This window comes from Equus caballus, chromosome X (assembly GCF_041296265.1).
Source record: "Equus caballus isolate H_3958 breed thoroughbred chromosome X, TB-T2T, whole genome shotgun sequence".
In the NCBI taxonomy this organism is placed as follows: domain Eukaryota; kingdom Metazoa; phylum Chordata; class Mammalia; order Perissodactyla; family Equidae; genus Equus; species Equus caballus.
Window position 1 is genome coordinate 100,839,574 of NC_091715.1, and position 72,089 is coordinate 100,911,662.

The 72,089-nt window shown below is 42.9% G+C and overlaps 2 protein-coding genes across 2 annotated transcripts in view; both read right to left on the reverse strand.

The window, feature by feature from the left end:
* Positions 1-21,704: 21,704 nt before the first annotated feature.
* Positions 21,705-46,789, reverse strand: LOC138921774 (nuclear RNA export factor 2-like). Its single transcript, XM_070257128.1, has 22 exons — positions 46,554-46,789; positions 45,019-45,114; positions 32,914-33,094; positions 32,535-32,688; positions 31,835-31,918; positions 31,620-31,724; positions 31,423-31,503; positions 31,233-31,302; positions 30,997-31,085; positions 30,771-30,878; positions 30,486-30,595; positions 28,597-28,633; positions 28,148-28,213; positions 28,010-28,065; positions 27,762-27,869; positions 27,583-27,641; positions 27,369-27,484; positions 27,231-27,273; positions 26,577-26,649; positions 25,849-26,031; positions 22,114-22,174; positions 21,705-21,978 (listed from the first exon to the last, which is right to left on the reverse strand). Exons 2-22 carry the CDS (start codon positions 45,059-45,061, stop codon positions 21,934-21,936), a joined length of 1,872 nt encoding a protein of 623 aa, XP_070113229.1. The 5' UTR covers positions 45,062-45,114; positions 46,554-46,789; the 3' UTR covers positions 21,705-21,933.
* An 18,659-nt stretch (positions 46,790-65,448) lies between these two features.
* LOC111772313 (melanoma antigen preferentially expressed in tumors-like) overlaps positions 65,449-72,089 on the reverse strand; it is a 13,412-nt gene continuing 6,771 nt past the window's right edge. Inside the window, exons 3-5 of the mRNA XM_070257129.1 lie at positions 69,965-70,264; positions 68,908-69,510; positions 65,449-68,047 (exon numbers count right to left, since the gene is read on the reverse strand). Coding sequence (XP_070113230.1) covers positions 67,534-68,047; positions 68,908-69,510; positions 69,965-70,254 — 1,407 coding nt within the window. The 5' untranslated portion in view covers positions 70,255-70,264 and the 3' untranslated portion in view covers positions 65,449-67,533. The remainder of the gene's footprint in view (positions 68,048-68,907; positions 69,511-69,964; positions 70,265-72,089) is intronic.

The following is a 72,089-nucleotide window of genomic DNA, read 5'->3' on the forward strand; positions in this document are numbered from 1 at the left end:
AGCATTGAGAATCAGCCCTTCTGTTGAAGCAATGATTAAGCTGACAAAAACTGACAGAATCAAATTCATCAGAACTCTGGAACCTGATAAATTTACAGCAACCAGAGCAATATAGAGTGAAGAAAGAGGCTGCTAAATTTTGGTAAGAAGTACATTGTGGAGTTTTTGCTTATCCACCTAACATCTCCCATTCTTCAGATCAGTGGTGGCCATGAGACTGGCAACCACATTCATGCTGCTTTTTGCTGGTGCCAGGGGTTGTATCATGGATCTTGTTCTCCAAAAAGTGTGGTTGTGCTTTCTGACCTCCCTGGAGGATCCCTGAGGGACTAATGCAGAGGATGATCTTTGTTACCCACTCTCCCTTCCAGGCAAGGAATGGCTTTCTAGGTGGCATCTCTCCAAAGAATCCCAAAATATATACTACCCATAGCTTCCTGAGGCAAGAGAAGGCGGTTATGGCAAGGAGCAGAGAGCCCCTAAAGCCTGGGAAGGCCAAGAGTGAGGAGGAAAATTCTTGGGGAAATAAGGGTTTTGAAGGGTGTTGCAGAGAATCTGTAGTCCAATGCATGCGCACAAGGAAAGACACAGGCTCAGCAGAAGTCTGAGAGGAAGCCAGGCTTGCACCTTTGGGATCCCCCAAAGCAAGAGGTGAAGGCTAAGGCCAAGTTGGAGGTGGCCTGGTTAAGCACTGGTGGATTGCCCCAGCTCAGAGCCAATCTATAAAGACTGGAAGGTTTTTTTTTTTCCTTTTCTTTTTGATGCCAGGCCTTTCAGGAAATCTCTGTCATGTCACTCTCTGACCACTGATAAGATAGAAGGATGACTTCCCTGACCATATATGACAAGGATTTTGATCTTGGCAAAAATTGTTTGGATATGTCACTAAAGAAATGGATGACAGCAGGTCTCAACAAGCAACTACAGCAAGAACTCAGTAGAGAGGAGAATCTGATTTCCAGAGATGCCACATCATAATATTCAAAATGTCCAGTTTTCAACAAAAAATGGCAAGGCTTACAAGCAACATGAGAGCATGCCCCATTCACAGGGGAAAAAAAGAAAAAGAAAGAGAAATTGGCAGAAACCATCCCTGCAGAATTCCAGACATTGGACTTACAAGACAATGTCTCCAAACGAATTGTTTTAATATTCTCAAGGAGCTAAGGAAAACATGGGAAAAGAACCAAAGGAAACCAGGAAAACAATGAATGAAAAAACAGAGAATATCAATAAAGATATAGAAAGTACAAAGGGCACCAAAAAGAAATTTTGGAGATGACAATTACAGCAGATGAAATGAAAAATTCACTGAAGTGTTCCACAACATACCTGAGCACGCAGAGTAAAGAATCAGTGAACTTGAAGATAGGAAAGCGGAAATTATCCAGTCTGAGGCACAGAAAGGAAAAAAAAAGGAATGAAGAAAAATGGACAAAGCCTAAGGGATCTATGGGAAACCATCAAGCATACCCACATATGCATCATGGGAGTCCCAGAAGAAGAGGTGAGAGGGAAAGAAAAAGAAAGAATATTTGAAGCAATAATGGCTAATAACTTTCCAAATTTGATGAAAAGTCAGAATATACACATCTTCTCAATGAATTCCAAGTAGGATAAACTTGAAGAGATCCACACTGAGACACATTATAATGAAACTGTCAAAAGCCAGTGACAAAGAGAATGTTGAAAGCACTGAGGGAGAAGCAACTCATCAGGTGCAAGTGATGCTCAGAAAGATTAACAGCTGATTTGCATCAGAAACCATGGATGCCAGAGGGCAATGGGACGTCATATTTAAAGTGCTGAAAGAAAAATGAAAATCTGCCAGTCAAGCAGTCAATAATCAGCAAAAGTATTGTCAACTTTAAAACAAAAATAGCCCATTACCTAACCAGCAAAATAAGTTTATTCAGGAATAGCCAGAGGAATTGCAGTTTGGGAAATGCAAGTGAAGGTGGACCATAGGCAAATCCAGAGAACAAAGGAGGGGAGCTAGCTTTTAGAGAGAAAAGGGAGGAAGTTGGGAGGGGCTGTTCTAAACGAAAGGACGTTACAGGAAAGTAAGAGTTCGAGGTGGCAAGAGCTTCTCATTGGCTGAGCTGCAGTGCTTCTCATTGGCTGGGCTATTGCTGGGCAAAAAGAGAAAACATTCCTTCCTCCTGCTGGAGCTGTGAAGTAGCTGCACTTCCTGCCCAAAATTGTAAGGTAAGCTGTGATGAAAGGTATGTGCATGAGCGCTCCCCCTACAGGGCTTCCTGTCTCCATTTTAAATGAGTTTTCCCTTTAAACTCGTTTGAAGGGAAAGTGCATAGTGGTTGGAAACCATTTTGGCCACATTTGAGTAACAGGGGCGGTTAGGAGGGAGAACTCTCAGGCATTACCCATGTAAAGTCTATATCTTATCAAGGTGGTAAGCGTTGGAGATCATCTCAAAGTGTTGAGCCAGCATCAAATTATTGTACATTGTTTTCAGAAAGGTTTGACAGGCAACAGGCACAAAACTTTAAAAATGGTTATACGGATACAAAAACAGGTCCACAGATCAATGGAACAGAATTGAAAGCCCAGAGATAAAACCACACATCTATGGACAGCTAATCTTCGACAAAGGAGCAGAGGGCGTACAATGGAGAAAAGAAAGTCTCTTCAACAAATAGTGCTGGGAAAACTGGACAGCCACATGCAAAAGATTGAAAATTGACCATTCTTTTTCACCACACACCAAAATAAACTCAAAATGGATCAAAGACCTAAAGATTAGGCCTGAGACAATAAGTCTTTTGGAAGAGAATATAGGCAGTACACTCTTTGACATCAGTTTCAAAAGAATCTTTTCGGACACTGTAACTCCTCAGTTGAGGGAAACAATAGAAAGAATAAACAAATGGGACTTCATCAGACTAAAGAGCTTCTTCAAGGCAAGGGAAAACAGGATTGAAACAAAAAAACAGCTCACTAATTGGGAAAAAATATTTACAAGCCACTTATCCGACAAAGGGTTAATCTCCATAATATACAAAGAACTCACACTGCTTAACAACAAAAAAACAAACAACCCGATCAAAAAATGGGCAGAGGACATGAACAGACATTTCTCAAAAGAAGATATGAATATGTCCAATAGACACATGAAAAGATGTTCATCATCGCTAATCATCAGGGAAATGCAAATCAAAACTACACTAAGATATCACCTTACCCCCGTTAGATTGGCAAAAACATCCAAAACCAAGAACGACAAATGTTGGCGAGGTTGTGGAGAAAGAGGAACCCTCATACACTGTTGGTGGGAATGCAAACTGGTACAGCCACTATGGAAAACAGTATGGAGATTTCTCAAAAAGTTAAAAATAGAAATACCCTATGACCCAGCCATCCCATTACTGGGTATCTATCCTAAGAACCTGATAACAGATATCTCAAGAGTCCGTTGCACCCCTATGTTCATCGCAGCATTATTTACAATAGCCAAGACGTGGAACCAGCCTACATGCCCAGAAACTGATGATTGGATAAAGAAGATGTGGTATATATACACAATGGAATACTACTCAGCCATAAAAAAAGACGAAATTGGCCTATTCACAACAACGTGGATGGACCTCGAGGGCATTATGTTAAGCGAAATAAGTCAGTCAGAGAAAGACGATCTCTATATGACTCCACTCATAGGTGGAAATTAGTATATTGAGAAGGAGATCTGATCGGTGGTTACCAGGGAAAAGGGGGGGTGGGGGGAGGGTACGGAGGGGGAAGTGGTGTACCCACAACATGACTAACAAAAATGTACAACTGAAATCTCACAAGCTTGTAATCTATCATAACATTAATAAAAAAAATGAAAAAAAAAATGGTTATACGGAGCAGAATCTAAAGTAATATGACAAATCCAGTTTGTATGGTGGTTCTAAGCCAGGAGTCCAAACCTGAAGGTAACCAGCTAAATGTATCAAAAGACCGGGGGTCATCAGGTGAAATTTGTTGTAGCCAATGTGCTTCTTCCCTAATTTTATGCAATTGAGTTTCTATTTCCCCAGAGGAGTTTATCTATGGGCAACCAGTGGTGTTTGCTATTGTACAAGGAGTATGCAGTTGTCTAAAACTGCCTTAGCCAATGAGTTAAGTGATCTTTGTTGGGCTGCTACTATTTTGGCTGTGGAACTGGTTAGCTCTGCTAATGTTAGGGAGCCATTTCTGATCATATTTTCCTTGGCATTTACTGCGGCTCAGTGGAGAAAAGCTCTCTCTATGGAGGCACACGCAGAATCATGTGTGTTTCCCGGGAGCTCCCATCTAAGGCAGCTATGGAGGCATAATGGGGTGGACAAATGGGAGGCTTCTGATTAGTTATAGAGAGAAAAAAGAATGGTAAATCAAATGAGAGCACATTACCCTTTTATAATCCAGCTACCAAGACAACGATTTGCCCACCATAGCCAAAACCTCCACATATAAAGGAGTAGCCAGAGGGTGTATATAGGGATCCCTGAGAAGTAATAGCATCTATGGACCCATTTGCCACTATGGAGGCATTAGAATCATTCAACCAAGTCTCAGATACTATATTATTACATGTCAAAAGGCTGCCTAAATATATGAGCATGTCAGCGAGCTTGCAAATGGCCCAATTTACATTGGCCGTCCCACAGAGTTTCTTATATAGATATTTAAGAGATCTTATTTTCCCATCCCAGAGTTGGGTTAGATTGTGCAAGAAATGAGGTCAAATGGGCTTAGTACCCTGACTTTATGAAATGGACCTGTGGAACAGTTTAAGTCTACAGCAGCATTTGGAACTCCAGTGAAATCACTTAAAGGGTGAAATAATGGGTCATTTCTGTCTTGGACAGACGGAGGCTCCTGATGACAGAATCAACAATTGGAGATGTTTCCCTCTTTCCCAATAGATTAGGAAATGCAGACGCTGGCATTGTCCTTCCAGGAAAGAGAAGGAGAAAATAAAGTGAGAAGTAACAGTGAGAATATGAGGTTGAGGCCTGGTCTGGTCATCTTGGGAAAGCTGTCTTCTTCAGATAGCACGAGCTCCAAATCCTGGAAATCTTTAATTTCGGGTCACCGGAAAATGGGAAGGTCCAGCTGGGGTTAGGTGCCTTCTTTAGGCATGACCCGTGAATCCAAGCATCCACTGCCTGGAGTGGAGGCACACGGGTTAGTGAACAGTACCTGATAGGGGCCCTTCCAGTGAGGCTGGAGAGAGTCCTTTTGGAGGTGTCTTTTCCAGTAGACAAAATCTCCAGCCTGCGGAGTGTGGTGCTAGGGGTTTTTGTCTCCCGGGAGCATGCTGTGAAAAGATTGCTTTGCTAAAGCATGGTTATTTTCAACAGAAGCAATTAGGCCTTTACCATATTGAAGCATGTCTCCCTTTATCAGCTGTGGATCAAAAGTAGCAGGAGCCAGGTGCATGGGATGTCCTGTAATTATCTCAAAAGGGGGGAGTTTACGAGTCCCGAAGGGGATAGACCTAAGATTTGGAAGAACTAGTGGCAGTGCTTTTGGCCAGGGTATCTGGAGGGTTTCTACAAACTTTGCCGATTGAGTCTTAATGACGCCGTTAGTGCGTTCGACCCGCCCAGAGGACTGAGGATGATAAGCACGATGAAAGTGCTGTGGAACCAGCCAGACAGCACAGACCTGTCGAAATACTTGACAGATGAAATGAGTTCCCCAGTCACTATAAAGTTCAAGAGAGGTTCCCCAGCTAGGGATAATCTTTTCTAACAGAATTTTAGCCACAGAAGCAGCAGTGGCCTATCTACAAGGCAACTTTCAGTCCAGTGAAAAAACAGACCATGACCAAGACATACTTATATCCATGCGATGGGGAAAGCTGTATGAAATCCATTTGCCAAACCTCGAATGGTCCGTTGGACAATTTGATGTGTCTGGGAGTGGTGTGAACTGGTTTTTCTGAATTGTATTTTGGATAGGTATGGCAAGCAAAACAGGCACTTTTGCAGCCTTATTAATATTTCCCCACTAGTATTGGTGCATAAAGGTTACGACTGTATTGGAGGACCGATGATTCAAGGCATGTACAGTGGTTAGCAACGGGAACTGTAGAGTCTCCGGCAGGATCAGGTTGCTATTTAGCCCAAACCAGAGCTTTCTTTCTGTCAAACCAACAATTGTTGAACTTTCAATCTTTATTCACGGTTTTATTTGTTTTTATTTTTCTTGTTTTCATTATATAAATTTCAAGTGTACATCGTTATATTTTGATTTCTGTATAGACTACATCGTGTTCACCACCCAAAGGCTAATTACCATCCGTCACTGTACATATGTGCCCTTTTACTCCTTTTGCCATTCCCCTTCACCCCTTCACCCCTTCCCCTCTGGTAACTACCAATCTAATCTCTATATCTATGTGTTTGCCTGTTGTTGTTTTCATCTTCCACTTAAGAGTGAGATCATACAGTATTTGGCTTTCTCCCTCTGACTTATTTTGCTTAGCATAATACCCTCAAGGTCCATCCATGTTGTCACAAATGGCAAGGCTTCATCGTTTTTATGGCTGAGGAGGATTCCATTGTGTATATATACCACATCTTCTTTATCCATTTATTCATTGATGGACACGTAGGTTGTTTCGCTATAAAAGTCTTCGCTATTGTGAAGAATGCTGCAATAAACATAGGAGTGCAAATATCTTTTTGAATTAGAGTTTTCATGTTCTTTGGATCAATACCTGGAAGTGGAATAGCTGGATCATATGGTATTTCCGTTTTTAGTTTTTTGAGAAATCTCCATAATGTTTTCCATAGTGTCTTCACCAGTTTACATTCCCTCCAGCAGTGTAGGAGGGTTCCCATCTCTCCATATCCTCTCCAACACTTGTTATTTCTTGTCTTGTTAATTATCGCCATTCTGATGGGCGTGAAGTGCTATCTTGTAGCTTTGATTTGCATTTCTCTAATTATTAGCGATGTTGAACATCTTTTGACATGCCTGTTGGCCATCTGTATATCTTCTTGTGAAAAATGTCTATTCATATCCTCCACCCGTTTTTTGACTGGGTTGTTTGTTTTTTTTTTTTGTAGTTGAGTTGTATGAGTTCTTTGTATGTTTTGAATATTTACCCCTTATTAGATATATGATTTGCAAATATCTTCTCCCAATTATTAGGTTGTCTTTTCATTTTGTTGATGGCTTCCTTGGCTGTGCAGAGGGCTTTTAGTTTCATGTAGTCCCATTTGCTTACTTTTTCTGTTGTTTCCCTTGCTTGGTGAGACATTGTATTCAAAAAGGATACTGCTAAGACCGATATCAAAGAGCATACTGCCTATGTTTTCTTCTAGGGGCTTCAGGATTTCAGGTCTTACATTCACGTCTATGATCCATTTTGAGTTGCTTTTCGTGTATGGTATAAGATAATGGTCTCCTGTCATTCTTTTGCATGTGGCTGTCCAGTTATCTCAACACCATTTATTGAAGAGACTTTCTTCTCTCCACTGTATGTTCTTGGCTCCCTTGTCAAAAATTAGCTGTCCATGGATGTGGGTTTATTTCCGGGCTCTCAATTCTGTTCCATTGATCTGTGTGTCTGTTTTTGTGCCATTGCCTTGCTGTTTTGATTGCTATGGCTTTGTAGTGTATTTTGAAATCAGGGAGTGTGATACCTCTAGCTTTGTTTGTTTGTCTCAGGATTGCTTTGGGTATTGGGGGCGTTTTGTCATTCCCTATAAATTTTAGGATTCTTTGTTCTATTCCCATGAGAAATGTCACTGGGACTTTGATAGGGATTTCACTGAATTTGTAGGTTGCTGTAGGAAGCATGGACATTTTAACTATGTTAATTCTTCCAATCCATGAGCATGGAATATCTTTCCATTTCTTGGTGTCTTCTTTGATTTCTTTCAAGAATGTTTCATAGGTTTCAGTGTACAGGTCTTTCACCTCTTTGGCTAAATTTATTACTAGGTATTTTAGTCTTTTTGTTGCATTGTAAGTGATATTGTATTCTTAATTTCTCTTTCTGCTATTGCACTTGTTAGTGTATAGAAATGCAACTGATTTTTGTCTGTTGATTCTGTACCCTGCAATATTACTGTATTTGTTTATCATTTCTAAATAGCTTGTTGGTGGATTCTTTAGGGTTTTCTATATAGAAAATCATGTCATCTGCAAATAGTGACGGTTTTATTTCTTCCTTTCCAATTTGGATCCCTTTTCTTTCTTTTTCTTGCCTGATTGCTCTGGCTAGGACTTCCAATACTATGTTAAATAAGAGCTGCATAAGTGGGTATCCTTGCCTTGTTCCTGTTCTTGGAGGGATAGCTTCCAGTTTTTCACCATTGAGTATGATGTTAGCTGTGGGTTTGTCATATGGGCTTAATTATGTTGCAGTAGTTTCCTTCTAAACCCGTTTTATTTAGAGTTTTTATCATAAATGGATACCTTATGTTGTCGAATGCTTTCTCTGCATCTATTGAAATGATCATGTGATTTTTATTCTTCATTTTGTTAATGTGGTGTATCACAGTAATGGATTTGTGGATGTTGAAACATCCTTGCATCCCTGGAATTAAATCCCACTTGATCATGGTGTATGATCTTTTTAATGTGTTGTATGCGATTTGCTAGTATTTTGTTGAAAATTTTTGCATCTATGTTCATCAGTGATAATGGCCTGTAATTTTCTTTTTTTGTGTGTTGTCCTTGACTGGTTTTGGTATCAGGGTAATGTTGGCCCCGTAGAATGAGACAGAAAGCTGCCCCTCCTCTTCAAATTTTTGGAAGAGTTTGAGAGGGATAAGTACTAAGTCTTCTTTGAATATTTGGTAGAATTCACCAGTGAGGCCTTCTAGTCCTGGAATTTTGTTTTCTGGGGGGTTTTTTATTACTGTTTTGATCTCCTTACTAGCGGTTGGTCTATTCAGATTCTCTATTTCTTCTTGATTCAGTTTTGGGAGGTTTCATGATTCTAAGAATATATCCATTTCTTCTAGGTAATCCAATTTGCTGGCATACAGCTTTTCATAGTATTCTCTGATAATCCTTTGTATTTCTGTGGTGTCTGTCATAATCTCTCCTCTTTCGTTTCTGATTTTATTTATGTGATCCTTCTCCTTTTGTCTTGGTGAGTCTAGCTAAAGATTTGTCAATTTTGTTTATGTTTTCAAAGAAGCAGCTCTTAGTTTCATTGATTTTTTTTCTGTTCTTTTTTTTTTTCAGTTTCTATTTCATCTATTTCCACTCTGAGTTTTATTATTATTTTCCTTCCTCTGATTTTGGGCTTCATTTGTTCTTCTTTTGCTAGTTTCTTTAGATGCATTGTTAGATTGTTTATTTGTGATTTTTCTTGCTACTTGAGGTAGACCTGTATTGGTATAAACTTTCCTCTTAGTACCACTTTTACGGTATCCCATAAATTTTGGTATGTCCTATTTTCATTTTCATTTATCTCCAGGTATTTTTTGATATCTCCTGTGATTTCTTCTCTGACCCAACGGTTGTTCAATAGCATTTTGTTTAATCTCCATGTATTTCTGGCTTTTCCAGTTTTCTTCTTATAACTGATTTTTGGTTTCATACCATTGTGGTCAGAAAAGATGCCTGGTATTATTTCAACATTCTTAAATTTATTGAGACTTGTTTTGTGGGCTAATATGTGCTCTATGTTGGAGAGTGTTCCATGTGCATTCATAAAGAATGTGTATTCCGTAGTCTTTGGATGGAATGATCTATATATATCTACCAAGTCCATCTGTTCCAATCTGTCACTCAAGGCCATTGTTTCCTTATTGATCTTCTGCTTTTATGATCTATCTGTTAATGTAAATGGAGTTTTAAAGTCCTCTATTATTGTGTTACTCTCAATTTCTCCTTTTATGTCTGTTAATATTGGCTTTATGGATTTAGGTGCTCCCATGTTGGGCACATACATATTCATAAGTGTTATGTCTTCTTGTTGGATTGTTTCCTTTATCATTATGTAATGCCCTTCTTTGTCTCTTGTTACACTTTTTGTTTTAAAACCTATTTTGTCTGATACAAGTACTGCTACCCAAGCCTTCTTTTCATTTCCCTTTGCATGGAATGTCTTTTTTCATCCCTTTTCTTCCAGTTTGTGAGTGCTTTTAGGTCTGAAGTGTGTCTCCTGTATGCAGCATATATATGGGTCTTGTTTTTTATATCCAGTAAGCCACCCTATGTCTTTTGATTGGAGCATTTAGTCCAGTGACATCTGAAGTAGCTATTGGTAAGTGTGTACTTATTGCCACTCTGTTACTTTTTTTCTAGGTGTTTTTGTAGTTTTCTCTCTTCCTTCTTCTCTTGCTCTCTTCCCTTGTGATTTGATGACTTTCTGTAGTATTATGTTTGGGTTCCTTTCTCTTTATTCTTTTTGTGTATTTATTATAAGTTTTTGGTTGCCAGGTGATTACCATAAGGTTCATATATAATAACCTATGTAAATAGCAATGTATGTTACATTAATGGTCTCTTAAGATTGATCTCTTACTAAAAGCCCTACACTTTTATTCCCCCCACATACATTTTAGGTTTTGGATATCAAATTTTACCTCTTTTTTGGTATTCCTTCGCCTCTTCTCATGGAAATAGATAGTTTTAGTACTTTTGCCTTTTGACGTTCATACCAGCTTTATAGGTGGTTGATCCACTCACTACCTTTTCTGTAAATTTGCCATCGCCATTGATATATCTTCTTTGGTAGTTTTCTTATTCCTATTTGTGGTCTTTTCCTTTCCACTTAAATAAGTCCCTTTAACATTTCTTGTGAGGCCAGTTTAGTGGTGATAAACTCCTGCAGTTTTTGTTTTTAGGAAACTCTTTATCTGTCCTTCCATTCTGAATGATAACCTTGCCGGGTAGAGTATTCTTGGGTATAGGGTAATTTTTTTTTCCAGCACTTTGAGTATATTGTGCCACTCCCTTCTAGCCTGTAAGGTTCTACTGAGAAGTCAGCTGATAGCCTTGTGGAGTTTCCTTTAGATGTAACTTTTGCTGTTCTCTTGCAGATTTTAGGATTCTCTCTTTATCTTTAATTCTTGACATTTTAATTACAATGTGTTTTGGTGTGAACCTCCCTGGGTTTATTTTGTTTGGTGCTCTCTGTGCTTGCTGTACCTTGATGTCTGTTTCCTTCCTCAGGGTAGGGAATTTTTCAGCTATTATTTCTTCAAATAGTTTCTCTGTCCCTTTGTCTCTCTCTTCTCCTTCTGGGACATCTATATACTGTTGTTAGTATGCTTGATGTTGTCCCAGATGTCCCTGAGACTGTCCTCATCCTTTTCGGTTCCTTTTTCTGCTTTCTCTTCAGCTTGGGTGATTTCCTCTACTCTTTCATCCAGATCGCTGATCCATTCTTCTGTGTCATCTACTCTGCTATTGATTCCCTCTGGTGAACTTTTTATTTCCATGATTGTATTCTTCAGTTATAATTGGTTCTTTTTTATATTTTCCAGTTTTTTGTTGAAGTTCTCACTGTGTTCATCTATTCTTCGCCAAAGATCAGTGAGCACCCTTATGACTATTAGTTTGTACTCCTTATCATGTAGATTATTTGTCTCTCTTTTGTTTAGTTCTTTTTCTGAGGATATTGCTTTTACTTTTCTGAGGCCGATTGTGGGGCTTCTCTAGCCAGTTTTTCTAAGATATCATTTAGGGAAATATCTGTTGGACCATGGTAGCAATTTGACTGCTGTTGATTCCTTTAAGAGCAGCACTCCTTGCAGCAGTGTCAGCAAGGTGATTTTTTTTAGCTTCCAGAGAGTCAGGCTTTGACTGTCCCAGGATCTTAATAATAGCTAAAGCAGCAGGTAAAAGTATAGCATCCAATAATTCTCAAACATAAGGGCTATTTTTACTTTTATTTCTGCTGGAAGTGAGGAAAGCACGATGCTTCCACAATATGCCAAAATCGTGCGCTACTCTGAAAGTGTATGTACTATCACTGTAAATGTTGGCAGTTTTGCCCTTGGCTAGGGTGCAGACCCATGTAAGTATGTATAATTCAGCTTGTCGGGCCATAGTAGCCAAAGGCAAAGGTACTGCTTCAATTACATCAAAAGATGTTGACTGTGCGTACCCAGCACAATATTTGCCATCGCCACCTTTTAAATAAGAATCATCAGTGGACCATGAGAAGTCTACGTTACTCAAAGGAGTTTCCTGCAGATCATCGGGAAGGGTCAGGAGGTGATCCGTTAGTGTTAAGCAGTCAAGAGGGACATCATCGGTAATGGAGGGGAGAAGAGTAGCAGGGTTAAGATGATTGCAGCAAGAAAGAGTTATATGAGGAGCAGTTAGGAAGAGGATCTTGTAAGAGATGAGACAGGTGGCTGAAAGATGTTGAGCTGTGGTGAGAATTTAGGGGGGCTTCCACTGCTTTGGGTACGAGGACGGTTAAAGGGGATTCCACAACTATTTATTCAGTGGCCTTAACCAAAAGGGCAGCAGCAAGTATGGCCCTAAGGCAAGGGGGGTACCCTCATGCCACAGGGTCCAGTCGGTGGCTATGATACCCTATGGGTCGATGGTGGTCCCCGTGTTTTTGGGCGAGCACATCAAGGGCATTGCCTTCCTTTTCATGTACAAAAAGGAAAAAGGGATGCTGATAATTGGGATGCTGAAGGGAAGAGGGGTTCATTAAACTCTCCTTTAAGGCTTTAAAGACTACGTCATCCTGTTCTTCCCATAAAATTGGATAGGAGTTGTTTTTCTTTAGTAAAACATGCAGAGGTTTGGCCCGAAGGGAGAAATTTGGAATCCAATTTCCACAATAACCAACTAGTCTGAGAAAACCTCACAGTTGACAGTTTAGTTTTGGGTTTTGGGAAACTCAGGACACCATGAAGCCTGTCTGGGTCTAAGTATACCCCTGGTTTTGATATCAAATGTCCTAAATGCCAAACCTGGGTTTGGACAAACTGCAATTTTCCCTTGTTTTCCTTGTGTCCCTTTAAGGCTAAAAGCTTTAGCAAGTGGATGCTGTCTTCCTGTGAAGAGGTTTGGAGGGGAGAGCAAAGAAGCAAATTGTCCACATATTGCAAAAAAGTAGAGCCCCTGCTGGAAACTTTATAATATCCAGATCAGCCTTCAGGATTTGTGAGAAATAAGAAGGCCTTTCAGTAAAGCCCTGAGGCATTACTGTCCAGGTGAATTGTCTTCCTTCCCAAGTGAAGGCAAAAAGGTATGGGCTAGCTTCATCAGCTGGAATACTAAATAATATGCTGCATAAATCAATTACAGTAAAGAATTTGTGCTCAGTGGAGATGGATGCCAGTAGCATATTAGGGTTAGGAACAACCGGGTGCCCAGGGATGACGATGTTATTTATTGCTCGGCGGTCCTGGACAAACCTCGATCCTTGGCCACTGGGTGTTCTCACAGGCAAAATAAGAGTGTTACAGGGATTAGTGCAAGGCACAGTAAGGCCTTGGGCCTTATATCCTCTGTTTATCAGCTTAATGCCCTGGACCACCTCTATTTATGGAGGTGTATAGAGGGTATTGATTAATCCCGGGAAGAGGCTTTGAGGGATCTATGTGGATCTTAATAAAGGTGTACAATGGATTCTGCCAATAGCGGTTGTAGATTTTGCCCATAAAGAGGCTGGTATCTGACCTAATAGGGACAAATGACTAATGTCCTTGGAATTAGCTTTAGTGTCACGAGAGATGGAGCAAGTAAAAGATATCAGAGGGCCATTTAATTCACCTCGTTGACTATTTTGGTTGCTGCTGTCAAATTCTAGAATTATTTCCCCCTCCTGGGAGAAAAAAATTCCAGCATGGTATTCTTCTAAGAAATCTCAGCTCAAGAAATGAACAGGAGCAGAGGAACAAAGGAGAAAGGGGTAGGTATCTCCCTAAACAAAAAGGAATGGGTTTATAGACAGGGGCCTGTTGGGGTTTGTTTGAGACTCCCACTATCTTAACCGTTTCACTACTCTGAGGCAGGGGCTGCTTAATAACAGTGGGGTTGAGCACCAAGAGCGTGGCTCCAGTGTCAACAAGTACAGAGAAAAATTCATTCCCAATCTGGAGAGTGGTTTCCCCGAGTTGATTAAGGGGAAGAATTTGGAAAAGCCCCTGTGGTTCCTCAGAGCATCACCGTTGGGGATTAAGAAGACACTGGAAAGGGTGGTTAGAGCGCTGGAAATCCCTGGAGGGCTTATGCTTGAGGCAATCTCTCTTCAAACGCCTTGTCTTTTTACAATAATAGAAGAGACTGGAAAATTTCTAGTTCTGTCTAGGGGCCTCTATTTGTTGAAATTGAAAATTAAGGCTTTTTGTGGTCCTCCTTTTAGATGAATCATCTAGGCTGCAAGCGAGCTGATTGGCTAGATGGACCAAATTTGGAGTGGACGTAGTCTCTCATTTCATCCTGGTCCTTTTTACTAGAAGGAAAGGTCCTGGTTCAGCCCATTAATAAACATAGAATTAAAGGCTATCAGAGTGGACTTAACATCCATGAGGAGGCCAGAATCTTTTCATAGCGATCTGAAGCCAATTATGATAGTTATGAACAGGTTCATCAGCCTTTTGTGTGCAAGCCTGCATTTCGTTTCAATCAATGGGCTTAGGAAAAGCTACCGTAATTGTTCAGTGAAGCTCTCTAGCGAGTCGTTTGGGTATTTAGCCAAAAGTTAAGGGTCTGTTTTTCTAAATCCCTTTCAGGGTTTTTCCATCGGGCAAGTTTCATCCAATGTTGCGCCTGACCTTCACCAACAAGCATGTAGACTAACTGATGTAAACCTGAAAATCTTTGTTGATAAGTTTGAATGACTATGTTAAATTCTTCAGCAAACCCAAGGGGGTCCTCAGTTACTTTGGGAAACTCTTTAACTATGGCTCACAATTGAGCTTTAGTCCAGAGAATATAAGAAATCTGGGGTTTATTCGGATCCTCAGGAGACTTAACTTTAAAGGGGCAGGTTCTGATACGTTCAGAGGAGGAGGAAGTAGGGAGAGGCTCAGAGAAGAAAGGGAGTTTGGCAAGAGAATTAAATGCGGACGCAGAGGTGAGGGCTGTGCAGAAGGGAAAGAGGAAGATGGCATCAGAGGTGGAGCCTGAGACAAAGAAGCTAGGGGAGGGGAACATGAGGCTTCAGAAGCCACTTTGTTTTCCTTTAGCTGTTTGGTTGTCTCAGTTAATTTAGGTATGGTGTTTTGCAGAGAGGCAATTTTAGAGTCCTGAATATGCTTGGAGACCTCAAGCTACCAATTACAATAGGCATCCCGTTCGATCTGTTTAATTTTAGGGCCACAGCTTTCTGATTTAACTCTGAGAAAAGCAGGTTTGGGGAGATCCAAAATTCTCCAAAATGGCCATTGGTGTTCTAAATCAATTTTGGCTAAATTGGTCCATTCAGTTAGAAACACTCACGAGGAGGGACCCTAGTTTTTAAAAATAAAACCTCCAGGATCCCTGATGGAGGGCTGCCCTTAGAGCACTTAGATGACTGGGATCCCATTTCTCACATTCTTCCAAGAACAAAAGAAAATTCCTAGCTAGCCTGACTCCAAAGGGAACTTTACCAAAGTTTCAGCACACTTTTGAAAGGAAAACAGCTGAGTACTCACCAAGGATGAAGTTTTGATACCAAGGACAAAGCCTTGAACCTGAAAGGACAAAGCCTTTAGTGACCCCGAATAAAGTCAGAGAGCTCAAAATGCAGGGAGAGCAGAGCTCAGAATCTGACATGAGACTTACCAAACCAAAAGTAGGCTGTGACTCATGGAAGTGATGAGCACAAGAGGCTCAATGTGGGTACCTCACTCAATTCCGGGAGTGACCATCACTCAGGGGTCACATCCCTTGGATCCCACTTTCTGACGCCATTTAATGTCAACTTTAAAATAAAATACTTGTTCACCTTACCAGCAAAATAAGTTTACTCAGGAATAGCCAGAGGAATTGCAATTCAGGAAATGCAAGCTATAGCACACCATAGGCAAATCCAGAGAGCAAAGGAGGAGAGACTGCTCTTATAGAAAAACGGGGACGGGGGGGGCGGCCCATGGCGGAGTGGTTATGTTCACGCACTCGGCTATGGAGGCCCGGGGTTCGCCGGTTTGGACCCTGGGCACAGACCTACACACCACTCATCAAGCCATGTTGTGGCAGCATCCCACATGGAAGAGCTAGAATGACTTGCAACAAGGATGCACAACTATGTGCTGTGGCTTTGGGGAGAAAAAAAAAAAAAAAGAGGAAGATTGGCAACAGATGTTAGCTTAGGGCCAATCTTCCTCACCAAAACAAAAAAGAAGAAGTGGAAAGCATAAAAAAATTAAAAAGAAAAGAAAAGGAAAAAGGGGGAAGTTGGGAGGGGCTGTTCTAAATGAAAATTCATTGGAGGACAGTAAGAGTTCAGGGTGGGAATGGCTTCTCATTAACTGGGCTGTTGCTAGGCAAAGAGAAAAATCTTCCTTCCTCCTGCTGGAGTACTAAAGTAGTTGCACTTCCTACCCAAAATTGTAAGGTAAGCTTTGATGGAAGGTATGGGTGTGAGAGCACTCCGTACAAGGCTTCCCACCTCCATTTAAATGAGGTTTCCCTTTCTTAATCTTCATACCATCCTTCAAAACTGAAGGAGAAATTAAGACATTCCCAGATCAACAAAAGCTGATGGAGTTTGTTGGTTCTATCCCAGCCCTACAAACATCACTAACGGGAGTCCTTCACAATGAAATGAAAGGACATTAGACGGTAACATGAAGCCGCATGAAGAAACAAGGAACTTTAGTAAAGGTAACTACATAGGTAAACTTAAAAGCCAGTATTGTTGAATTTTGGCTTGGTAACTCCTACTTTGTCTTCTACATGATTGGAAAGGAATTTCATGAATCAATAATAATAAATCTATGTTAAGTGTCACACAAAGTGAAAAGAAGTAATCTGTGAGAATAAGAGCATAAAGGGGGGCATGTGTCTGTACAGAAACAGACTTTGGTATGCCTCTGAAGTTAAGTTGGTGTCAATTCAAAGGAGATCTTTTAAAATTTAGGAAGGTTAATTGTAATACTCATGCTAACCACTAAGTAAATTATACACACACACACACACACACACACAGAAGTGAATCAAAAAGATAGGCTAGAAAAGAAATCAATAAACCACATATAATCCACTTTAGTGGGAATTGAGGGAGAAAAAAGATATAAGACACATAAAAAACGAATAGCAAAAGGGCAGAACATTCCTTCATTATCAGTAATCACTTTAAATGTAGAGCAGTTAACTTACCAATTAAAAGACAGAAACTGGCAGAATGGATTTAAAAAATACATACTGCTATATGCTATCTACGAAAGACCATCTTTAGATGCAAAAAAAAAGGAAACAGGGTGAAATGGAAAAAAATGTAAAAAGGTATTCCATTCAAACAGTAGGAACAAGAGAGCTGAGGTGGCTGCACCAAAATCAGACAAAATAGACTCTAGGTAAAAAATTGTTACAGGAGACAGAGAAGGTTTTCAGATATTGATAAAAGCATCAATTAATCAAGAAGATATAATAATTGTAAACATATGCGCATCAAACAACAGAGCCCAATATATATGGAGCAAACGTTGACAGAGTTGCAGGGACGAATAGACGTTCTACAAAATAGTTGATGAATTCAATATCCCACTTCCAATAATGGATAAAAACGTCTAGAGAGAAGATCAATAGGGAAGTAGAGGATTTCAACAACACTATAAATCTACTATAACAGACATGTATAGAACTCTTCACCCCAAAACACTGGAATACACATTCTTCTCAAGGGTACCTGAAACATTCTCTAGAAAAACTGTTATGTTGGGCCACAAAAGTCACTCTCAATAAATTTCAAAAGACTGAAATCACACAAAGTATCTTCTCTGACCACCATGGAAGGAAGCTAGAAATTCATAACAAAAAGGAAAACCAGAAAATGCACCAATATGTGACAACTGAACAACACACAGTTAAACAAACTATTGGTCACAGAATAAATCATGGGGGAGATTAAAAATACCTTTAGACACTTAAATACAGAAACACAGTATACTACAACTTGTGAGATTCAACAAAAGCAGTGCTTGGAGGAAAATTTATTAATTGTTAGGTAAATGGAAATCAAAACCACAATGAGATACCACTTCACATCCACTATGATGGCTATAACTTTTTTAAAAAGGAACATAAGGCGTGTTGGTGAGGATGTGGAGAAATTGGAACTCCTGAACATTGCTGGTGGGAATGCGAAATGGCTCCGCTGCTGTGCAGAACAGTTTGGTGGTTCCTTACAAAGTGAAAGACAGAAGTACCATATGACCCAGCTACTCCAAGCCTAGGTCTATACTCAAAAGAATTGAAAGGAGATGCTCAAACAGATTCTTGTACACGAGTACTCACAGCAGCATTATTCACAGTATTCAAAAGGTTGAGACAATTCATAGGTCCGTGAGCTGTCATCAAGGGACGAATGGATAAAGAACTGTGGTATATACATACATTGGAATATTATTCATCCAGAAAAAAGGAATGAAGTACTGATATACGCTTCAGTGTGGATGAACTTCAAAAACATTATGCTAAGTGAAAGAAGCCAGATACAAAATCTCACATATTGTATGACTCGATTTAAGTGAAATTTCCAGAAGAGACAAATACGTAGAGACAGAAAGCAGACTGTTTGCCAGAGGCTGCAGGAGAGGGGGAAATGGGAGTAGCTGGTTAAAGTGTATGGGGTTTTATTTTGAGGTGACAGCAATGTTTTGGAGCAGAATAGAGGTGGTGATTCCACAACATTTTAAATGTACTAAACACCAATGTATTGCTCACTTTGAAAAGGCTTCTAGAAGAAAATATAGGCAGTACACTCTTTGACATCAGTATTCAAAGGATCTTTTCAGACACCATGTCTTCTCAGACAAGGGAAACAATGGAAAGAATAAATAAATGGGACTTCATCAGACTAAAGAGCTTCTTCAAGGCAAGGGAAAACAGGATTGAAAAAAAAACACAACCCACTAATTGGGAAAAAATATTTGCAAGTCATATATCCAACAAAGGGTTAATCTCCATAATATATAAAGAGCTCACACAACTCAACGACAAAAAAATCAAACCACCTCATCAAAAAATGGGCAGGAGACATGAAAAGACATTTCTCCAAAGAAGATATACGGATGGCCAATAGGCACATGAAAAGATGTTCATCATCGCTGTGCATCAGGGAAATGCAAATCAAAACTACACTAAGATAGCACCTTACACCCATTAGAATGGCAAAAATAACCAAAACAAAAAGTAACAAATCTTGGAGAGGTCGCGGAGAAAAAGGAACCTTCATACACTGCTGGTGGGAAAGCAAACTCATGCAGCCACTATGGAAAACAGTATGGAGATTTCTCAAAAACGTATAAATGGAAATACCATATGACCCAGCCATCCCACTACTGGGTATCTATCCAAAGAACTTGAAGTCAGCAATTCCAAAAGTCCCATGCACCCCTATGTTCATTGCAGCATTATTTACAATAGCCAAGACGTGGAAGCAACCCAAGTGCCCATCAACTGATGATTGGATAAAGAAGATATGGTATATATATAAAATGGAATACTACTCAGCCAGAAAAAAGGATAAAATCATCCCATTCACAACAACAAGGATGGACCTTGAGGGTAATATTATGTTAAGTGAAATAAGCCAGATAGAGAAAGACAACCTCTGTATGACTCCACTCATCTGTGGAAGTTAAACATGTAGACAAAGAGAACAGATTAGTGGATACCAGGGGAAAGGAGGGGTGGGGGTGGGCACAAAGTGAGAAGTGGTGCACCTACAACATGACTGACAAACAATAATCTACAACTGAAATTTCGCAAGGTTGTTAACTATCAAACTCAATAACATTTTTTTCTAAAAAATGGATAATTTTATGCTATGTGGATTTCACCTCAATTTAGAAAAAACACATCACTACAAATTCCAAAAAAAACTTAAAGGATAATAATAAGTGAGTATTATAAACAAATTTGTGTCAATAAATTTGACAACTGAAAGAAACGCACGCAATATGTATCTATGTTATGATTCTCTTTATATGAAAATGTGTGTACATGTATATGTGTGTGTGTATTTATGACTAAATTGTTCCAAATTATGCTAAAGAATGGCTACGCCAATGTAGGTGCTCAGACGCAATGTATAAGAGTACCTGTTGCCCCCCAACTTCAGAAATAATCTTGCAAAGCAAGATTGCCTCAGCATTTACACTTCAAAAACCTGTCCAGCAGGACAGTTTGCACAGGGACCTCTGTATGAGGAAGAAGATAGCAGGGTCAGCATTTGCCCAGGTCATGGAACCGGCAGGAGAATGAGTAACTGGAAGACTGTGGCATCTGAGGTGGCTAGGGAAGGAGCCCGAGGATGTGGAAGCCTGAGGATGTAAAGAGACGAAGTAGACGGGCCATGCAATGGTTTCCAATGCCCCTGCCCATGAGGGAACTCAGACAGCTCGGAGAGCCTGAGTTGAGCCAGACAGTGCGACTGTTTGCTAACGTGTGAGACTGCCTCTATTCCTCAGGCTGCGGCTGAGAAGTGTGCACTGTGGTCTCTGTACTCTAGGTGAGAAGGCCGAGACTAGACGTTGATCACTGAGGTACCACACAGAATAACATGGAATTATTCCTTATGTAACGGCAATTATCCCCTTAGTTCATATTTTTAAGACATGCACGCGCCAATGTATGGATCCTTCATGTAAATATACGTAAAGAATGGAAAAGTGGCAAGTGGTTGGAAATACCGGTAGTACGCGAGACCCAAAAATAGAGGCATAATTTGTAAACAGGTGGTACCTCACCTATGTCATCATTTATAAGATTCTAAGTTGAAATTTGTTATTGCTGTTATTTTCATTTCAAAGCTTATGCCTGCTTGTCGTCTAAAGTGCAAACGTCACAGAAGTGTGGAAAATGAATTGTGTAAGTGTCTCTTTCAACTCTTGCCTGCAATTCTGAACTACTAATTGCTAGTCAATGAGAAAGGTCGCACAGAACTGACCAGAACGTGAGATCACGTGCTATTGTTGTTTGGAAGTGAGAAGGAACGACTGAACCTCCTCAGACACATGGACCTGGAGCACCTGGTGTCAGCTCCCTGAGAAAGGCACTGGGCAGACAGGCTGGCTCTCCCTCCCTCTCAGGTGCTAAAGTGAGATCCCTCCCACAGGCCACCTTGAGGAAGGGGGAGGGGGCGGTACAGTGCCTGGATGAGAAGACAAATGGAAGCATGGTGAGAGGTGTGAAAAGGCCCATTTCCCATTCCCCTGTGTGCAAACCATAAAATTGTTCGTGGTGTGGTCTTCGAATACATTCAAATGATGGGGAATAAGAAGTCAAATATGTGAGTCCTCAGCTTCCTTCCTTCCACAGCCCTCACCAGGCAGAAGGCATCCTCTGTGAAGCCCCTTTGTGCCAGGTCACATGCTTGTTTCTGCGGGCCTTCAGGCAGAGCAACTGACTGATTCACACTGCCTGCAAAGGCCAATCTCTGGAAGCAGCATGTGTCCCTTCTCACAGGATTTACTGACAAACTACCTATGGACTCAAGCCTGATGTGTCTGCTAGGGACTGCCAGGGTGAATGGGGGACAGGAGGAGAGGGCAGGGCCTTTCAGTCCTGGACCCATTGGCTCACGGTTGGGGCAGGGCAAGAGTGATCCAGGACACACAGCATACAACGTGCAACGTCACTCTTTATTATGAAAATAAACAGCAATCGTGAGTGGGGAAAATACAGAGAACAACTGACCCTTCGGGTCGTTATGTTACCCGGCCTACAAGTTAACTTTGCCTTCTCAGTCAGCCAGGCCTCCCACCCCAGGCATGGGCATGGCTGTAGGCTGCAGAAAAGAGAAACAAAGATGACGTGGATGAAGGCAAAGACGCGATCCAAGGGCTCCTTTCAGGGGATTTGTTTGAAGGCCTCCTCTGGGATCTTGCCCCCTGTCTGGAGGGAAGGAGTCAGGATGTCAGAAGGGCCAGCTCCCTGAGTTTCATTCCCAGGCCACTGGGCTCCACCATCCTGGCCTTCCTGAAGGCCCAGAAACATCCAGCTTTAACCCACTTGATTCCCAGACCTCACCTTGAGCGTAGTGAAGGCCTGACCAGCTCTGGTGTAGTTCCACTCATTGTCCTGAAGGCACCTGGAATGGGAGAAGAACAGGTGATCTCCATTAGTATCGCAGTACAGACACGCTGACCATGCAGTGCCACCGCTAAATCTATGCCACGTTTTTGCTGGGACGCATGTACCAGAACGAGCACTATGAGTAATGATGAAGAAAGACCCAGGGAAAACCCAAATGTCTATCACTAGCATTCAAAACTGAAAAACAGAGCTGTGCAAAAGAACGAGGGAGCTTAATATATATTGATAAAGATGTTCAAGAAAATAACAAATGAAAATTTTAGAAATACAAGTTTCCAATCATTTTTTATTGAGATATAATGCACATACCATGTTAAAGTGTACAATTCCGTGCCTTTTAGTATATTCACAAGATTGTGCAACCATCACTACTATCTAGTTCCCAAATAATCTTATCATCTCAAAAAGAAACTCCTTAACCATTAGAGATCACTCACTATTCCTCCCCTTACCACAGACCCCGGTAACCACTCGTCTGCTTTTGGGCTCTGTGGATTTGCCTGTCTTGGACATTTCATATAAATGGAATCGTACAATACGCAACGTTTTGTGACTGGCTCCTTTCACTTAGCATGGTTTCAAGGCTCATCGATGTCATGGCATATATCAGAACTGTGTTCTTTTTTATGACTGAATAATACTCTACTATATGGATGTACCAGATTTATTTATCCATTCACCAGCTGAAGGACTTTCGGGCTGTTTCCACTTTGTGGCTGTTATGAATAATGCTACTGTGAACATTCCTGTACAAGTTTTAGAGTGAACGTATGACCTCATTTCTCCTGGTAGATACTTAGGAGTGGGACTACTGGGTCACATGGGAACTCCATGTTTAACCTTTTGAGGAACTGCCAAAATGTTTTCCCCAACTGCTGCACCATTTTACATTCCCACCAGTAATACACGAGAATTCCACTTTCTCCACATCCTCACCAACACTTGTTATCATTCGTTTTATTGATGAAAGCCATCCTAGTGAGTGTGAAGTGGTAATTCATTCTGGTTTGGGTTTTTTTCGAATTTATTTTATTTATTTACTTTTTTAATTGCGGTAACACTGGTTTATAGCACCATATATGTTTCAGGTGTACATTGTTATGTATTTTGACTTCTGTGTAGGTTCCATCATGTTCACCACCCAAAGACTACGATTCACCACCACACACATGTGCCTAGTCACCCTTTCGCCCTCCCTCCCCCACCCCAGGTAACCACCAATCCAATCTCTGTTTCTATGTGTGTGTTTGTCGTTTTTATCTTCTACTTATGAGTGAGATCATAAGGTATTTGCCTTTCTCCCTCTGATTTATTTCACTTAGCATAATACCCTCAAGGTCCATCCATGTTGTCGCAAATGGCCGGATTTCATCATTTCTTATAGCTGAGTAGTACTCCATTGCATATCTAGACCACACCTTCTTTATCCATTCGTCCCTTGATGGGCACCTAGGTTGCTTCCAAGTCTTGGCTATTGTGAATCATGCTGCGAAGAACACAGGGTGCACGTGTCTTTACGCATTCATGTTTTCATGTTCTTTGGGTAAATACCCAGCAGTGGAATAGCTGGATCTTATGGTAGATCTATTCTTAAGTTTTTGAGGATACTCCATAGTGTTTTCCATAGTGGCTGCACCAGTTTGCACTCCACCGGCAGTGTATGAGAGTTCCCTTCTCTCCACATCCTCCCCAACACTTATTGTTTCCTATCTTATTAATTATAGCCATTCTGACGGGAGTGAGGTGGTATCTCATTGTAGTTTTGATTTGCATTTCCCTGATAGTTAGTGATGTTGAACATCTTTTCATGTTCCTGTTGGCCATCTTTATATCTTGTTTGGAGAAATGTCTGTTCAGATCTTTTGCTCACCATTTAATTGAGTTGTTGGATCTTCTCGTGTTGAGAAGTATGAGTTCTCTGTATATTCTGGATATTAACCCCTTATCAGGTATATGGTTGCCAATGTCTTCTCCCAATTGTTACGGTGTGTTTTCATCTTGTTGATGGTTTCCTTTGCTGTGTAGAAGCTCCTTAGTTTGATGTAGTCCCATTTGTTTATGTTTTCTTTTGTTTCCCTTGCCCAGTCAGACACGGTACTTGAAAATGTGCTGCTAACACTGATGTCAAAGAGTGTACCGCCTATGTTCTCTTGTAGAATTTTCATGGTTTCAGGTCTTACCATACTGTTTTAGTTACCATGGCTTTGTAGTATATTTTGAAATCAGGGAGTGTGATACTTCCACCTTTGTTCTTTTTTCTCAGGATTGCTTTGGCTCTTCGGGGTCTTTGTTGTTTCATATAAATTTTAGGATTCTTCATTGTGGTATTAATTTGCATTTCCTTAATGACTAATGACGTTAAGAAGTTTTTCATGTGTTCACTGACCATTCATATATCTTTTTGGAGAAATGTCTATCCAGATATTCTCCATTTTTAAAATTTGGTGGTTTGTCTTTTTATTGTTGAGCTGTAAGGGTTCTTCATATATTCTTGTCAGATATGTGATTTGCAAATATTTCCTCCCATTCTGTTGGTGGGATTTTCTTTTTTGATAGTGTCCATTGATGCGCAAAGGCTTTTAATTTTGATGAAGTCCAATTTATCTATTTTTTCTTTGGTTGCTTGTATTTTTGGTGTCATATATAAGAAATGGTTGCCTAACTCATGAAGACTTACACCTATGTTTTCTTCCAAGTTTTTACAGTTTTAGTTCTTGCTTTTAGACCTTTGATCCATTTTCTGTATGTGTTTGCATAGGGTGTGAGTCAAGGGTCAAAATTTGTTGTTTTGCGTGTGGATTTCAGTTGTCCCACCACCATTTGTGGAAGAGGCTACTTTTTCTCCATCGGAAGTTTTCGGCACTCTGGTTGATAATCAATTGACCATAAACGTGAGGGTTTATTTGTAGACTCTCAATTCCATTCCACTGATTCATGTGCTGTCCACATGCCAGTACCACTCAGTCTTGACTACTGTATCTTTGTAGCAAGTTTTGAAATCAGGAAGTGTGAGTCCCCTAACTTTGTGCTTCTCTCTCAAGACTGTTCTGGTGCACTTTCATATGACATTTAGAATAGGCTTGTCGATTTTTGCATGGAAGCATTTTGATAGGTATTGCATTGAATCTGTAGATTGCTCTGGGTATTACTGCCGTCTTAACAATATCAAGTCTTCCAACCCATGAAAACGGGGTGTCTTTCTGTGTATTTATGGCTTATTTAATATATTCCAACAATGTTTTACAGATTTCAGAGTATAAGATATGTGCTTCTTTTGCTACATTTGTTTCTAAGTATTTTGCTATTTTGATGCTATTGTAAATGGGCTTCTTTTTTAATTTCATTTTTGCATTGTTCTTTGCAAGTACATAGAAATACAAATGAGTTCTGTATATTGCTCTTGTATCCTGCAACCTTGCTGAACTTGTTTATCAGTAGTCTTTTGGTGGATTCTTTCAGATTTTCTATGTACAATATAATGTCGTTAAGCATTACACTAATTTTAAAATCCTTTACATATATAGTGGGATTATACCATTTTCATGGACCCAATTTGTTTTGGGAAGGAAAATATCCAAAAAGTTATTTTTCCAAATCGCCGGCAAGTTTTCCTGATTCACCCCAGGATGTCCCAACTCGCCCCTATTCCCATGCACACCCAGCACTCACTTCTGAGACCACTCGAGGTTCATCCCAGACTGGGTGGAGAAAGCCTGCACCATTTCCTGCTGCTCCTGGGAGACGGTGGGCACGGAGCTGGAGGTGGGTGTGGGATCTGGCATGAAGAACGCTCTCTGAGTCTCGTTGGGGGTGGCGTCCCTCACAAACAGCTGGTCATTCACGATGCACAGACTGGAGGAAAAATGGGCCCCCGGACAACTGATGAATGGACAACCCCACAACCCCGGAAATGAGCCTGCTCCCACGGCCACTCAGCAACCAGATTCCTTCCAGAGCCCTATACTGTGCCTGCCCCCTAGATTCCTTGGCTCGTACCTCCACCCTTCTCACAGAGCTCACCTTTGGAGAGACTGTCTACCAGCTTCACTACATTTGTACTTTACCTGCAACCCAGGGACAATTTTGCACTTGCATTTACCCTGTACAACAGCCCAAGGGGCGGACAGTCTAATCTCCATGTTCAGAGGGAGACACTGAGTCACAAGGAAGTCATGTGACTTAACCAAGGTCACACAGCTAGTGAGTGTTGGGGCCATGAAGAGAACCCAGTGTTCCGACTCCAGACCCCATGCTCTTACCCACTAGGCTAGGCTGCTCCTCGGATCTAACTGGTGGCTTTCCACAATACTGAGAAAACCCCGAGGTCAACACCACCACATTCCCACCCACTGAGCCCAGGCTGGGCTGGGTGTTCCCACTCACAACACAGCACTCACCTGGAATTGCTGGCAGGGACAATGATGAAGGTTCGTGTGAAGGCACGAACAGAACTCTGAGACTTTCCTACCACTTTAAAGACAAATAACAAACAAAAATACCCCCGAAGAGTCGCACATGCTTTACATGCTCACACGGCATTACCTAGTCAGGATCTGACTTGATAGTCATGCTGAAGGGGACAGTTGTTCACTGGGGGTCAGGGTGTTGGGAATGGAGCGGGCAACAATAGGAGCAATCTGCTCCCAGTCCAGGGACCCTATTATGTGTCGGGCTCTGTGACAACCACTTTACAGGCTCAGTCGATTCATTTTTCACAGCGACCCAAGAGGTGGGTATTATTAGCCCCATTTTCCAAATGAGGAAACCCGGAGGTTAAGGAACCGGCCAAAGTTCACAGAGCCAGGATCTGGGATGAGAGACATCAAAACTCCACAGCCTGTGTCCCTGTGCCTGAGCTGTGCGGGGCAGACAGGCATGGACACAGGTCAGACCAGGACGGTTTGGAGGCAGAGTGGGAACTGAAGAACACAGATTACTGGAGTAGGAAGAGAGGGGAAGGGACCAGGGAAGCTGGGAGAGTTCTGAGAGGGAGCCCAGCCGGGGGGAAGGAGCAGTGGGGCATCTGGGGTGGGGACTCCACATACACTCACCTTCCTTGAACACCCCGTTGACAGAGAAGCACAGCACCCTTTCCTGAAAGGGAAGAGCCCAGGGGCTCAGTCACCACCTAAACCTCCTACCCACCTGCGGCTTTCTGGGCACGCCTGAGGGAGGAAGCAGGTGCTCACCGTTTGGAGCCAGGTTTCTACCAAGAAGGAGCTGAATTCATGCTGAGTTCTGGGCAACACACAGAGGGAGCCCACGATGTCATGTTTTGTATGTTTCAGCAGCTGAACCCTCAGGTCTGTGGGGGGATGAGAGTGAAGGTCAGGGACTGCCACACTCTGGGCCTTGACTGACCCCTCCACGCCCCCTTTCCCTGCCCAATCTTCCCACACGCACAGGGGTCCTTGAGCTTCTTTATGTTCCTATTATCCTTGACGTACTCGCACAAGCTGCTTCTAGGAGAGAAGGAGGAGCAGGAGGTGGTGATCTGTCCAGTGTGGGTGTTTCCAGGAGCTGGCCTGTGTCTGCTGGGGAGCCACAGGGCCCAGGAACAGAGTCTGAGCTGTGATACTCACGGAGCTGGGTCCTCGGGGTTGAAGGGAATGCTCAGAGAGAAGTAGGCCTCGTCGTGGTAAGCACCAAGAAGACCCTGTCGGTCTCCATAGTCATAGATGAAGTAATACCTGTGGGGGAGCAATGAAGACAATCTGTCTCCGTGGTGTAAATGTCAAATAAGACTCAAAAACTCCCACAAGCAGATCTGTGCTTGGGTGGCCTGGCCTGTCCCAGCCTTCCCCATTCCTGTGCTCCCGGGAGTACTTACTGCTGCAAGAATTGCATGACTAGATTTTTCAGTGTCTCAGATCCTTTACAGCTTTCCTGGAATCAAAAGACTTTGAGATCATGTGGCTGATAAAGCCTCCCTTGTGATACCACAATGTTGTTGATCCTTCTTGCTCACCTTGCCAGGCTTTAAGTAGCAGGTGTCAACGTCAACGACAATCGGCGTGGGTAACTCCTGGCCATCCTGGAGAAGGGAAGAGGAAGTCAGCAGTGCAGACCAGGGAGGTGGCCCTAGATGATCAGGGAAAAGGATGGGCCCAGGAGAGGGTGAGGGTCAGAGGTCAGGTGTGAAAGGGCCCTGGAAAATCCATGGGCAAGACTACAGTGGGCGTCTTCATCATGAGGTCTTGGAAGTCTCTACTATTAAACGCAACTTTTTGTGTGTGTGGGCGTTAGCATGGGCATTTTCCCACCAAATATATTCATGTCTTTCTCAGGAGTCCCTGTCCCTTAAAATGGATAAAGGTCTCATGCAAACATATAACCTAGGCGAGCCCCAAAGGGCTTGGGGGCAGATGTGGAGGCCATCAATGTGAGCGAGAGACAATCACAAACGTAGGCACTTACCAGGCGTAACAGCTTGGGGAAATATTCCTTGATGGCACTGTCCAAAACCGAAAATAGAAAGAAGTGGTTGATAGTTCGGGGCTGCAGCACTTCCTTTGATTTAAAATACTGATACCATAAACACAGCCCAGTGTCTTCTGCCCGTCCAGAAGCCCCCTTTGCCCAACTCAGCCTCTGATTTCAAGGCTATTGGGTCCACTTCCCCGCTGAGCACTGAGCATCTGTCATATGGACTGTCTGAAAGGCGCAGTCTCTAGATCTCACTCCACACCTTCACATTCATATTCCCTCCCTCCTGCCTTCCCTTCCTCCTGGCTTCCCTCCCTCCTTCTCCTTCCCCCTGGGTGGCTCTCACCTACACTGCTCTCACTGCTCCCCATGCACAATATAGCATTTGGAGCCCAGGTCCAGGGCTTCCTTCCCCTCCCTGCCCCCCTTCCTTCCTCCAAGACCCCACCAAAGGCTGCAGAGAGGAGAGGGAATGGGGTGGGAGCCCAGGGCTCTGCTACCTCACTGGGGGTCCAGCATTCTGCCGGGACCAGGACACCTCCAGGGATGGCCCATGATGCTGAGGCAAAGAAGTGAGTGAGGCCAGGCTCAGGAGGCAGGGAGGGAAGGGGAGGGGATGAGAACAGAGAGGGAGTGAAGGTAGGAGAGAGAGATGAGAGAGACACCCGGGAGTAGAGACAAAGGAGAGAGAGAAAGCAAAGCAAAGGGAATAGAAAGAAGCTCTGCCCTGGTGGTGGGGATCAGGGAAGAAGAGAGAAGAAAGGGATGATGGCTCCCCTGCTGCAGCCCTTTCCTTCATCTGCCCTGGCTGGCCCTGGCCCCGAGGTAGGAGTGGAAAACATGCACTTGTTGGGCTGGGGACCCACTGGATGCTGGTTGACACTTTGCCACTTGTGTGAGCTCAGTCTGAGCTGGGAATGGGAAATAGAGGAGCCACGGGGGCAGGAGGCCTTCCCCAGAAGGAGTAAAGGGTCAGGTCCCAGCTCACCATGGGGTGCAGGCCTATGGCCCCCTCTTATGATCACCACCTTCTCTCCTGATGGCCCCTGTGCACCTGTGCCTGTCTTAGTCAAGTCCTTGTCTGAGGAATCACAGCCTTATTGGGTGACCCCCAGTTCTTCAAGGAAGGACCAGGCAGGATGATGTGACATGTGGATGGAGGGAGGGGCAGTGCCCCCGAGAGGCCTTTCCTTCTGTCTCCTCAGCCACCTCTGCCCTCTGCCTTTCACTCATGCCTCAGGAAGCCTTCTCAGTGGCGGTGACCCACTTCTGGCCACTTGACTCAGGGAACCCAGCTTTCTCCCAAGGAGTGCCCAGCTCTTGGCATTGTGCCAGAAGAACAGATGTCATGAAGACAGCAACCCGGGGCCTTGGACCTCAGCATGGGGTAGGAAAGATCCTATGGCAACCTGGGATCGGAGGGGAGACCCATCTGAACTAAGGGAAAAAGGATCCTTCTCAGGGCAGGAGAGGGAATCTCCCTATTGGCTCATAAGCAAGAAGCCCTGTCTCAGCATGAGACCTTGGTCCAGAGGGCCCTTCTCAGTCCAGGTCACCAGCATCTGGCTCAAGGCTGGTGGGTCCTCGTCCTGGCAAGTAGGAGGAGCCCTGCCGCCTGGAACACACTCTTGGGAGAGCATGCTAGAGCAAGCCAGGTGCAGACTCTGGAAACAGAGCCCAGAGCACCTGAAGAGGTGAGCTGGTCAGAGGAAGGAAAGGAGCCCTCTAAGCACAGATGAGGGACACAGAAAAGAGATGGCAGGGCCTGTGGTCCTCCCAGAGGACCAGACCCACCACCTCTGCAGAGGGGCATTGTCAGGGGTCGTTCAGGCTCCCGTGCGTGAAAGTCCCCAAGAAGGGTGACATGGGTTCACACCGACCTTATGTAGGTGGACTGGTCTCGAAAGGTGTCACACAAGGGGTTGCCTTCCAGCCACAGCTCTTCAAGTTTCAGCCCTTTCATCTTGCCCACCTCCCACGCGGAATTCAGCTGAGGAACATGGGGAGGAAACTGGAAAAGGAGTCCCAAGGAAAGACAGACATCTGGGCCCCTGCGCACCCAGCCCCCACCCTCTCCCACAGGCACCTTCACCTGCCTCCTGTCATCACTGTGATGAGCACCACCACCTACTCTCAACCAACTTTGGTTGGCTCCCTCTTCCCACCTCATTTTTGGAGAGGTTCAGGATCTTGATTGTCGGGGCCTTCTGTATAATGTCAGACAGGCCATCCAGCTGGTACAGTTTGTTGTTGCACAAGTTCAAGGACAACAGCTTTTGAGGAAGAAGAGTTAGAGTGATGGTGACATCTGGGGCCTGGGAGACAAGTCTGTCCTCCATCCCATCTGTTCCACCCCCTATCATAATACCAGCGCTAGGCCTAAGGCCTCACCTTGGGGAAATTCGTTTCGATGATCTGCAGGGTGGCAGCCATGCAGCTTCTTCGATTCAGGATTATATCAACGTCATGGTCCACCAAGTCTTCAGAAAGCCAAGAAGAGAGAATGAGAAGGTGGAGATGGGTCCAGGGCCAGCACCAACCCCTCTCCACGTCACCATCCCTAAGTCTCCCTCCCAGGCAGATCTTTCTGTCCTCACCTGCCTCAGAATTACTGCTGTCAGGCATACCTGGGTCAAAGCGGAGCGTTTGGAGGTCAAGAGCTTGCTGGGAGACATCATATCGTTTGCTCATGGCCAGCTGCAGGGAGAGATGGAGAGAGAGGCTCTGAGGCTGTGGTGGTGATAGGGAAATCAGGGGCTGGGGGAAGAAGAGGTGGGTCTGGGTGTGGGCATACAATGTACCTTGAATCTGCATTACCTTTAGCTGCTCCATTTCTTCTGGTTCCAACTTATTCTGCACAGAGTAGGGTTCAGCAGAAGGATCAACAATGATAGATATCTGCAGGAAGGCGAGGTGGAGTAAGCACCGTGAACTTTAATTCCAAAGACGACCACGGGCCCCTGGCCTGTCCTCCTCCCCCGGGACTGGGTACAGGTACGGCCCTCAACAGACACCTTTTGGTTCTCCTTGCCACAAATCTTGTAGCTCACATCCCTCAAGGCAGAGGCAGGGCCAGCATCCTGCACAAAGAACCGAGCCCAGTCTTTCACGTAGTGGAACTACAGGGATTGAAGGCAACAGCAATAGTGTCAGAGGCCATGGCCCCTGCCGAGCCAGGGCTCTCCCCCTTTCCTGTGCCCACTCATCTGACTTCGCCATCGTCTCTTACATCCACTGGAGTGAAGGGGACACTGCAATGGCTCTGGATTGAATTCATTAGCCATGTCTTGTCATACTTTCTCCCATATGGAATCTGGGGGTGAAAAGGGTTGGAGAGAAGAGAGACAACATGGAATCAAGCCTGGAGAACAGACCCAGCAGTGTTCTTTTCCAACCTTCTATTGCGCTTCAAAGGATTTCAAAAGAAGGGACGACTGGCATGATTTCTTATGTTTGTGCCAAATATAGATTTCCTACATTCCTTTTCTCTCTATCCAAAGCTCTCCTCCAAACAATCAACTTAAAGTGGTAGGCATGATCTTCTTTTTGTAAAGTTCCAGGAGATCCTCCCTAGGGCAGACCCTGCTCGCACCTCAGACAATGTCTCCAGAGACTCGACCCCCATCCTCCACACTCAGCTTCAGCCAAACTGAGACATCCAGTGTGGAGCTGCTCCACCTTTGTGACAGTAGTTTCCATCTTTGCCTTTAGACAGGGTCCTCTGTTCTCCCTACAGTCAGCCTGTTCACTTTATATGGCTTCTTTGAATTGGCCCTTAGAAGGTTAACTCCTTGTACTAAAAAAGACAGATTACAAACTGTCCCCAGCAAAGTACTTAGTGTCTCTACATGAGCCCAACACAACCCCCGAAACCCCGACCTTTCTCCTTTCTCTCCTGTACATTGCCTACAGTTTTGTAGGACACTCACTGTGATCTTGAACCAGCTCCCTGGGGTTCCATCTTTTGTGTTATCCCCCACTTCTCTCTCCAAAGGTTTTCTGTTTCTCCACACAGCCCTCTGGATATGGTCTTCATTATGCCATTTCACTCTTCTGTTTTTGTGTCGAATAGTGTAGGGCGTCCTGCGGGGGGAAGTGCAGAGAAGGGGAGTGGCCATCAATGCTAAGAAAGTCTTCTATACACCTTTGCCTCTGTGACAGCAGGACTACAATTAGGATTGCTCAACCATTATTCCACTCCCAGTATTCTCCAGTTTTCCAGTGAGAGAAGGAAATCACCATGGAGAGTGAAACAGCTGCATAGTCCCAGGAGCTGCTACATGCAAACCAGGCTGCCTGGTCACTTACCATCTTACTTGGGGGTCCTCCTGGACATCCCTCATCACCATGTTTCCATCATGCTCCTGGTGGTGTGAAGGCCAAGGTTCATATCCACCGTGATCACGAGGGTTCCTTTTGCCAAAATTACCTCGGAAAGAACTCCAATTTCTATTTCTTCCTCGAGGTAAGCTGCCACTATCATTGTATTCTGGAAAGGGGAACAACAATACAAGTTTGAAGACACATCAGTGGTCCATTTACCATCTACTACGTCTTGAGCTAACACCATGGTAGGGCAAGCAAGGTGCCAGCCTGCCCTAAGGGACCAATCCCACAAACTCCAGAAAGGAAACTCCTCTGCCTGCGCAGACAGGAGAGCCTTATCTGACAGAGGGCACTATCAGGGAAGATATGTTAGAGGAGGAGGAGCAGGAGGAGCGGGAGGGGGAAACTGTGTTGAATCTCTTAAAAAATGCAGCAGGGTTTATAAAGAGCAGAGGCGTGTGCGTCCATGGGTTAGATGGGACACCAGTCATACACTAGAAAGGTATCTGAATCTTGCCTTCTCTCAGGCCTCTCTAGCAACCACACCAGTACCTGGGAGGGAACCTCTCTCACTTCCCAAAGCCAATCGGCCACCAAACTGATTCCACTAACAATCAGCAAGCTGTACTTCCTCTGCCGGTGTAGTACAAGCTTTAACGTCAGGTGGGACTGATGTAACAGCCTCCAGCCTAGCTCTCAACAACACCCTGTTTGAAATATCCAGAGTGAGCTTTCTCTTTGCGTAGCCTGACATGCCTTTCTGCTCAGGAGACAGCTCTTTCTAACTTCAGCTCTTCTACAACAGGCGTCTGAATGACCAACTGGAATGATGTATCAACTACCATATCCGAGGGTTCAGGCATTCTCCCTTTCTCTTTCTACTCTTGGTTTCTAATTTGATTCCATTATGGTCAGAGAAGATACTCTGTATGGTTTCAATTCTTCTTAAATTTGCTGAGATTTGTTTGATGGCCCGGGAGATGGTCTATCTTGGTAAATGTTACATAGACGCTTGAAAAAAAATTGTAGTCTGCTGTTGTTGGGTGTTCTATTTACATCATGTAGATCCTGTTAGTTTATTGTGTTATTCAGATCTCCTAAATCCTTGCTGGTTTGCTCTCTAGTAATTCTATCACCTGCTCATAAGGGGGGGTATTGATGGCCCCAATTATAATTATGGACATGGCTGTTTCTCCTTTCGGCTCCATCAGAGTTTGCTTTGTGTACTTTGAGGCTCTGTTGTTTGGTACATATACTTTTAGGGTTGTTATGTCTCCCTGGTGGATTGATCCTTTTATCATTATGTAGTGCCTCTGTTTGTCTCTTATTAATTTCTTTGCTCTGATGTCTACTTTATTGGGTATTGTAGCCACAGGTGTGCTTGTAAAGTGTCTTGGTTATATTTCAGCCTGTATTCACTCCTAGGATTTGTGTTGCTGTTCACCCCTCCCACCCAAACACTCCCCACCAACATTTGTAATTCACCATATGGAGAGATTTGGAAGTTTTTCTGGGCATCTACAGAAATAAGATAGTCTCAATTCTTTGTACTGTAGGTGGATTCACTAAAGGTAATTTATTTTTACCACATTCAAGTCAAACAGTGTACCAGCAGATAATAATCCTAGTGGTTTAAGGGGAGGGAGGATTACTCAGGTAATTAGGCTGTTAGAAACCAGCTTCCTTTTGGGTTCTAATACTTAAGGTTTTCTAGGTTTGTGTGCTGTACACTTTATAAATTAATTACTCCATGTTGGCTGAGGGCACACTTATGAGTAAAAGTTCGTTCAATGCTGATCACGCCACGATGTAGTGATTAGGACCAGCCTCAGATGAACTCCTCCGAGAAGTCATTGCTTTCATTGTGTGGCCCGCTGTCAGGACCCTCCTGCTGCTCACAACCTTTGGGACATTGCCTGTGTGGCACTGGAAGTGAAATTAGACATGAATCGAGCATTTGAGCCAGAAATGCCACTTGCTCAGTCCCCAAAACTTGGAGGCACCCTGGAGTGTTCTCTTTCTCTCATACTCCACATCCAACTGATCAGGAAATTCTCTTGGCCCCCCTCTCAAAGTATATCCCGAACCTAGCTGCTTCTCCCCACCTCCATTACTCCCACCCTAGCCAAGACACCAACACCTATCTCCTGGACTATAGCACCTACCAACTGGTCCCTCTGCTTTCATCCTTGCTCTGTCACCGTCTGTTTTCAACCCAGCAGCAGAGCATGAGGCAAGTCATTTCACTCCTCTGCTCAAAACCATACAACAATGGTTTGAAGCCCATCAACGTGTTAAAAAGCCATGACTTCATAATCATACTAAACCACAATAACAACCACCAAGAGAAACACTATCGGGGACCTTTGGACAACGCCAGGCAACCAACTCGTTTTCCTGAAAATCCACCAATGAAAGGAAGAAATCAAGTATTAAAGGGAGGAGTAAGGGCATGCGGTCAACATATGGCGTATAACAAGAGTCAGAATCATTTTCGAGAACTAACATTACTTCAGAAATACCATCGCGGAGGGGAAAGTGTCCAAGTGAGCCAGCTAACAGCTACAGCAATCCCCAGACTGACCAAGTCTGGTGCCTAAACAGGGCGAGACCCCTCCCTCATCAAGGTGATTCAGACACGAGCAATCTCAGGCATGGCCTTGTTTTGGGAATCTCACAGGAGAGTGGGCACGTGATAAGAAGCCAGAGAGGGACCACCGTCCCCCCCCACACACACACACAGACATACATCCACTTACTGAACATGTGCATCTCAGCACAATCCCTGTCTCACAGTTGTTCTCCCAGAATCAAAGGTGATAACAGGAGTATTATAAAGCACCTAGTGCCTGTCACCCAGCCTGCCTGGGTTCTCCCTCAGGCTCTACCATATAGTAGCTGATCCTCCCACAAGGAAATAGTCATGAATATCCTTTATGACACCCTGTGTGTTCAGACGGCTACTTCCTGTGTCATTTCGGAATTCCCCGACATCATTGCTATGTCGTTGAGTACAGGGCAACAGCACCCTGCTGTGGTAGGGAAAGGATGTGGTGACAAGGAAGCCAACACTTGCCCACCAGCAACCAACAGTTGCTCCGTGTTGGGCAGACTCACTAGATTTCTTCTGACCTCCTCACACGCAGAAATCCATGACCACTGTAGCCATGGTCCCTTTTCAGATCAGGAATATTAGGCTCACAGGGGTTAGGTACATTTCCCAGGATTTCTCAGCCAAGTAGGTGGCAGGACAGGAATTGTGTCCTCACCTATTGATCTGCCTCCACATCCTAAGTGTTCCTCCAGCTACTGCACGGGTTCTCCTCTAATGGTGAACTTTCAGGTCCCACCGACAGATTTCTGTAAGACCGGGAGGATGTTTTGTGACTGGAAACTAGTTTGGATAGGCCCAGGTTTCTTGGATCAAGTGGAATATCTGTCTTGAACTAGATGCAGAAATCTGTTTGGATCACAGGGTTTGCAGATTACGAGTCCCTTTGGGCTGGCAGCGGCTGGCATATAATAAGGGTCTAATTAATATTTGTTAAGTGAACGTATGTAAGGTAGACCTGGGATCATCAACAAAGCCACTTTTGAGAATGCATACCACTCAACCATTTCTAACCACATCTATGTATTCCAGAAAAATTTGGGCTGCAGAACTGTTTTATAACCTGCTTGTAAAACCAGCATGTGTTGAATTTTCCTTTTGCAAACTTAATATCTCTCGTTAGCGTCCAGTTGGAAATAGAGTTGCGTACTTCCCTGTCGACTAATGCTAAAACTACAGGTTTTCCGATCTCAGGAAGGGAGGCTTTTGCAAACAGTGGTGACAGAAACGAGGAGAAGCCTTCCTTGAATCCAGCAGACATGGCTTCCTGGATGTCTGGTGTGTGTAGGAAGAAAGGTCTGGACCTGCAGGCGTGTCTCTAAGTGCTCAGCTTTGTGACAGACAGTAAGGACAGCCACCGTCTCAGAGGAGGGGAAGAGTGTGTGTGTGTGCATGGCGTAAAAGCAGTGCCACACAAAACTGGATCTGACTCTACATTTTCTGGATCCTCCTGTATTACATATGACCATTATATATGCTTCTTGGCCTTAATATGCTTTTTAATCCATTTTTAAAATAAAATTGGTGTTTGAATAGTTGAATTGATTTTTTTTAAATTACAAAATAGAGTTCTCAGTACAAAACAATTAACGGAACAATACCCATAGGTTGACCGGGGTTACACAGCGTCCCCAGTGGTGGAGACCAAAAGACCCAGTGGAGCACAGCTTGGGCTGCAGGGCAGGTCCAGTATCTGAGTCCCTGGTCTACAGCTTCCCAGAAGAAGTGCATCCATATTTTTAAATGTAAGAGATAGTTTCTTAAGGATATTTGATGATATTTACACCAATATGCATTTCTACTAACAGTATTTGAGAGCCTAATTTCCTACTGTATGGTTAAACTATTCACCAGCCATTCTTACGCTTCGTGACCCAGACGTTTCACTTTTTACATTTACCATACAAAATATTCCCTGCCTAAATATATGCCTACAGCCACATGGCTGTGCTGTACAGGCTCTTTGGCACAGAAGGATGAGGGGACCGGAGAGTGGCTGATATTGTCACAGAGGGGTAGAAATGATTGTCCTTGGAATCAGGGATAGATGGGAAAGAAGGGATGTGAGTACCTGACATATAGAGTTGAAAAGGCCAAGGGAAGGATGTAAGGTCAGAAAGATGAGGATGAGCCTTGGGAAGAGAACGAAACACAAATGGAAAAAGCCTCTGAGGAACTGAGTTCATCCTGGCAATATGCACGCCTCTAGAAACCTTCCTCTGTGTCCATGTAGTAGATCTTGTCTGTCTCTGTTCCTTCACGGCGAACACTGGAGAAACAGTTCCCACAGAGTCTGAGAAAGGGGAGACAGTAAGGGGAACAGCTGCAACGATGGGTCTCTTAGACAGAAGGCTAGAGTTCAGTGCAACTTGGTCTCAGATGGCACACCCATCAGTGCCCACCGGACTTTGAGTGAGGCCCATCCCAGTGCTCATTTCAGCCTTAACACAGAGCCACACATTATTGGTTATGGGCATAGGATTTGAGGTCAGATCAACCAGGGTTTGATCCTGCTGCTAAATTACATGGTCCAGGGCAAGTAACTTTGACCTCACAGTGACTCAAGTTTTTTTTCACCCCCCCCCTTAAATTGAAGGTAGTAAAGAGTTTCTACCTCGTGAGGCAATTGTGAGAATTAACTGAGTTAATATTTGGAAATACACAGAAAACCCCCGGAGAAATGCCTGTGACCTAACAAGCACTACAAACAAGTTAGCTATTACTAAGTCAGGTACCTTGCGCAACGTCTGGTGTTTAGTAAGGGATGAACGTGTGTTAGTTGTACATTCTGTTGTTATGAGAAGGAAGACAGATGGGTGTATGGGGGCAGGCCGCAGTGTCAGCTAGTAACCTACGTTATAAAGTGGCGATGCTAAACCACGGCATCCCCGGTAGGAAATAATCTGACATCTTGTTTAAGGGAACCAAAATTGAAAGATCAGACACCAAAACAGGCATATGGCAGGATTAAGTGGGGGGCTTAAGTTCCCATTTCCAAACTTTTAACCTTTAAAACAGAAGCATTATTAATCAAGAAACGGTCGCAGCTTAAGTGGCAGATTACAAAAAACAACACGGAATATTCCTCACATCACATGATACAACGTGAAAGAAAAAAAGCCAGGGTAAAAACTGTATATTACAGTATGGCTCCTCAGAAGAGGATGTTAATGAATGTTTATGTTCCTACGTGTAAATATAAACATAAAGAAGCCAAGGTAAAGGGACACGTGAGAATATCAACTGTGTCTATGTATGGGTGGCTGAAATGCGTAGTATTTTGGCTCTCCTATCTATGCTTTACGTGCAGAAGAGGATGCTTGTGCCTGGGTCGGGGTTTTGCCAGGTGCTCGAGGGAAGCACTATTCCTACTGTCTCCTTACGCGGCATAACAGGAAGAACTTATCACTGATAAGCAGATGTGAGCATCTTCTTGCTGCTTACTAAGCTGCATCGCTTTAGACGATTCACCCACCTTCTCCTGGTCCCTGGTTCCTTACTCGTAAAAATCAGGGATCAGGGCTAACCACCCCCTTAATGAAGATATAGAAGACGTGCCACACCCCAGAAGGCGCCCAGTTTAACTCCTCTTCATCTTCTGTCCCCGGGCAAACCTTCATCTGCTTTCAGTCTCTCTATATTAGTTTTTCCTGTTCCATGATTTCACATAAATGGAATCATACATCCTGTACTCCTTTGTGTCTGGCTGCTTTGACTCAACATAATTTTTTTTGAGATCCATCCACGTTCTTGCCTTTTTATTGCTGAGTAATATCCCACTGTATTGATTTGCTTACCCCTAATATTGTTTTAACGAACTTTCAGGAGGAGGTGAAAGCAGATCCTTGTGTTCAAGCAGCCATCTTCCTGGTCAGTCTTTTGTTCTTATATAATGGATATAATTTCTTCCTTCATCACTCCTTTATCTCTCTGAGGAAATATTATCTTAAGGTCTTTTGCAGCTTTCTCTGTTTCTTCTCTTCCCTCAATACAAATCACTCCATTTGCTGAGTTTCTTCCGTCCCTTCTGTGCTCAGCCTGGGTTCTCACTGTCTCCTACGGAGGAGGCTTCACTGCTGAGTCAGCCCTGGGCTCGCTGGGGCTTGGCTTGACTCTACACCTTGCTCTGGCCTCGCTGCTGGCTGAGCTTCCTCCCTGGCCCTAACACTGGTGGCCTCTGCCTTGCCACTGTGTTGTCCCAATTCCTTTTTTTTTCCTTACCTAAGAGAGTCTTCCCCATTTCTTACACGGGAATTCTTATTTCATACTTTCAGCATAGCTACATATTGATTGTTATTGGAATGTTGTATGTATTTATTATTAGAATATTATTATTCCAAAACCACAATTATAAGATTTTAAAATTAAATATTGTACAACACTTGCACTCTCATCATTTAAGTTGTTCAGGTAGTTCTCAACCTTGTTTACACACTAAAGCCACTTGGGGAGATGGGAAAAATCAGTAGCACCAGGCTACAGCCACAACCACCAAAGCGGAATTGGGGGCAGCCCCAGGCAACCACATTTTTAAAACTCTTCATGTGGTTGCAGCGTGCACCCAAGTCTGACAACCACTGTGTTAAAAAGCACCAGCTTTTGGGATGCTTGCCAGAAGACCCTAGGAATGGCTGCCACCTCATTTTGCTGAGTTTCCACTCAGCGCTGTTTTGGGGGCCTAGTGATTCCATTAGCTTGGCTCGAGCAGAGACTGATGAACTATGGCCCATGGGCCTAACCTGGCCCGCAGCCTCCTTTTGGATGGTCCGCAAGCTAAGAATGGTTTTTACATATTTGAATGGCTGAAAAAAGTCAAAAGCAGAATACTATTTCCTGACACCTGAAAATCATTTGCAACTCAGACGTCCGTGTCCATACATAAAGTTTTATTGGAACACAGCCTTGCTGCGTCTATGGCAGCTTTTCTTCCACCACAGCGGACTGGAGTAGCTCCATTGGAGCCCAACAGGCTTGCAAAGCCTCAGATATCTATGATCCGGCCCTTTCCAGGAAAAGCTTCTTGAGCTCTGGCTTGGAGCAAGTGTCCTTGAAGCAAGTGCACAGTAACTGTGGTAAATGGCTGGAGATCCCTCTGCCTAAGCCCAGGAAGAAGATTTACTGTAGTTTCTTGTGACTTCATTGTAGGGAATTTCTTCAGTAGTCCCTTCGTTCACGGTGCTGTGGGTCAGGTTGGGAACTGAGTAAGGGACCATCACTCGCCATCAAGATGGCTCAAGTCACCAGATGTAAAGTTTTATTTATTTATATTTTATGTTCTTATATTTTATTGTAAATAAATATTTGTTTGAATTTTACTTACTTTTACACTGGTCAGTTGCAACTTTAGAGACTGTTCAGATATTTCAAGATCCAAGGGATCTGTTGATCAGGTAGCCACCCTCAAATGTTACGGTAGGTCAAATCAGTGTGACCATCCTGCCATCTGTGCTGTCGAATAAGGTCAAGAGCACTCACCTTGATGCGGGGGGTTAAGTGCTTCTACTTGGCCTGTGGCTCCAGGATCCCAACATCCCCACTGAAATGAGGGTGACCATGTCAGTGGCAGGACCTCCCACCTCACCTGTGGCCTACACAAGTCAGCCACTTCAGAACGCTTCAGATGTGAAGACGCTCTCCTCACCAACATGTTTCCCGATACCATGGGGAAAGGAGTGTCCTCTGAGTCCCTCACAGCAGCTGCTTGCTCCACTGACACACTGACTTCAAAGACATTTCAATTCCAGTGAACACACGTGATAATTTTTGCGACTCTTTCACCACTGCGTGCCCTGGAGTGCCAATACCCCATCCTCTAATGTCAACTGGATCCTTACTCTCTTCAGATCCAACTAGGTCACACAACCTATCCCAGATCCCCGCCTCCTTCAGGGCCCTTTGCTTGCAAACAGTTTCGGTGTCAAGTTCTCTATTAACCACGGTTTCTACTTGCCTATGCCAGAATTCATTCTAGCTATTTTATAAAAATAAGATATCTTAGTAAAATATGTTATACAGCTTACAAAAACCCCGTGACGGCCAGAAAAAGTACCCTTGGATGTTGCACAGCCAGGGGAAGCTCACTCACACTATCAGACTGTTAGACCTGAAACACCACTGCTGCCTGCCCACCACTTGACATGTATGACAGAGACTGAATTCTAGGCACCTGCTATGGTCGCTCCACAAAACCCAGAGACCTCTCCCATCACACATAGCTGACCGCGTCATTGAGCCATATGGGGCTCCCACGTCATTCAGTTACACCTCCAAGTCTCAGGATGGTGCATATGCCTGATACAACCGAGATTCCACTTGGGACCCTAGCTGCAAGGGATTCTGGTTAATGTGTGTGTCACAGACACACACCCACCAACTAGTTCTCTTTCATGTTTTAAGCTTTCTAGCCTCTATAGAAGAGGAAAGCATGTAAGAGTTTATGGATGTTAGAATAATTACCAAGGGAGCCGATTCACAGTTTATTTCACAGAATGTCCTAATTTTTGCTTTCGTAAATGGTACGTTCAGAATGAAAATGGTATTTTTCTATTTGTCACAATTATTTTGTGTATATTAGTCTTATGTCCTACAAACTTATTAACCTTTATGTTCACTTTTAAATTTTCTGTAGCTTCTCCTGAATTTATATGAAGATGACCATATGGTATTGAGAGCTTTATTTTCACTTATTATTACACTTATTTCTTTATGGATGTATAGATGCGTGTATGTATTCTGGCTTGCTGTACTGCTTAGGAGACGCAGGATGATGCTGAAAAGAAGTGGTCACATGAGTCATCTTTGTCTCTTTTCTGATTTTAAAGGGAATGCTTTTAATGTTTCATGATTAAGAGTGAGGTTTGATGTAGTTTGTTCTTTATTAATACTTCTTGTCAATTTAAAGAAATATCTTTCTATTTATTAATTGCCGAGAATTATTATTATTGTTGTTTAATCCTGATTGGTGATTTGATTTTTTTGGTAAACCTGTTTTTACTGGATATTTTGTGATAATCATCTTTTCCTCCTTCCTTTATTCCACTAACGTGCTAAATTGCATTACGGACCTCCTAATGTTAAACCTACGCTGCATGCTTGGGATTAAACACAACTTTGTCATGCAGTATTACCTGTTTTAGCCATTGCTGGATTTAGTTTGCTATTAATTTATTTACACTTTTCTGCATTTATGTAACTAGTTGAGATTGGCTAATGATTTGGCCTTCTCGTGTATTCCTCGTCAAGAATACTTTTAATAATATTAAGATTTTCTGACCCACAACTGAAATGTACAACTATGTACTGGGGTGATTTGGAGAGAAAAAAGCAGAAAGAAAAAAAATATTAAGATTTTCTATTACACCAGTATGGAAAGTTATATTTTTTTCTGGGATTTACCTATTTAATCTAAATTTTAAATGTATCAGCCTATCTTTCTCATATTATCATCTTACCTCTTGAATCTTTGCTGTAACTGCAAGCATGACAGCTTTTTCATTCCACAAGTGGCTTATCTGTGCCTTATCTCTAATTTTCTTGACCCCTGTTGCCAGAGGTTTCTTTATTATCCTATGTCTCTAAAGTACTGACATTTAGGGGGCTGGCCTGGTGGCATGGTGGTTAAGGTCACCTGCTCTGCTTCAGCGGCCAGGGGTTCACAGGTTCAGATCGCAGGCACGGACCTAGCACCACTCATCAAGCCACGCTGTGGCAGCATCCCACATAAAACAGAGGAACACTGGCACAGAGGTTAGCTCAGGGACCATCATCCTCAAGCGAAAAGAGGAAGATTGGCAACAGATGTTAGCTCGGGGCCAATCTTCCTCACCAAAAAAAAAGTACTGACATTTAGCATTTTTGAATTCTCTCATATCAGTTAGCAGTTTCGTTCTGCTCTTGTTTTTATTATTTTTCCTTGACAATGGTGGAAAGACACGAGATTAGTTTTTATTAAGCAAATGATCAATAAACAGTCTTTTCATCTACCATCAGGTCCTATTTTCTAATTTTTGTTCTTGAATATAACGGACGCTAAAAAGTCCAGTAGCTTCTTTCGTTTGGAAGAGAGGTGTGGCCTAGCAGTGCTGTTGTTTTTGGTCAATGCCATCATGTCTGTTCAGTTGCACTGTTGGAATAGCAGATGATTAAGGAAGAGGGAACTGGAGCATTTAAGTCATGGAATCTCTGCTACAAATATATATGAATGTCATTTAAGGGCATAGCATACAATGTTGAAAGGAGGATAGAGAGAACATCGACTTTGAAAACATACGTGTCTGGCTTCAAATCCCGGCTCTGTCACTTACTGCCTATGTGATTTTAGGCAAGTACTCAGTCTCCCTGAGTTTCAGTCCCGTCATGCAGTAGTCAGTGGTGCTGTCTGCCAAGTGCTTCCATTTCTCCCCTGTTCCAGGCACCTGGTAGAACTGCCTTTCTCGCTTGATGCCCTTTGTTTGGGCAGGGCCGTGTATGTGACTAGTGCTGGCTAATGGCTTGGGAGTGACGTGTTATTTCTGGGCCAGAGCCTATGGTTGCTGGTTTGAGACCCCCAGGGCCCTCTTCCCCTCGGGCACAGTGACTGACAGTTTTCCAGATGGTGGCTGCTTTGCCAGTTTGGGGTCTCCAAATCATTCCAATAAGAATTGCTCAGACCCCCAACATCCACCATCCTGTGATGGACGTGCACCTGCCGTGGACATGCAGTAGGAGTGAGGAGCAGCCGCTGAGATTTGGGGATTGTCTATTGCTACGGCATAACTCAGCCTCTCCAGACTCTCATGTCTCGTTTGTAAATTAAAATAAACCCTCGTAGGATTTTTCTGAAGATTAAACGAGTTAACTCAGACCACGAGGTTATCACAGTGCTTGACATATAATAGAGAGTCAAAACATGGCAGCCAGAATTGTTAAATAGTAATAACAAAACTGTTTTGACAAAGTGTGGAGTATTTGTATAAAATGAGAGGCATTGTGTCTGCTGATCCTGATAGATGAGTTGTATCTTGCTTTCTAGATGGGGGCACTATATTTGCTGCTACAGATAAGCGTTCCTAATGATTTGCACTTACGCACTTATTCTTGCCACCAGGCTACGAGAAACATGCTTAGAAATTGGGATTAGCTCTGAAGAACGAAAAACTGACAAGATTTAAGCGAGAGAGAGACTGGCCAATGACATAAGATAAAAGGAATGAAAGAGCAGTAAGTAATTTCTTAGTGAAAAGAAGAGTACATTATAATTATTATAAACATACATCCCATTGCTTTTAGTAAACAACGACACAAGGCCTTAAAGTGGTAGAGATTTAGTTTGGACAGGATTTCCCAAAATATTTTCTGAAGAACACTAGCACCTGAGACGCTCCATGGAAAAATGTTCCATTCCCACGTAAGTTAGGCAAACTATCCCTTCCTTGGAGATTCGTACTGCATATTAGCATATTCTCTAAAAAATTCCTACAGTGTGGAAATTAATTTACCTTCAGTCCTGTTTGTCCTATCCTTCTGTAAAGTAGAGTACATTTTTGTTGTTGCTCTTTCTTGGCCCTGGTGTTTGCAGAACAAACTTGGAAATGCTGAAATGAGAGAAAAATAAAGTGTATTATTTCAGCCACATGTATTACACACTATCACAAATGACAGTATTCTTGAACCTTGAAGAATTGTTGAACTCTTGAATATACTTGTCAAGAAGTACTCAGATCCCCCATAAATGTAAGCACAATCTTGCTATTCGCTCAACTTTACCTACTCAATACCACTTTCGTGACGTGCCAAATGTGAGTATGACCCACAATTTTACCTAGTGTTTTCTTAAATCAATTCACTATTATTTTCCAAGTGAAGGAACGGAGGGAGTTTTCAAGAAGTCTAAGAAGCAATGGTTAGAAACTCATGGGGGGAACCAGAAACAATAGTGTCTGGCTGAACTGCTTTAAGCCATTTAGAAATCCTAAGCATGGAAAAATCGCTGCCCAGCTCCCAGAAGTATTTTGTAAAACCCCTGAACTTCAAATTAAGTATAAAAATAAAGTCTGAATCTTCACAGCAAGGCTACTTTGACACTTTTACTGAAATATCAAATTCCTGAAAATAAACTCACTCTCTCTCTCTCTCCCCTCCCTTCCTCCTCCTCTCCCCCTCTGCCGCTTCCTCCCCTTTCCATCTCCCTCTAGCTCTGTTTTGCTTCTTTCTTTCTTTCTGCAGGGAAAGATTCGCCCTGAGCTAACACCTGTTGCCAACCTTCCTTTTTTTTTAACTCCCCAAAGCCCCCGTGCGTGGTGGTTTATCCTATTTGTAAGCAGTTCTAGTTCTTCTATGTGAGTCCCCGTCACATAATGGCAACTGACAGACGGTTCCAAACCCGAACCAAACCAGGCCAGCAAAGCGGTGAGCACCAAACTTCAACCACCAGGCCATCAGGGCTGGCTCCGCTTTGCTTCTTTCTTGAGCACACGTTTGGAATGTTTGTGGGGGGAAAATACATCGAGGGAATAAAGAAGAATCTTTACAGAATCGAGTAAGTGGCAGAAATTAAGATAGGATTTGGAATCATCTATACAAATCGGCATCTAGGAGGTCTCTGGACTCCTTAATCACAGCATGGTCAGAGGAGGCCGTCACACTGCACGGACAGCGAAGATAGAGGGGTGGTAAGCAGGCATGAGGCTTTAGTGTGGGGGCGGGCAAGGGGGTCCCGTCCGGGTTCCAGAGCCCTGCTGCTGAGACGACATACAAGCCCAGGAAGCCCCGCAGCCCCCTCCACGGCCCCCCCACCCTCCGATGCCGAACACTCTCTGCCGCTTCACTCTCCACCGACAGCAGCTCCCGTGGGTCTAGGATCAGGTCACACACACTCACAGGGCTGCTCTGACCGGTGGACAAAAGTCAGGCCACATTCAGAAGCCCTCCCCCTACGTCTGCCCAGCCCCCTCTCAGGTCTTCGGCCGCGTGGCCGCCCCCAAAAGCCCAATTCTCTGACTAAACTTCTAATACTGGCTGCCGGCCCCCTTACCGGACACTGCAGACCGCAGCAGGATATACAAGTTGGTGGAGAGATTGCGATCCGAGCCCGAGTCTCAAGAGTTCCCCCTGAGCCAGGGGGCGCACTGCAGTTCTAAAGTCTTCCGCACGGAATGGCGGCAACTCAGCAGGCTAAGCCGAGCTACACGACCACAAGGGGTCGCATGACCTCGGGATCCACGTTACGTTCAGGGTTCAGGAGCCCTCAATCTTCGCGTGACTAAGAGGGCTGAGTCTCGCGTGACCATATCCCACCATGTGACCGCAGAATCCATGTGACCAATACCGGTAGCGCATTGCCCACGTCACTGAAAGGGCTTTGTCTGCCACGTGTGGTAGGAGCCACATTGTTGCCTCTACATGGATCTGCAGAGTTTAGTAGCCCACGAGCTTCACGTGACAGAGACGGCTGAGTTTCACGTGTACCATGGGCACGGGGGTGGTACATAACCATAGCATCCAGGTGACACTAAGCAGTGGCTCACCTATATGACGTCAACGGCTGAGGCTTCCACATGCTCGTAGCCAGTAAGGGCTACATGAGAGAAGGGTCCACGCTGCTGTAGTGACTTGAAGAGCTGGACCTACCACACGACCATAGCGGCAACAGGGCCAAAGAGACGGCATGACCTTTGGGTTTAGGAGCCCATGGCGCCGACATGACAGGTAGGGCTGGGCCTGCCACATAACTGTTGGCAACATGATGGCAGCCTCCACGTGACCCGTAGCCTTCGGAACCCACAATGCTCCTGTGCTTCGGAGGGCTGAGTCACCTTCCTGACAGTAGGGTCCAAGACAGTAGGATTCTCCTGATCCGCCTTTGCAGGAAAACATTATCCTCAGGAGACCTGGAGATCTGAGATTGCCCACATTCCTGGTCTCCTCTGTGATGTTGGTGCCTCCAGGTGACCCTCCACAGTGCACAAGCTTGGGCTTTACCTACTCTTTACATCCCTCTTTAATGTGTTCATTTTACGTGCTTTTTCCCCTAATAACACATGAAATTTAGTACGTAACAATGAAATACATCCTCCTGAAAACCATAATCGAGGGCATACTGTAGAATCTACTGTAAGAGCCTAAGCAGTGGGGACAGGGAAGTGTTGTGGACTTAAAGTCCCCTGCAAGCGTAAAGGAAACTAAAGAAAATCTAATGAGTTTTAGTTGTTAATTTGAAAAGAAAAGTGTACAGTGATTACTGTGGGCCATGCACTTGAAAAGGATAACTCACTTAAGAGAGGTAACTCTATAGACTAAGTACTGTTACAGAAACTTACAGATGAGGAAATTGAAGTACAGAGGGATTAAATCACTTTCCTAAGAGGTCACAGATATAGTAGGTGTCAAACCGAGAGTTGCCCACAGCCAGTCGGGCCCCAACTCTGTGTTCTGGTCACCCACGAGGTTCGTCGACAGAGAGTAGTATTAGTGCAGCCTTACTAATTCAGAAAACCTGGAAAACCAGCCCCAGTGACTGACAAGTTGAGATCATCATGGGAGATCTCTGAAATGTCACTTAAGTAATTTCAAGTACTGTCAGTAATTAGACCTAGTCAAAGTTGAGTCTACTTGACGACCTCTAGTTGAGGTTTATGTATAGAAATAAACCTATCACTAATATGTGAAATATGTGTATATAAAAGTGCTGTATACAACTCTTGATGTTAGTTCAAATCATTTCCTTTTAAATAAGCACTGAAAAGAGAACCGTCATAAAGTTTAAACATCACACCTGTTCCCTTGCCTGAACTCCAACAATTACAAATGAGTGGAATCTGAATTCATTAGATTTTCCTGTATTTGTATCCTGTCTGTGCCTCCCCAGAGACGACAGATAAAGGAGAAGGAAAATATATATTGTAGGTTGTTTTTTTTTTTTAAATGGCAATTCCACGAGCACCTCTTTTGCTGATTTGTGCGGGAAACTGCAGCTTCGTCTGTATGTCCAGAAGAGATTTGCTCTGCTCTTTCTGGTTTGCTGGCTTAGGCAAACAACTTGCTAAAGACAAGAGACTGTGTGTGTGCTTCTAGACCTACTGAAGAAAGTCGAAATGTTTGGAGTGAAGAATAGTAAGAGAAGACAGTATTTGTGCAAGTCAGTGTGTCTCATGTAATTGTGGAGAATTACTTGTGGGACACGTAAATTCAGGATACAAAAATGGAGGCACATATTTAGCTACAACAGAGCCTATTACGAACCTTTAAGTTGGATTCAGCAAGCATCTATAAACAGTCACAGGATGGAATCTGACATCAAGACCTGCTTTCTGTCCCAAACCTAGTTCTTATAATTCCAAACAAATGAACAGATTGACAGTGTAAGATGCAGAAGAATTTTGTCTAGTCCACCTATGCTCAACTGATGGTGATTGGGATCAACTTTTTTCACCAAAAGACAAATCCTGGGGTTCTAATTATCACTCTTCTTTAAGTCAGATTTTGATCCTGTCAGACTCGATACGCTAATCAATCATTCTTTCTCTGAGATGACTATCACGAGTTTCTTAGGAACTTTTAGAAAACATTTGGTCCCATCAATGGGACTCTGTCAGCACTCTCCACTATACACTGAGGAGGGGCAGGGAAAAAACTCTATCATTAAAGATCTGCATGTCTGGGGTCCAGTTTAGGCGTTGCATTTATCAGGCACTGAGTTTATTTTGGTAAGGCAGGATCATAAGCCATTTCTCTTGCATGTAACTTGGCAGGATTTAATGGGAACAGCCTTTCCTTCTTTTATCTTTTTTGTTTTGTGGTGGACACTTTGGAGGTCAGAGCTAGTGGCTTTAAGAGACGTGCCTTTATCCAACACAGAGAAATGGGGAAGGGGAGCAACAGAATAGTTGTAAAGCTGTTAACTTAAATATAAATACTCAAAAGCTTTTGGTTCTAACACAAATAGGTACAACTGACCTAGATGTCCTATGTGAATTTACTTTCAGAAAGCAAAATTGACTTACCTAGCAAGTGTAAACAGGAGATATCATCAGACGGGTCTGGGTCATTATGAAAATTGCATTCAAAACATGTTTTTCTTTGTTCCTTTGTGAAACTCATTAACTTATCTAGGAGTAACTTTCTTGTCAGTGTTAAGCAGTGGAGGAGAAGAGAGACAGTTGCTGGTAGTGCTCCATGACAAATTGCTGGATATGCCCACCCACACCCTATCACAGTGTAAAATTTGACATGTCTAGGCAATAGGCTGATACTTTGGGGACTACCATAGCATGGCAATAGAAAATTACATCCACAATGTAAACTTCTACCGGGCAAAGGATGGAGAGATGTGAGAGGGTAGGGCTTCTATATAGTCTGTTTACTCATGAGCTGTGTCATTTGTGAGGATATGACTCTCCAGTACATTTTGATGAGCCCCTCCATGTGCAGCACACTAAAAATAAACAATTGTGGTTCACATATGCGTATATTATTAGTAGAGAATGAGTATTTTCCTGGATTGCCTCTTGTTATTCACTCCAACATTTTGCCATTCAAAAAATAGTTCTAGAGTGTGACATCAGGAAGTTGGAAGAATAGGAGTTTTCAGCCCTCACATAGCCAAATAAACACTTACCTTGCAATCAATCATGGATGATCGTACCTTTGTGGGAGCCCCGGTGTCCAGTGCAGAAGTCCCAGAACCATGTGGAAGGAAAAGAATCTAAGAAAGACACATTGAGGAGGGTAAGAACAGTTTCACTTTACCGATGTCAATCCTCTTCCAAAGCTGCTCATCTCAAAGCTGAGAGAGACGCCCTCGGCCTGCAATTTCTCCCATGGGGGAAAGTCAGAGTGTAGTGAGCACTTGACTTCCCCCAGCTGTGCTAGACACTGCCCAAGAGGCCCACTTCTTTCTGCTCCCACCAAGAACACAGAGGGGATAAGCATGGCTGAATAGTCTGGGGAGACCAAAGAGCAGGGAAAAGTGTCAAGGGCTCACAGTGAACAGGGCACCAACCTCGACAAGGGGCTGCGGTTTCTACAAACCCCCTCATGGGCTCTACCACCAGGCCCACTCACAAACCTCATAGGATATGTCACCTACAGAAACCCCAATTAGCTCACGAGCATCCCCAGCACTTCATTTGCTGCTCCCCCCTAGAGTTAGTGCCCCACGTGCACCCTTGCAGATGGTGCACTTGAGCCTCTGCAGATCATGCACAAGAACACAAAGTGAACTGGTTGGACTCTGCTCGATTGGGAAAAGGAACACAAGCTTGAACACTTCAGGGCACTGCCCTAACGAAAATAAATAGGAGGCTTTCATCAAGTGGCCAGGCTTTGCGTAATTTGGAGGAGACATACAATTTTAACACCTCCCTCACAAGAGTGAACAAGAGAAGTGGAGCGGGTGCATCCATAGAAAAGGCCTCAGAGACCCCTAGAATTCCTAGCCTGGCTGACTGGTGAAGGTCTTTCTCTCCTCAAGAACGTCAGTAAATGCTGGAGGAGGTGATTGCTTCCTCACACATGAAGACTGCAACACAAGACTTCAAGCAACAGGAAAAATCTAGGAAACGTGACACCACAGAAGAAACGAGCTAATTGTCCAGTAACCGGCCCCATAGAAATGGAGTCCCTGAATTGCCTGACAAAGAATTCAAAATAATTGCTTAAGGACACCCAGCCAGCTACAAGTCAACAGAGATAGACAACTCAGGGAAATCAGGAAAACAATACCTGAAGAAAGCAGAAAGTTCAATAAAGACGTAAAACTCATACAAAAGACTGAAACAGAAATTCTGGAGCTGAAGAATACAACGAGTGAAATGAAAAACACCATAGAGAGCTTCAAGAGCAGATTCCAACGGGCAGAAAAAAGAATCCATGAACTCAAAGACAGGTCAGTAGAAATTATCAAATCTGAAGAGAAAAAAGATAAAAAGAATGAGAGAGTGAAGAAAGCCTATGGCATTTTGGGGATACCATAAAATGAATCAATATATGCATTATGGGTGTCCCAGAAGGAGAGAGAGAAAGGGGTAGAAGCTTAATTATAGAAATAATGGCTGAAAACTTCCCAAATAATTGGAGGGATATGGACATCCAAGTTCATGAGGCGCAAAGGTCCTTAAGCAAAATCATCCCATACAAAGTTGCACCAGGACACATTATAATCAAGATATAAAGCATAAAGTCAAAGACATAGAGAGAAGTTTGAAAGCAGCAAGAGAAAAGTCAGTCGTCACATACAAGGGAACAGCATAAGGCTATCAGGAGATTTCTCAGAAGAAATTTTGCAGGCTAGGAGAGAGTGGGACGAACCAGTCAAAGTGCTGAAAGGAAAAGACTGACAACCAAGCTGACAACTCTGTTCATAAAAGCTGTCCTTCAGAAATGAAAGATAAAGACATTCCCAGACAAACAAAAGCTGAGGGAGATATTCAACCACTACACCTGCCTTACAAGAAATGTTAAAGGGAGTTCTTTAAGTTATAACAGAAAGATGCTAATTAACGACCTGGAAACATATGAAGGTATAAAACTCATTGGTAAAGGCAAGCACATAGCCAAATTCAGAACACTCTAACACTGTAATGGTTGTGTACAAATCACTTTTAGCTTTAGTATAAAAATTGAAAGACAAAAGTATTAAATATAAGTATAGCTAGGATAACTTTTTAATGGACCCACACTATAAAAAGATGTGAACTGTGACATCAGTAACACAAAATGGGAGAGCGGGGAGTAAAATTGTAGTTTTTGTAAACGATCAAAGTTAAGCTGTTATCAGCTTAAAATAAACTTATAACTATAAGAGATTTTATGTAACCATTATGGTAAGAACAAAGCAAAAATCTATAGTAAGTACACAAAAGACAAAGAGAAAGGAATCAAAGCACAGCACTACAAAAGAAAATCATCAAATCACAAAGGAAGACAGCAAGAGAGGAAGAAAGGAGCTACAAAACAGTCAGAAAACAATTAACAAAATGACAACAGGACGTCCTTATTTATCATTAATTCTTTTAAATATAAATGGATTGTACCTCCATCAAAAGACATAGAGTAGCTAACGGATAGATTAAACAAGATCAAAACATATTCTGCCTATAAACGGCTTGCTTTGGCTTAGAGGACACATAGGCTGAAAGTGAAGGGATGGATAAAGATATTGCATGCAAATGCTAACCAAAAGACAGCAGGAGTGGCCGTACTGATATCAGACAAAATAGAATTTCAGTCAAAAAGTGTCACAAGGGTCAAGAGTCATTATATAATGATAAACAAGCCAATTCTGCAAGGGTATATAACAATTATGTTTTCATATATGTATGTGTTGTGAAATGGACAACGATTACTACAATCAAGCTAATTAACATCTCCATCACCTCACAGTTACCTTTCTTTTTGTGGTAGGACACTTAAGATCTACTTTCTTAGCAAATTTCAAAGAACAGTAGAGTATCATTAACTATAGCCACCATGCTGTACATTAGATCTCTAGTACTTATTCATCCCATGTAACTGAAACTTGGTACCCTTTGAACAACATCTTCTGATTTTCCTGACACCCCCAGCCCCTGGTAAACACCATTCTACTCCCTACTTCCATGAGTTCACCTTTATTCGACATTTTTTGGATTCAACTTACAGGTAAGTGACATCTTGCAGTATTTGTCTTCTGAATCTGGCTTATTTCACCTGGCATAACGTCCTCTAGCTTCATCCATGTTGTCTCAAATGATGGCATTTCGTTCATTTTAAGGCTGAATAATATTCCACTGCATATATGTTTGCGTGTGTGTGTGTGTCTGTATACACACTGGAACCCTAATGCACTGTTGGTGGGAATGTAAATTGGTACAACCATTATGGAAAACAGCATGGAGGTTCCCCTAAAATTTTCTTTAAAAAACAGACCTACCATATGATCCAGCAATCCCATGTCTGAGTATTTATCCAAATGTTCTGAAATCAAGATGCCAAAGAGATACCTGCACTCCTATGTTCATTGCAGCGTTCTCAATAGCCGAGATATGGAAACAACCTAACTGACTCTCAAGAGAGGAACTGATAAAGAAAGTGTGGTGTATATATATATATATATAGATATATATATATATATATAGAATGTATACCATAGTGATTATGACTAACAATACTGTACTGTATAGTTGAAATTTTGTAAGGGGATATATCGAGCCTAAGTTTTCTCACCAGAAAAAAGAAAAGGTAAGTATGTGACGTGATGGATACATTAATTAACTTGATTGCAGCGATTAGTTCACAATATATAAGTATATGAAATCATCCAGTTGTACACTTAAAATATATTCAATAAAAATAATAAAATAAAAAATTTAAAAGACATAGTATCAGAAACTTTAGCAGAACAATTAGGCAAGAAAAAGAAGTAGAGGGCATGCAAATTGGAAAGGAAGAAGTAAAATATCTGTCTTCACAGATGACATGATCTTATATGTAGAAAACTCTAAAGATTCTAAGAAAGAACAATTGGAACAAGCAAACAAAAGCAGCAAGGATACGGGACGCAAAATCAACATGCAGAAGTCAATTGTGTTTCTATACACTGACAAGGAACAATCCAAAACGAAAATTAAGAAAATAATTCCATTTGCAATAGCATCAGTATGGTAAAATACTTAAGCAAAATTAACCAAAGAAGTGAAAGACTGTTGCACTGAAAGTTTCAAAGCATTTCTGAAAGAAATTAAAGAAGACATAAATAAATGGAAAGGTATCCCATATTCATGAACTGGAAGACTTGACATTTATAAGATGTCAATACTACTCAAAGGAATCCACAGATTTGATGCAACCCTTATCAAAATGCCCACAACTTTATTTTTCAGAAAAAAATTCCCACCCTGCAATTCAGGAATCTCAAGGGACCCAAGCAGCCAAAATAATCTTGAAAAAGAACAACAAAATTGAGAGACTCACAAATACTGATTTTAAATCTTTCTACAAAGCAACAGTAATTAAAACAGTGTGGTACTGGTATAAGGACAGACATACTGACCAACAGAAGAGAACAGAGAGCTCACAAAGAAACCTTTCCATATGTGATCAAATGATTTTTGACAAGGGTGCCAATACCATTTAATAGGGATAGGTGAATCTTTTCAACAAAATGGTGCTGAGAAAACTGGATATCCACATGCAAAAAATGAAGATGGACTCTTACCATACGCCACATACAAAAAGTAACTCAAAATGGAACAAGGACCTACATGTAAGAGCTAAAATTATAAAACTCTTAGAAGAAAACATAGAGGGAATGTTTCATGACATTAGATCTCATGACATTAGATCTAGCAATGTTTTCTTGAATATGTCACCAACAGGACAGACAACAAAAGACATAATATACAAATAGGGCTTTATTATAAAATTAAAAACCTTTGTGCCTCAAAAGGCACTATCGACAAAGTGAAAAGGTAACCCTCAGAAGGGGAGAAAATATTTGCAAATCATAAATCTGACAAAGGTCAATATTCTGACTATTTAAAGTGCTCCTACAACTCAACTGCAAAAGACCCCAACGAATCCAATTTAAAAAGGAGCAAAGGAGTTGAATAGACATTTCTTCAAAGAAGATATATAGATATCCAATAAGCACATGAAAAGATGCTCAACATCAGCAATCATTAGGGAAAGGCAAATCAAAACCACAATGATGAACCACTTCACAGTCATTGGGACGGCTATTATCCCCCCAAAATAACAATAACAGAAAATAACAAGTGCTGATGAGGATGTGGGAAAACGGATAACCTTGAGCATTGCTGGTGGGAATTTAAAATGGTGGATCCACTACTGAACAAAGCATGGCAATTCAAAAGAATGACACAAGATGATCCAGTAATTCCACTTTTAGGTATATATTCAAAAGTATTAAAATCAGAAACTCTAACAGATATTTGTGCACAAGTGTTCATAGCAGCATTATTCACGATAGCCAAAAAATGAAAATAACCAAATTTCCATCTATGGATGAACAGATGAACAAAATGTGGCATATACACACAGCAGAATAATATTCTGCGTTAAAAAGGAATGAGGCAGCCGCCCCAGTGGTAGAGCGGTTAAGTGCGCACGTTCCGCTTTGGCGGCCGGGGGTTCGCTGGTTGGGATCCCGGGTGCGGACACGGCACCGCTTGGCAAGCCTTGCTGTGGCAGGCGTCCCACATATAAAGCAGAGGAAGATGCGCACCGATGTTAGCTCAGGCCCAGTCATCCTAAGCCAAAAAGAGGAGGATTGGCAGCGGACGTTAGCTCAGGGCTAATCTTCCTCAAAAAAAAAAAAAAAAAAAAAAAAAAGGAATGGGATTCTGATACATGTTACAACGTGAATTATCCTTGAAAATGTTATGCTACGGAAAATAAGCCAGACACAAAAGGACAAATAATGTATGATTCGACTTGCGTAAGATACGTAGAATAGTAAAATCAATGGCTAGAGAGAGGAGACTAGTGGTTACCAGGGGCTGGAGGGAGGTGTGGTTGGGGGGTTACTGTTTAATGTGTACAGACTTTCAGTTTGAGATAATGAAAAAGTTATGGAAATGGATAGTGGTTGATGAGGATTTTTAGGCTGCTTAATTTTAAAACAGTTTATGATGAGGATTTTTAGGCTGCTTAATTTTAAAACAGTTTATGATGAGGATTTTTAGGCTGCTTAATTTTAAAACTGCAGATGAGAATCAGGCTCCTAGGAGTGGAATTTGCTTGCCCTTTGATCAGAGACAATTGCATTTGTGAAGGAAATCTCCATGCCTCCCTCTCTGCGCCAGGAGGAAGGGGGGATGGCCTTATCTCTGGAAACTCTTAATGGGGAAGGCAAGAACTTAAGTTGTTTACTGTCTGGCAACCTCATGTAACTGACCCCCCACCCCAAAATCCTCCTTTGTCTTTAGCTGAAGATAATATTTGAGCGGTGACTTCTGCCATTTACTCAATCCGGTTTGATTCTTATCTAAAAGTTGTGGGACCGCCCAATGGCCGGACCCTACCGGCACTGGTACCATTTTAACTTTTTTTCCTTTGTCTTGTAAAGAGATGACTCACATACCCATGCCTTAAATTTAACCCTAACCCTCAACTCGGGGCAGCAGCAGGAGCTCTGACTGCCCGTGGGTCCTGTCCCCACGCACCAGCTCTGCCTGCCCATGGGTCCTGTCCCCATGCCAGCGGGGGCAGCAGAAGCAGCGGCAGCAGAAGCTCTGACTGCCCATGGGTCCTGTCCCCATGCTATTCTATACTATTCTCTAAATAAAAGAGCACTACTGCCACATCTTGAGAGTCTAAGAAATCTTTCTTTCGATTCCTCGGCTCACCGACCCCGCATCAGTGGTGATGGTTTCACCACAATGTGAATGTTTTTAATGCCACTGAACTATACACTAGAAAATGGTTAAAATTGCAAACTTTATGTCACGTACATTCTGCCACGTTAAAACAAAGTTTGAGTCCCTTCCTTTCCCCCAAATTTCTCAGTACAAGCAGAGTTTTCATTAAAGTTGCTGAGATTAGGGTAGATGGAGAGTGGCGAACACGTGACATGGAAGCGTGAGTAAGCATCCCACCAGTAAGAAAGGCTTTGCATTTATTTTCACTTTCAGCTGTCCTGTGGTGGGCCAAGCTCAGCTAAATGTAATTCGCTTTTCGTTCCACCCAAAGTTCTTCTATCTTCTTATTGACACTATCTAACTTATCTTGGGGGCCCCTTGATTCAGCAGTGACAGCCATGTTGCCTTTTGAGTGGGGCTGCAGGGCTTGCTGCCCTCTTATCATGGCAACATCCTTTCCTCCTCTCCTACGGAGGGGAGTGAGCATCAAGCAAAGAACCACTCATTGCAGCTTGTTCCAACCCTACCTCTTACCACTCTGTCTCTAAGCATTCATTAACAGGCAGGACAGTTGGGGACCTTTAAGCACCCTCACGCGCCACCCGGGATGAGAACATTTGATACCAGATCCTGGGGAGCTTTCTTGTATCCTCTAACCCAGGACAAAAGCCCTTGTCATTTCTTCTTTGTCAACATCCTACTGCTGTCATCCAAACTTTCAAGAACTATGAAGGGTGTGTGATTTTGCTCTACTTGCAAGTTAAAAGTTAGCCTGCCATGGTTTCATAGATGCTGGAGAAGACATGAGACTGTTACAGGCTCTTACCACCAGCCCTGATATCAGTTCCCCTACACTGAACCCAGCATATATGGGGTTAGAAACCTACCACCCCCTTTCCTGCTTCTCTAGCTCCACTTATATGTAAATACCTGTTTCCTTAACCTTTGACTCCTTGAGCTCTGCAACTAAATAGGAGTTACAAATTGTTAACAGTCCAGGTGGCCTGGAGTTGGAGGCACACTAAAGTTTAGCTAATCATGTGCCCTTGAAGTCTGCCAGGAAAGCTGCTGTCTCAAGAATATCAAAGGGCGGAGGCTTCCCAGACCTCAACTCCTCGACTCCTGGCGCTGGAACCCTCCTCAAACAGGAAGACAAGAAGGCGGCAAAGGATGCCCAGCCCACCTGCCATCCTCCTATCTCACCAGCCCCACGCCCCCCACCTAGCTACAAGCAGCCTCTCAAGGCCAAACGCAGGCTGGTGGGAAAATGCTGGGCTGCACAGCTACATGCGCCTCCTCCCATACCCAAAATCCCAAATAAAAATCCCTACCCGTTCCTTATCGGGGAGCTAGCAATTTTGAGACATGAGCCCTTGCTTTGCTCCCTGTGCCTGGCACAGTAAAGACTTTCTGCTGGGAGCCGTGGCTACATCATTTGTTCGGCTGTTTGACAGGGTCCAGCCGATTAACGCCTAGGGGTGCAGGGTCGCCCCTTGGTGAAGAATAACCGGCCAGCCCCTCACATAGTTCTGAAACCTGTGCTGCTTCTAATTGCCCTTCATTCCTTTTCCTTTCTTAACCTCCAGTTTTCACTCCTTTGGGTGGCTGCTTGGGAGGCACTACCTCCTGGGAAAATTAGATATAGTAAGAGAATGTGACCACCTGCAGGTAACTTTCAAGATATTTTTCAGTTAATTATTGGAGGAGCACACAGTCCCATTTGAGACAATCAGAAAGGAATCCTGCCCAGATAAGATGTCGAATTAGGTTTATGGCCTCTGTCTGGTTAATGTTTCCTTCTCCCTCCAGTTCTTTGTCTAAATATATATGCATCGTCCTTCTAAGTTTGTTGGTTAATTGGATGATCAAGAAGTATCTATATATTATTCTTGACCTTCTGCTTTCTGTTAAAATGTTTTAGAGGTTTTCTCCTAAAAGCAATAAATAATAAATAATTGATGAGTAGAAGGGCCGAGGGGTGCAGGGATGCCCCTCGGTGAAGAATGGCCGGCCGACACCCCTGATATTTTCTGAATTATATGCATGCTTTCTAGCAAGGTTATGTCTATACTTTTTTCTGTTTTTTATTCTTGAAGATATATAGTTTAGCTTAGCTTTTCAGCCCTTTACTTTACTAACAAAGTGATACTTTCTACGGCAGTGTGCTTAAGGGACTGTTAGCTCCACAATCAAAAAGACAAAGGAATGCTTCCACCCCCTAAAGGGCACGAAAAAGTAAAGATGTTTAACTGCCCGCTGAGAATGCAGATAGCCCTGGGGATAAGACACCCTGGAGTCGCCTTTTGTTCCCATTAACCATCTACACTAATGGCGTAAATGATTGAGGGAGGCAGGGATGGCTCCACCAGGATGTAACCAGACGGACTGCTGTCCTGTCCGGAGGCCTGGACCTTCTCTCTGTGATTTAACTTTACCATGAATTACAACAGATGCCTAGGTACCTATCTCTTTTTGCTTAGAGACAACAAACACTAGTTAATTGCGGAGAAGACTACCATTAACCTTATGCTCTATAGAATAGAATGCTAATAAATATTCTTGTGCTCGTTTTTTTACTTCCTTATCTCTCTGAGAATATTTGTAGAACCATTTCTGTACTAATCCTGAAAAATATATAAACGACACTTGTGCACCGTAAAGTCGGACTTGCTAACACCAACCCAAGTCTCACGTCCCCTTTATTTTCCCCTCATTGCGCCGACGCCGTCCATCCCTCAGGAACCTGGACTCCGCCGGGGCGGGACCCTGGCAACTTTCCTCTTCCACTCAAGACGCTGTTCTCGTTACTTGGATTGGCATCAGGTTCAGGGACCGAACTTTCGGTGACAAGACTTCTGGGTCAGAGGAGAAGGAATTTATTGCTCACAGAACAGCAGCAAGCATGAGCTGTATGTTTGTGCTGTTTCCTCCCCCAAATCCCACACAGCTGACGCTGAGTAGCCCAGGTGAAAACTGTGCACACAGTGGGTTTGCATCACAGATGAGGAATCCTGAGATCAGGAAAACCCAATCTTTTATAATGGGACGGCTAGCAATCATGCCTAACCATTCCCGCAGGGGGAGTCCTGGTCTTCATTAACCTGGTCAGCAAAAGAATCTGTCCTCTGCCCTGGAGCGAAACATTGTCTAAGTGCCTTCTAAGACGGTTCCCTAAAAGTCAAAGTCCTGGAAAATATAGCCCGGTACAGAAAAACAGGCAGACATGTGAGAAGCTCATGGAGAGTTGCCGCCTAACACCATTATTATTTGCTTATATTATAGTTGAGAGTCAAAAGGTAATCAGGAGTTGAGCTGGGTTTTGCTTTTGTTGATGACGCGATTATCTTTGGTGCACCACAGCCTTCAGATTCCTCTAGTGTTACTTTGTTCTTACGGGCTTGATTGGGTGACACAGGTTGGTTTGTTGTTGTTGCTTTTTCAGTGTTCCCCCTCCATCTTCCACTTTCAGCCATCCCTGTATGCCTGCACCACAGACAGGGTCTGTTTCCTCACTCTCACACCTCCCCCAGGAGGAAACTTGTGTCGCTTTTCATGTGGTGCCTGTAGCCCGATGGTAGTAGGCAGGGTTTTCCTCCATGCTCTTGGTCCAGGCTCAGACTTTTTCCCCAGCTTTGCTGAGGTGAGATGGACAAACAAAAATTGTACATATTTAAGGTGTACAACATGATGTTTTGATATATGTATACACTGTGAAATGATTACTACAACCAAGCTAATTTACGTATCAGTCGGCTCTCAGTTAACCTTTTTTTTTTTTTTTTTTTTGTGGTGAGAACACTAGAGATTTACTCTCTTAGCAAATTACAAGTATACAATACATTATTTACAACTGTAGTCACCATCCTGTACATCAGGTCTCCAGAACTTATTCATCTTATAACTGAAAGTTTGTACCCTTTGACTGATATCGCCCCGCTTCACCCAAACGCCGAGCCTCTCATAACCGCCATTACCAGAGTAGAATGGGTCCAATTTTTTTTAAAGGTTCTGCATATAAGATTTTACCAAGAATGAGTTTAATTTGTTTTTAGATTCTACATATAAGTGAGATCATACAGTATTTGTCTTTCTGCAAAATGTCTTCCAAGTTCATCCATGTTGTCACAAATGACAGCATTTCCTTCTTTTAAAAGGCTTTATAATGTTCGTATGTCTATCACATTTTCTTTATCCATTCATCTGTCAATGGACCCTTAGGTTGTTTCCAGTTAGGGTGCCGTGAATAATGCTGCAGTGAACGTGGGAATGCAGATGTTCAGGTACTGATTTCGTCAGTTGCGGAAATATGTCCAGAAGTGGATTTGCTGGATCATACGATAGTTGTATTTTTAAATCTTAAAGAAACTTCCGTACTGTTTCCCACAATGGCTGTACCAATTTACATTCCCACCAACGGTGTATTAGGGTTCCCTTTTCTCCACATCCTCAGCAAAACTTGCTGTCTCTAGTTATTTTCATAAAAGTCATTCTAACAGGCATGAGGTGATATCTCATTGTGGTTTTGACTTGCTGTTCCCTGATGAGGTGAGGACCTTTTCGTGCACCTGTGGGCCATTTGTATGTCTTCTTTAAAAGAAAAGTCTGTTCTGGTCCTTTGCCCTTAAAAATGTTAAAAAAACTTAGGTTATTTGGGGCTTTTTGCTGTTGACTTGTACGTTCTTTACAAATTTTGGATGTCAACCTCTTATCAGATAAATGGTTTGCAAATATTTTCTCCCATTCTGCAGGCTGCCTTTCCATTTTGTTAATTCTTTCCTTTGCTGTGCAGAAGCTTTTTAGTTTGATGTAGTCCCATTTGTTTATTTTTGCTGTTGTTGCCTGTGCCTTTGCTGTCAAGTGAAAAAAATCATTGCCAAGACCACCGTCAAGGAGGTTTTCCCGTGTGTTTTCTTCTAGGAATTTTACAGTTTGAGGGCTTATGCTTAAGTCTTTAATCCATTTTGAGTTGATTTTTGTGTATGGTGCCCAAGATAAGGGTCCAATTTCATTCTTTGCATGTGGATATCCACTTTTAACAACACTATTTACTGAAGAGATTATCTTTTCCCCGTTGTGTGTTTTTGGCCCTTCGTTGAAAATTAGTTGACCTTATATGCGTGTGTGTTTCTGGACTCTCAATTCTGTACCGTTGGTCTGTGTTTCTGTTTTTATGCCAGTGCCATACTGTTTTGATCACTATAGTTTTGTAATATAATTTGTAATCAGGAAGTTTGATGACTCCAGTTTTGTTCTTCTTGCTCAAGATTGCTTTAGCTATTTGGAATCTTGTGGTTCCATACAAGTTTGAGCATTGTCTTTGTATTTCTGTGAAAAATGCCGTTGGAATTGTGATAGGGATTGCATTGAACCTGTAGATTGCTTTGGGCAGAACCGACCTTTAAACGATATTTTTCTTTCAATCTGTGAACATGGGATGTTTTTCCATTTATTCGTGTCTTCCTCAATATCTTTCATCAATGTTTTGTAGTTTTCAGTGTACAGATCTTTCACCTCCTCGGTTAATATTTTTTCTAAGTGTTTTGTTCTTTTTGATGCTGTTGTAAATGGGATTGTTCCCTGTTACAGATAGTTTGTGGTTAGCGTATGGAAAGTGTGGCTGAATTTTGAATGTTAGCAAGAGCTAACACTTCAGGGTCCTCAGTGGTGAAAGGTATGGAGGGTCTCTGGGGGCTGTTGAGGTCCTCAGTGGTGAAGGCGGCTGGGGTCCTCTGCAGAGCAGGCCACTGGGGACTGTGTCCTCCCCTGCCACATGGCTGATACCAATAGCCCCTGCCCTTCTTTATTCCTAGATGTCTCCAGACATCTCACTCTGCCGGTCTTCCCAGCGACCTGGGTGGGGTCAAACTGAAGCAGATCCCTCATGCAGTGCCCTGAAAGGCTGGGGAAGCTGGTCGTTCAACCTGCTCTTCTTTTCCCTGCGAAGGGAGCTCTCTGGCTGGGGAGTTCCCTCTCGACACTGAGCAGCACTGCTCTGGGGGATGAGATGATGCAGGCAAAATGAAACTGTTCTTCCTACCCTTTGCGTGTGGTTATTCTCAGGTTTGTTGCCCCAGCATGTTGCTGCAGCTCCTTAAGTGGACTCCTGAGTTCTCCCAGAGCTATGTTGGCTCGTGGATAGCTGTCTAATTGTTGCTTTTATAGGAGAATGGAGTCTGGGATCTCCTACTCTGCCGTCTTGCTGACATCTCGCCCAAGCTCAGTCTCAAGCAGGCCCTATGTGCCTGTGTTCCCGGGGTTGGGCCCTCTCAGCATTCCCATCTCTCCCCCGTGTGGTAGCCTAACTCTGCCTTGTATTTGCGATTGACTGTGCAGAAGAGTGTTTCCCTCCTCCGCCTCCTCGGTGGTAGGAAATTTCTAATGTTATTGGTAAACGATAATGAGCCCTGGCCTTTTTCCTGCATCTCATCTAATGGTAGAGGGTTCTTTTCTTCTGCCTTTCCCATGACAATGATGTGTTTTTACCTGTGACGTGTTGGTGATAAAGTTTGCTTAATGCTTTTGATTCACATGAGAGAAGGGTATGGACAGGGGTTGAAGATTCGTGATTTTTCTGCAGCAATGGCTTATCCTCTCCAGCAAGCTTGCACCACTCAGGAGGGCTCTCTGTGATCTCCTACCCTGTTCACAATCTCTCTTGCGGGTACCAAGTAGAGGTGCATGGGTGAGAGCTTGCAAATGACTGTGAACTCCCTTTCTGTCTGGCGCTCTCAGGGGTTTTATACTGTCAAACGAGCTAACCCTTGATCTTTAGTAATTCATTAAAAATGTTAGCTAAGTTCTTTTAGCCTATTTGTATAGGTGGCTAGTGTTCCTTCTTCCTGTGTTGTGTCAAAAGCCCATGCACCCAGTCTTTTCCTGGAGAGACCTGACCCTCCTTGGAATTCAGTCTACTTGGTTGCCCTATAATGACTTCAGCTCTCTGATGGGGTCAAGTAAAATGAATGTGCAGCTTCTTTGGCTTTTTCTCCTTGATAGGGTGGGAATGATGCTCTTTCCAGCTTTCTGCAGCTTACACGAAAGTGGAACTCCTCACTCTGAAGCTTCCTTCTCTTTGAGACTCTCTTACTCTACTTTATTGCTTTAATGGGAAGTAATGCAGCAGTTCTAGTTACCCAACGAAATGTGCTTTTAAAAATGAGTTCTAAGTAATCAGGCCTCCCACAGGAAACAAAATGAATTCCTGGGCTTCTGTCAGTCTGTGTTTGTGACCCTAACAAATAGTAATAGAGGACTTCTGTGTAAAAATAGCAGTCAGTTCTTTGAATGTCTTACGATATCTTCCAAAGTTTTTTTTTTTTTTTACTTTTTATTAAGATTGTGGTAGTTTACAACCTTGTGGAATTTCAGTTGTACGTTATTGTCAGTCATGTTGCAGGTGCACCACTTCACCCTTTGTGCCCTCCCCCCACCCCCTCTTTCCCCTGGTAACCACCAATCAGTTCTCTTTGTATACATGTTTAACTTCCACCTATGAGTGGAGTCATACAGAGTTCGTCTTTCTCTATCTGGCTTACTTCACTTAACATAATACCCTCAAGGTCCATCCATGTTGTTGTGAATGGGACAATTTTATCCTTTTTTATGGCTGAGTAGTATTCCACTGTATATATATATACACCATATCTTCTTTATCCAATCATCAGTTGCTGGTCACTTAGGTTGCTTCCACGTCTTGGCTATTGTAAATAATGCTGCGATGAACATATGGGTGCACGGGACTTTTGGAATTGCCAATTTCAAGGTCTTTGGATAGATACCCAGTAGTGGGATGGCTGGGTCATATGGTATTTCTATTTTTAATTTTTTGAGAAATCTCCATGCTGTTTTCCATAGTGGCTGCACCAGTTTGCATTCCCACCATCCAAAGTTATTTTTAATGATCCTCTATCTGACAAATCATTTAGATCATTCTTCCAATCTGCTGAAAGCAAAGAATTGGGAACCACCAATCTTGCAAAAAAAATGTCTAATCATGTCATTCATGTTGTCAACAATGCACCAATAATGTTAGTAATCACTCCTCTGCTTAGTGCTATAGAAGTTTTCACCTCTATTGTGGTTTCTAAGGGAAAGAAAAGGCAAGGCAGGTTCGATAGGTTTAGGATTAGCTAGTTTGAGTATTTTCAGCGGGCACTGGGGCATATGGCTTGTCCCTGGTGGTCTGGTACCTGTGCGTGGGGTGATAAGGGCAGGGGAATAGTAGCCCAGAGGGTAAGAGCCCTGGGAGAGCCCATGAAGAAAGTGATTGGGGGGTCAGGGTTCTGTCTGGGTTGGTGTGCATGAGAAAGGCCTGCTCACAGGCAAGCAGTTTACTATCTCTAGGAATTCCCTAGCCTTGGGAGGGGCAGTCTCTCCAGTGTCAACAAGTCCCCAGATGTCAAAACATCACAAAATACAGAAAATAAAAGGGCGTGATTAATACAGAAACTAAACAGAAACAGCCTCTGCCTGCATGGAGCTAGCGGTCTAGCGCCATGTTGTCCAACAGAAACATAAAATGAGCCACATCAAAAATAAATAAATAAATAAAAACCAAAAGGAAACGTCAAATGCAACAGGTGAATTTAATTGTAATAGTTATTTTATTTAACACAAAAGTAAAAGCAAATTATAATTTCAGCATGGAAACAATATAAGTAAATTAATTTTATACTTTTTAGTAAGTCTTTGAAACACAGTGCATTCTTTCAACGTGTAAGCAATATGAACAGATGATCAATTCTGCATTCTTTTTTTCTTACAGAGCCTTTGTGCTATCGTTTCAACAAAACACAATAATGCCATGTGTTATCATTTCAACAAAGAAACAACATACACAATTCATTTATTACTTATTTTAACGTTTGTCTTTCTAAGTCAGAAATGCAGTGTGTTATCACAAAATGGAAATAAGAACAAATTATTAACTACATTAATGAATAATTACTTTTTACATCCTTTTCTCTAAGTCTTTGAAATGTAGTTTGTTACCACTGCAAGGTGTAAGCAATAAGAAAAAATAATTTTAAATTATTTGTTTCCTGAGTCATTGAAATGAGTGTGTTATCATTTCAACATGGAAACAATATAAACATATCATTAATTACTTTTACGTTCTTCTCGCACACTAAGTCTTTAAAATGCAGTCTGTTTCCATTTAAACAGGAAAATACAATATACAAACTATTAATTATTTTCCCTTCTTTTTTGGGTACTAAGTCATTGAAACTCAGTACGTTATCATTTCAACACGTAAGCAATAGGAACAAACTATCAATTAATTTTACATTCTTTTTTCCCAATAGGTCTTTGAAATGCAATGTTTTATCATTTTGACATGTAAACATACAAACAGATCATTAATTAGTTATTTTAACGTTTTTTCCTTAAAAGTCTTCGAAATGCAGTGCTATCGTTTCAACACGTAAACAACATAAGCAACTTCATTTACATTCTTTCTTCTTTACTGTCTTTGACATGCAGTACGTCATCACTTCAACATGTAAACAATGTAAATAAATTACCAGGGATTCTACTTCGTTTGTTTCTTACTAAGCCTGGGATGTACAGCGTGCACTTAACACTTAAGAGTACATGACATTTCAGAGTAGCCCCACTTCTAGTGCTCAGTAGTCACATATGGCTAGTGTGTCCCACACGGAACAGTGCAACTCTAGTGGAAGAGCAGAGGGAGCAAATCCATAAGGAATGGTGTAGACCATGAAGGAAACGTACATGGTACATTAAGAGAGAGCAACAGCAGAGTAAAGCTACTTAAGTAAGGAAGTAAGAGAAAATCTATCTGAGGAGGTAAACATTTAAGCCATGACCTGAGGGTTGAGCAGCTATCCAACAGCATCAAGAGGCCAGCATGGATTGAGCACAGTATGTAACGGAAAAAGCAAAAAGAAGCTGGAGTTTGGGGGAAGAAATAATTTTCCTAAATGCCCTAAGAAAGAGTGGAGAAACTGAAAAATCACAGGAACATGTGTACTGTGAGTGGTTTGAGATCAGGGACTTTATTTTTCTTAGCACGTGAAACAGTATCTACATCGGAACAGATACTCAGCGAATGTATGTGAGATAAGGAATAACTGAGCCAGGGGTCTGAGACCTGAGAAAGCGGGCAGCCACAGGTTGATGAAGACACCAGTAGGTAGTGGGCAAAGTTTGTTTCCTTTTACTTGCATTTGGTTTCTCATAAGCAACCTAAGGCGATCATAACTACAAGATGTTTGCAGAACCCTAGAGGGCAAAGTTATCGGCTTCAACCGCTACCACATCCAGGAAGAGTTCCAATTGATCTGACTTGTGTCAAGTGCCCCTAAGTGGATAAACGGGCCAATCAGTGTGGACAGGGAGGTGATGTACCATGACCAGGTTACCTTACGTCACATACCCAACGCTGGGGTTAGTCACCAGAAGAGGATGTCGAGGGCCAGGGGCAAGAGATCCACAGGGCCTTTCAAATTCCTCTATTTTTTTTCAGAGTTCCTCTTTTATAGAGGTCCACTACTCAGTCAACCTTCCTATCCCCGGTTTCCTGGAACAGTAGAATTTTATATACGTGTCTCCACAAACTTGGGCTTCAGGAAAAACAGTGAGTGCTTGAATGGCCACACTTGAGTGTTGAAACAGCTCCTTGTACTGTGGAAATCACTCAGCACAAGTGGTCCAGGTCATGTCGTCCCGCTGTACCGCCTGCAGCATTGCCTTCACCTGGGCCTGCACTTCGGCAAGTTTCCGTGGGTCCAAAGTGCCACGAAAATTCCACTGTTCATAGCAATGGACAGGCACAGGATAAACTACATGCTTCAGCTCCATCAAGGATGCCAAGTGCTGCAGAAGGCTCGTGAGCACAGGCATCGTAATGGGGTTGAAGGCAAAGCTAAGGACACGGAGATGGGAACATTGGCTCAGGGCTGGGAGGACAGCAGAGAGAGCAGAGTCAGTTATCAGGCAATTACTCATCTCCAGATGCTGCAGGGTGCCTGAGACCTTCTCCAGCAGAGTCTGGAAGGGCTCATAATCTTCCGAGAATATCTGGTTGTCACTGAGATTCAACAGCCTTAGGTGGGTGGCCTGAGAGCTCTGGGACAGGACAGTGACATCTCTGTCAGACAGGCCACAGAGAGGTAGACACAATGTATCCAACTGAGGCGGCAGAACTCTATACAGAGAAAAAAGAAAGGTTATTTCAGAAGAATGAGGATTGGAGCAGGGCAGCCAGCCCTGAATGAAACGTACCTAAGGCTCTAGAATAAACTAATTTGCACATATTTTGCAACAGTGGTTAATCATGTGGGCTTGGAAATCAGACTTAAGAGACTTGTGATGCTGAGGAAGTTACTTTTCCACTCTGAGATAATACAGGTTTTTAAGCTTTAAAATGTGTATAAAGGTAATTATTATACAGGGTTGTGGAAAAGATTAAGTGAAAAAAATTGGATGCACTTAGGATTTATGACCTAATCCATGGTGAATCCTGTTCACTTATTTAGTGGGGATGGGTCTGGGAAAGCAGCCAACTGTGGGTTCCCTTTGACTAGTTCCCAGATGACAAGTTCTCCATTCAGGGTCTAAGCCTTGGGGAAAATACAGGAGCAAAGCGAGTGGGCAGTGTTAGCTACTGTGGCCAGTCCATGGGGATGTGCATCGGCGCTACAGCATAGAGCGTTTCTCCATCTGAATGCCTCCCCTTCCTCTCTAGAGAGCTGTAAACTCCAACAGCAGAAGGACTGAGTCTTCTTCACCAGTACATTCACAGACTTATCACAGTGTCCGCACATGGTCGACTGAGTGACTGACTGAATGAAAGGATGAGCACGACTTCCTTTTCTAATCTTGTCTTTCCCCTCACCATGAGGTACCCCTCTCTAGCCTGGCCAGTTTCAAACTCCCAGCAGTGCCCCTGCTGAGGTGGAAGGAGAAATAGGTGACAAGGAGCTCAGGAATATCCAAGCATGGTCTCTTCTCCTCTTTTAACCATGGGGTGGTTCAGGGAACCCAGGTTCCTTCCCACTCCCTCACCTGAGCAGTTTGTGCAGTTGATCTGTGAGGTGGAAGAAAGACAAGATGAGCTTCTGGAGGTTCTCCAGCCGCCCAAGCTGGTTGAGAAAAGTTCTGAAGTTTTTCCTCTGACAAGATTTAAAGGCGATGTTATACAGACTAAGGCTGTCCAGGTGGATCGTCCGAGCCAAAAGGGTGGTGACTTCACTCAGATCTGCCTCACCCACATCCAGGTGATCAACGCATCCCAGATCCAGAAACTGCAGGATACTTCTGTGGGCAGACATTTTATCAATCTGCAAATCTCTGCAGCAGAGGTGCAAGGACCCAACGCTCTGCTCAACCTTACTCCGAAGGAAAGAAAGAAATTGCTTTGCTCTCAAGGTATCACTGAGGGAAAGGTCCACTAACAATTCCATGGGTTCCTGGGCTGACTGAAGCTCAGACTCTGAATTAACAATTCCAAGGCACCTGACACTATGCCGGGCTTCTTCTAGTTTAAGGATAGAGTGACGAGAATAAATACAACACTGAAAACAGAAAGGGAATGTGGTCCCGGTCTCCAAGCATGTTGTCTCACAGTCCAGGTCCTGCCTTAAATCTAGGATCCTCAGTTTTGGCCCCCTGTAAGGAGAGGAGGAGACAGAACACATGAGAGGTAGACAACTTGAATATCATCCAGCAAGTTCAATGATGGGAAGCAGGAAGGAACTCTTTATCCCCAGTTGTCATTCCACATACCATTCACCAAGAAGTTCTTTCCACACAAATTTAGCATCTTTTATTCTTTTTCCCACACTTTCTTCACCTCTGGTCCTCCACAGTCTCAATACCCATGTCCTTCTTCTTACTCAGGAGGTAAATCCAACCACAGTATCCTCAATCACCTCTATTCTATAATCAACTCTGTAAGACACTGGAGTCCCTAAGGTGACCCCAAGTGTTGGAACAATAGGCCCACAGAGATCCTCAGCATTCACCATTGGCTACTTTCGGGAGACTGTTAGGTATTCCCCTGCCCCAGGCTCCAGCATACCCTCCTGCTGACTCACAATGTCCCTATCAGCTATAGTCTTACCAAGAGGAAGGGCTCCGGACAGGGGGGATCTGCAGACCATCAATCACGGCTTCCACGATTTCGTAGTATGACTCTCGTACACTCAAGGTCCCAACATGGAGACAGCGAAAGGGCCAAACCCTCACCATTGCCGTTAGTATCTTCTTATGCCCACCCAAGAAGGCAGCAATGAACAATGGAACAAAGAGGTCTCTTGGGAGTTCTTCCAGGGCCCGGATAGCTGCAGGCTCATTACTCAGCAGACTCCTTGCAGCAAGCTCGAGCAGTGTGGCTGTGGCCTTTTGGTGCATCTTCGTAAACCTGCTTCGGGGTGCAGAATATTTAGAAATCCCGAGAAGACACCTACAATCTGTTTGCCTCCAAGGTTAGCAATGGACAAAATATTTATCGAATAAATATATAGTGAATCAGACGGCCACCTCAGATGACCTCTACTATAAAAATAGACTTGTGTGTGTGCCTAAGCATATATGTGCATACACATACACACATACATAAATTTACGTAAGATAAAATGCCATGAGAAATCAGAGGTAAGCTAGCAGAAGACAACGTTGACCACCTAGCTGCCTTCCTCCCAACATTTCCTCCCCAAAGACTACAAACCAAGAAGAAGGAAAATGTAAACCTACATAAAATCCACACCCTCATCATTGCTTTAAAATGGAGAGAATGCCAAAAGTTAAAAATAAATGTGAGGAAAAAAAGAAAAATCATGAATTCCTGGCATACAATCTGTCACATCCCCATCACTAGGCTCTGTGGCAAAGCAAAGACAAACCAAGAAAAGCCACAAGACCCGCAGAGTGAGGAAGATGGTGAGGGGCTTAAAGCTGATCTAAAACTACAGCAGAATGACTAAGCACGGAATAAGTCTGAAAATATTAAAAAGGTGTCTTGGAAGATGAGAGCAGGGACTACAGGGAAGGGACTCCAAAATAGGAACACTGAAAGGGGTAGGGATGATTTAAGGTGCAGTCTTTGAAAGACATAACTTCTAGGAAAGAATAAAGGCAAAGAGGAAGGGAGAAGTATCTTTCGGCATTTAGGTAATGATGGGGAAAGGAAACAAAAAGGAAAAATTAAGGATCTTGCAAGACTAAGAGAGCCACAAAATCAGAGCACTCACAACTTCTCCCTCCATCACCAAAACAACCCAAAACAATGAATAAAAGAACTGGACTTTGCTATACTGGCAGGAAATGACATCATTAAACTAGGAATCTCCTGAAACAACCCAATTTCATACAAACGAACAAAAGGAAGGGGAATACCACAGAAAAACATGGCAAAAAAAAAAGGACAAGGAAGCAAAATTTCACACATATTTAACAACCACAAAGCAGGAGACTGTAAGTCAACACTCCAAACAGAATTAATTATACTCAAGCAAGCATTCGAGGATATGAAACCTACCTGGAATCAGAATATTTGTAAAAATCTAAAAAGAGAAATGGACTAAAAAGAAAGTCTGAAGTAAAGGTTTTATATCCAGCTGGGCTGTGCCTCAAATATCACAGCCTACAGAAAAACAGTTTTTCAACACAGAGGAACTTAGGAAATTCTGTACGCCTCAGCCCTGCCTGAGGAATCTACTAGAGCAGTGGTCTGCAAACTGTGGCCCATTGTGCCAAATCTAGTCCACTCCTTGATTTTGTAAATATAGTTTTATTGGAACAAAACCGTGACCAATCATTTACATACTGTGCATGGATGCTTTTGCACTACAATGGCAAAGTTGAGTAGTTGTGACAGAGGCACTGTGGCCCACAAACCTAAAATATTTTCTGTCTGTTTCTTTACAGAACGTTTGCTAGGTAATCTGAAAGATGAACCGGGATTGTGATCCCCCATGCAATGACAGAAAAACTTCACCAAAATATCTGATGGTGAGCATTTTACACCTAATACTAAAATCAAGGTGGAGGAAAGGGAGGAAGACTAACGTACAAATGCTTTATGTTGTGAAAAAAACATAAATTGCACCACTAAAAATGAGAGAAAGGAGAGGAGTAGAAGAAAACAGAATAAAATTTTTGTCATAGCTCAGTAGGCGAGTGTTAAATGACACTGGGGACAAAAAACACAACGAATGGACCACATAGTAAAGTGTTAAGAAAACAGG

Excerpts from the sequence above, each read along its gene's own strand:
- LOC138921774 (XM_070257128.1), bottom strand. The coding sequence starts at position 45,061 with ATGTACTCTACTTTACAGAAGGATAGGACAAACAGGACTGAAG. Across the intron at positions 31,919-32,534 it reads GGAGCTGGTTCAAGATCACA|ATTCCATATGGGAGAAAGTA; the intron begins GTGAGTGTCCTA and ends TTTCACCCCCAG. Across the intron at positions 27,485-27,582 it reads AAAGAAGCTCAAGGACCCCT|ACCTGAGGGTTCAGCTGCTG; the intron begins GTGCGTGTGGGA and ends ATCCCCCCACAG.